Source organism: Rhinichthys klamathensis, unplaced genomic scaffold (assembly GCF_029890125.1).
Source record: "Rhinichthys klamathensis goyatoka isolate OS25496 unplaced genomic scaffold, OSU_Roscu_1.1 h1tg000040l_1, whole genome shotgun sequence".
NCBI lineage: Eukaryota > Metazoa > Chordata > Actinopteri > Cypriniformes > Leuciscidae > Rhinichthys > Rhinichthys klamathensis.
In genome coordinates this window covers 13857235-13929323 of record NW_026606587.1, presented here as the reverse complement: position 1 = coordinate 13929323, position 72089 = coordinate 13857235, and the positions used below count along the sequence as shown (strand labels likewise).

The 72089-nt window shown below is 40.1% G+C and overlaps 2 protein-coding genes across 9 annotated transcripts in view; both read left to right on the top strand.

Moving 5' to 3' along the window:
* ube2d4 (ubiquitin-conjugating enzyme E2D 4 (putative)) overlaps positions 1-12609 on the top strand; it is a 20218-nt gene extending 7609 nt beyond the window's left edge. The window contains exons 2-7 of the mRNA XM_056246920.1: positions 1489-1552; positions 3456-3487; positions 4609-4686; positions 5547-5652; positions 8811-8904; positions 12180-12609. Of these exons, the coding sequence (XP_056102895.1) occupies positions 1489-1552; positions 3456-3487; positions 4609-4686; positions 5547-5652; positions 8811-8904; positions 12180-12225 (420 nt within the window). The 3' untranslated portion in view covers positions 12226-12609. The remainder of the gene's footprint in view (positions 1-1488; positions 1553-3455; positions 3488-4608; positions 4687-5546; positions 5653-8810; positions 8905-12179) is intronic.
* Positions 12610-17652: 5043 nt separating this feature from the next.
* Positions 17653-61499, top strand: dbnlb (drebrin-like b). Of its 8 annotated transcripts, none has more exons than XM_056246904.1 (15): positions 17653-17889; positions 21580-21635; positions 23028-23140; positions 24649-24723; positions 30262-30408; positions 37416-37493; positions 40469-40620; positions 41140-41194; positions 43600-43662; positions 44582-44696; positions 47268-47360; positions 52283-52354; positions 52561-52664; positions 56833-56911; positions 60977-61499. In XM_056246904.1, the coding sequence occupies exons 1-15, from the start codon at positions 17807-17809 to the stop codon at positions 61111-61113; spliced, it is 1422 nt and encodes a 473-aa protein (XP_056102879.1). In that variant the 5' UTR covers positions 17653-17806; the 3' UTR covers positions 61114-61499. The 8 variants fall into 8 exon arrangements, with proteins under 8 accessions (XP_056102879.1, XP_056102878.1, XP_056102881.1 ...); XM_056246903.1 differs by having other exon boundaries at positions 43594-43662; XM_056246905.1 differs by having other exon boundaries at positions 17654-17889; positions 43603-43662.
* The last annotated feature ends 10590 nt before the right edge of the window (positions 61500-72089 follow it).

Genomic DNA, 72089 nt, shown 5'->3' with positions numbered 1-72089 from the left:
TTTGTTTTCTTTGCTCTTTCTTTATCACTGTTTACTTGTCTTCAGTACGCTTGAGAGTTTTTAGGATGGTATTAGTTTTTAATGATATTGATAATGGTGATAAGAATTATGAAATTTCAATGGTATGAGAGATTGATATCATAACCTTATTTTTAAAGCAAAAATAACTAGCCTATATCGTGATATATATATCGTTACCGTGAAATAAAATGACTCATATCGCGATATAGACTAGTTATTTTTGCTTTAAATAAGGTTATGATATACATTTTTCATACCATTGAAATTTCATAATTCTGATTTTGGTCATATCGCCCACCCCTAACGTTATCGTTAAAGGACAGGTTTAAGAAATCGAGAAACTGTGCAAATGCCAGCGCTGATTTAACATTATTGAAGTATTAATTAAAATAATTTGGGTTAACTCATGAAACATGTTAACAACATATTTTTAGCTCCAAATTTACCCCAAAACTAAAAGGAAATAAAATAATAAAAATCAAAATGTAAAGTGTATATTTACAGTACTGTTCAAAAGTTTAAGGTTTTAGGTCCGTACGTGGTTTTTTATAAATTTTTTTAGTAGTACTTTTATTCAGCAAAGGCGCATTAAAATGACCAAAAGTGACGGTAAAGATGTTTAAAATGTTACACAAGATTTCCATTTCAAATAAATGCTGTTTTTTTTTACTTTCTGTTGATCAAAGAATCCTGAATCACAGTTTCCACAAAGATATGAAGCAGCGCAACTGTTTTCAACATTGATAATACTCAGAAATGTTTCTGGAGCATCAAATCATCATATTAGAGTGATTTCTGAAGGATCATGTGACACTGAAGACTGGAGTAATGATGCTGAACGTTCACTTTAATTACACTATATATTCACATAGAAAACAGTTATTTAAAAAAAAAAAAAAAAAAACTGACCCAAACTTGGGTATTATCTTGAATAATTGTATTACAATATTTTTGCCTTAATGCAAAACATAATAAAATATATATATATATTTTGATGTTGGTGAATTATACACTTTTACCTCTATTACATTTTGAGTTTAAATAATCTTTTCAAAGAAGTTGTTTTCCACAACTGATATTTCTGTAACACCCTGATATTTTCAGTTATATTCATTCATATTTCATTCTCAGACCGAGTTGCTAGAGTGAGATGACTGTCATAGTGTCGCTTGCGCTGGCAGAGCTGCTGAAATGATCCACATCTCCATACGGCAACAAACCTCAGAGCCGAAGCATCAGGAATATGTGTTGGCAACCACATTACACTAACATGAGCCGAACTCTGTTTTTAGAAAGCGTTTAGTATCCTAGTGCTGATGAAGTTTTGATCGGGACAGGAATCCTTTGTTTTCATGTTACTCTTATCAATTTTCCATGACGTACACTTACAAATACAAAGTTTCCTGCTCCAGAAATGTTGTTTTACATGAAATGGCCACTTAAATTCAGATTATGTTTTCCCCTCAGGAACTGACAGACCTGCAGAGAGATCCACCAGCCCAGTGTTCAGCGGGTCCGGTCGGAGAGGACTGTGAGTATATCAGGAACGAGTGAAGGATAATGTCGGAGGCCCCATCCACACTACTGCGTTTTAGTTTAGAAACGGAGAATTAAAACGAATACGATCTCCGTCCACATTAAAGGGTTAGTTCACCCAAAAATTAAAATGATGTCATTAATGACTCTCCCTCGTGTCGTCCCAAGCCCGTCAGACCTCCGTTCATCTTCAGAACACAGTTTAAGATATTTTAGATTTAGTCCGAGAGCTTTCTGTCCCTCCATTGGAAATGTATGTACGGTATACTGTCCTTGTCCAGAAAGGGAATAAAGACATCATCAAAGTAGTCCATGTGACATCAGTGGGTTAGTTAGAATGTGTTGAAGCATCGAAAATACATTTTGGTCCAAAAATAACAAAAACTACGACTTTATTCAGCATTGTATTGTCTTCCGGTTCTGTTGTTCTGTTCAAAATGTATTTTCGATGCTTCAACACACTCTAGCTAACCCACTGATGTCACATGGACTACTTTGATGTCTTTATTTCCTTTCTGGACAAGGACAGTATACCGTACATACATTTACAATGGAGGGACAGAAAGCTCTCGGGCTAAATCTAAAATATCTTAAACTGTGTTCTGAAGATGAACGGAGGTCTTACGGGCTTGGGACGACATGAGGGAGAGTCACTAATGACATCATATTCATTTTTGGGTGAACTAACCCTTTAAAACGACTGAAAACGCGGATCACGTGATCATTCACCAACACTGGGCGTGCGCGTGCCGGCGTAAACAGGACACAGATTGACTATTCCTCAGATTTGACGAAGAAGAAAGTAGCTAAGTTACCTCTACAAAGAGCGGCGCTCCATGTACGGGCGATACCGCCGCTGCACACGGGAATTGTCACAGATCGCTGGAATAATAGCTTGCCTCCGCCGCATATAGGCAGTTATAGCATTGTAAAATGCCGAAGTTACTTGCACAACAGCCGCTAGCAAAGACATCAGAGTCAGTAACGCTTGTAATTCGTTATCCATGTTGCAGTCACTAACGTAACTGGTAGTCCAGGCTGTTGCTGTATGTTTTCTTCCGGGGACGGGTCATGTGATGGGTGGCTGACGAATCAGGGAAGGATACGCCATGACTGATGACACCCAATCAGAAAGCCGAGTGTGAGCCTCTACTATGTCATCGTTTCTAAAATCCTCCGTTTTGACCCGTCTTCACTAAAACGCCCTCCGGAGATTCAAAACACAAAACGTGCAGCGTTTCTAAACTTCTCCGTTTTAGGTCTTCATTTTTGCCGTTTTAGTCTGGACGGGAGGTGCAAACGTAGCAAAAGGTCTCCGTTTCTAAACTAAAACGTAGTGTGGATGGGGCCTAACTACTGGATAGAGATGCACTGATATGAACATTTTTGGCCAATAATTCTTTATATTTGAAAGCCGATAACCGATATATTGGCTGATAAATCCAAATCCAAAGTTTTATATAATTTTTGAGAACCAAAAATTAAAAGCTATGTCCCAAACACAATTACAATGTTCTCATGATAATTTTATGTAGCCGATATGACAGACGTCAAATGTTCCACTGAACTGTATTTTCCTTTTTTGAAGTGATTTCAATCATAAATCAAGCAATTCAAATCCATCATGTTGAACAGTGCACATCTGAAGCGTCTCAGCTGAAGGAAATAATCCATTATTTATCAGCTTTAATATATCGGGTCGATAAAATGAACAAAAATGAACATATATCGACGGATACCGAAATGGTGGCCGATATATCGTGCATCCCTACTATCAGATTACAGTTTAAATACAAAGATATTCACATGTGTTATTGTGTAACACTGACTGGCATTCTCAGCACACATGATCGGATCAGTTTTTACTCTGTTTTAATGTCATGATTCATGTTTTCCAGTGTTTCACTGGCAGGCAACAATAATGGGGCCGGTGAGTAGCTGTCTTATCCTTTTCGAATTACAGGGTTCCCACAGTCGTGAAATGTGATTTCTAGACCTGGAAAAACCAGTAGACTTAAAACATTTGTAAAATCTTTCCATTCAGGGTCCTTAAGAAGTTCAGTTTGACCAAATTTAAGGCTATAAAAAGTCCTAAATATCTTAAAATGTGTAACAGAGGAAATGTGTACATTCATAGACGGAAAACCGGAAACGCGACACAGCCTAATGTGATTGTTAAACCTCAAAAGGTGATGATTTAATTCAATAAATATTTAAGGTCAAAACGCGGCGCTGTTGTTCGTTTCACAGAATAGTGACTTTAGAAACATTTGCAATCAATGAATTCCACACATTTGCCATGTGAAACGATGGCTTATGATTCTGTTGATTGAGTTATGACAATGTTACTTCATGGCTTTTATATTGTAATATGTTGCAGATGATTGTGCATATTTAATATCTCATCTTTTTTAATGAGCAGCTGTAGTAGTAAAGCGTAGACATTTCAAAACAAGAGTCCCAGTGTATTTCGGCCTTGCTTGTAATTAAGTCCCGCATCATATTTTTGGATGGGAATAATTATTGGTATTTTGGTTATTCGTGCTGTCAAGTCGATTAATTGCGATTAATCACATCTAACTTAAAAGTTAGTGTTTATATAATATATGTGTGTAGTTATCAGTCTATAACATATTAAGGCCAGACACAACTGTAGTTTTTTTCATGCATCTGTCAATTTTGAGATTTTTGGCTTTTCATAAAGAGTTTTTTCAGACTAGTGGACAGAAAACATCCAAAATACACTGTTAACTGTATATTTTAGAGCACTTTATGTAGATTTCAGTGTATACGGTGTATATCGTTAAAGGCCGTTTTCTCAAAATGAGTTTTTCCTCCTACATTGAGCCAGAAATCTCCACTTCAGTAAAATTTACACTCACCAATCTTTACAGTTTTATTCTTATCTATATTCTATATCTATATTACACTAATACCATTGTTACTGTTCCTTTAACACTTCTGTATGTAAATCAACTCTGTCCAGTTGTCTCCTTATAACAGAACTGTTGGCTATGAAACATGCATTAGTAAACTGTCCTTGTTTTTCAGAATGACAGTCCATATCAAGGAGGGGTTTTCTTCCTCACGATTCATTTCCCCACAGACTACCCGTTTAAACCACCAAAGGTGAGTTGCTTTGTGCGATTCATTGTGTTTGGAGACCATTAGTCGTATGCAAATTAGGGGTGGAACGGATCGCGGTTGATCCTCACGGATCGGCACGCATGTGATTCGCGGATTAACTGCTAAGTTTAACCATCATAGAGGGAAAGTTTATCATTTGAACGTGTTTTGTCTTGTCAATTTACACATTTTATTTTTTTATTATATAAATATATATATATATATTTTTTTTTTTTTTCAAAGACAAATGCTATTGTTTGTACAGAGATTGTATTTTTTTACACCCCAACCAACCCAAAACAATCTGCCTTAGTTTGATTATAACCTGTTAATTAAACAGTAATAGTACAAAAGATGATGAAAATAATAAAAATAATAATAAAATAATATAAAAAAAAAAAAGAAGCAACAATTAAACAATGGCAATGTTTTTAAAATAATAATAATAATAAATCAATAAATTAAAAAATAAATTAATAAAATAAATTAAAAACCATGACCTTAGAATCGAAAATTTGGAGAATCGTGACACCCCTAAAAATGTTGTTGCTGTTCACGATCAGGGACTATTTTTTTCTAGCGGAAAGAAGGCTTGTAGTGATTTCATGAAAGTTGCACTAATACATATTTTTTTTACTTATTTTGTGACTTATTCATGATACAGCACAGCCTCTCGTACCTTATTGCTTAAATATATCTATATATATATATATATATATATATTATTATTATTAATTTTTTTTGCTGATTCGAAAAATGATCCGATCCGTGGCTCAAAAACCGTGAATTTTGTGATCTGTTCCACCACTAATGCAAATGTATGTATTGGTTTGTAATGCTGTGATCAATACCTTGATTGACAGGTCGCATTTACAACAAAAATCTACCACCCCAATATTAACAGTAATGGCAGTATTTGTCTGGACATCCTGCGATCTCAGTGGTCTCCTGCACTTACTGTATCCAAAGGTAAGTTTCCGGCAACGTCTCGATGCTTGAAACAATCACTTTGAATTTATTTTGAATTTATTTATTTGCCACTAACTGTAAGTCTAATGCCATGTTAATACCATGCTACTTTTTGGAAACCTCATATAATAACTATATATAATAAATTGTGATATGATCAAGCAATTTCACATAAGGATGATGTTGGTCTGAACATCAGCTGTGCTGCTATTGGGAACAAAAGCACTCTAAAATTGCATGGAATAAATTATGTATTATTGAATGGTAGAATGCATTTTTTTAGGACTTCATCTGCAATACTTTTTTTGCTATATGAACATATTACTACGACAAGATGTATTAGTGAAAATAATGTGACAAAAAGTTAAAAAGTTTTGTTTTTAAATATTCTTTAAACATTATTTAATTATATTACCAAGTTTTAACATAGCATACAGTACATGCTCTCTTGTTCAGGAAAACTAACAGATGATCATTATCATTTCCGAATTATAAAATTCTCATGTGGCTTGAGCATTTTTTGGACAGACACTGAGACCCTGCTTGGTATTAAGATGCGCTTTTGGTTGATCGGATCACAAGTGGACGAGAGACACATTCCCGTTTACACCTGGTGTTTTAATCTGTCTCTTCTGTCCACTTTCAAACACTTCTGTCCTGATTTCTTCGAGCGGAGGGTCTATGGGGGAGTAAATGTTGGGGTTTGCGCAGATCTTTCAATCTAATGAACAAAATAAGCTCACGCAATTTACATATGAACGTGACCGGAGACACACGGAGAGCATCAGCTTCAGTTTCTGCTCTGACAGACGCGAGATCAGCCGAACACTGTGTGTGTGTGAGTGTGTTAGACATCAGGAATGGAGAGAGAACATTGAGCTTGGTACGTTTTTCATCTTCAACCCAAACTTGGGTCTTCAGTCGACAGTTTTAGGGTGCTTTCACACCTGCCTCATTTAGTTCGGTTGAATCGCACTAGAGTTCGTTGTCCCCCTTGGTGCGGTTCGTTTGGGCCGGTGTGAATGCAGCGATCGCACTCGGGTGCGCACCAAACAAGCGTCGGTACGCTTTGAAACGAACTCTGGAGCAGTTTGTTTGTGGTGAGAACGTGATCCGACATCGAACAGACCCAATCGCCAAAGAACTGCGCATTTTTGGACTAAACCAGCTGCCGTAGTCAGCTGCGCTGTGCATTATGGGATGAGGAGAAATGTTTGTTGACAGTTTGCACTTTTAGCACGGCAGCTGTGAGAAGGGCGGAGCCTCATAGAAATGTGGTCTGCACCCTTAAAGCTGCAGTCCGTAGCTTTTTTTGGGTTAAAAATGATCCAAAATACATATTTGAGAAAATACATAACCAGCCAGTGTTCAAAACGCTCTGCTTGCCGTAGCTCGATTCAAAGCGGTAAGCTTGTAATAATGTTTTTAATTCTAGTGGTACTGGTGGATATCCGCGGGAGATTCGAGCATGTTTTTGCGTCATTACGTCACATCTGTACACACACATCTGTACACACACATCTGTACACATAAAGAAGAGTCTCGGCTAGTAGGCTATAGTGTGAGGATGCTGGAGGTGGAGATTTATAGCCTTTTCTCACAGCACTTGATATAATTAAACTTATCAATTTGATGGCGGATCCAGAAAGGTTCAAACGACGATCATCAGACAACTGGAGACTCACCCGCTGTAAAATGCACAAGACTTCGTTCGGACTTCGGAGTGGCGACAGAAAAGAAGAGATTGCAACCGGCCCATGCGAAAACAAGGATAATATCGGAAGGACATTACATGTAGTCCTGCAATGCTTGCTTACGTTGTTAACATTTAACAATTTGAGAACAAAGTATAATTTGCACGGTTTTGCGTGATCGATAACTTATAAGCGATTGATGGATTTAATCACCGCGATTTACTGCAATGTCAGAACCAGAACAAAAGTGGATGTTTCTTACTAGTTCAGATGACATTTTCCAGTGAAAATTCGTATGTTGGTCATTCTTCCAAAAAGAATAATCTGTGATTGTGAATGCCAGTATCGACACCGGCGCGGTGACTGACAGCCGCACACTCTCCTCAAACATTGTGTTCATCCGCGCGGTGCCGTGTCGAGGGTGTTGAAGCACAACCCACGTAAAGTTGATAATTCCGCGAATGACTGCAATTGCAGATTTCGAACAGAGATGGCGACAAAGAGGAAAAACGCCGGACTGCAGCTTTAACTTTATCAGTTGAGAGCATGCTCTCTCCGCCACAACCGTCATGCAGCACATATTCGTCTTCGCAAAATCCGAATTACAACATTGTATATATGACATTGTATCATATGATGCTCATAAGTTTCTTCATATTGCGTTAGTAGCTGATGACACCAAATCAGTAAAAGAATAAAAATTGCACTATAAATATCTTCATAAATTGCCTGTTTTTGCACTTCCTGCTTTTCCCTGCTTTTTGCACTTCCTGCTTTTCCCTGCTTGAGAATTTCTGTCCAATGAATGGATGAGCTTAGCACACGTGTGGTTTTGTTACACATTTGGGTAACTTGCAAAAAGGGCAGTGAACCAAACAAACAAAAAATCAACATTTTATTTGGTCCGGACCAAAGTAAGTGAACTAGCGGACTTTCCTCTCGTCTGGCTATTGCTCTTCCCATAATGTTCCCGCATTACATCAGTAGCCGGAGAGAAGACGGCCTTTAGTGGCTGTTTGAACACATTCGATCACATGAGCGTTCACACTACGAAAGCAATCCGGTCGAATGTGTTTTCTACTAACTCTGTGAGTGGAGGAAACTGGACGAGCTCAAAGCGTTTAAACCCGTTTACTCCTGTATTTAGAGTAGTCCACTTGTGATCCGATCACCAAAACATCTTAATACCAGCTGTAAACAGGTTTGTTTTGTGTACTGGAAAGCCTTGGCATTGCTGTCTAATAGAGCCCCGTGTGGGTTACTCTGTCAGACTACACTGATTAATCTTTGTTCTAAGAAGTGACCTAGTTTGGATCACTCCACAGGAAACTGTTATATGACAAACAAACAGAGAACACCGGAGAAGCTCTTCTTGCTATGAACACAAGGCTTTCCAACAGTAGAGATGATCAGGATCTTTTGGCTTTATATCGTGTTTTTAATGTGTTCCCTTCCTTTTTTTAGTCTTGTTGTCCATCTGCTCCCTGTTATGTGACCCGAACCCAGATGACCCGCTGGTACCTGAGATCGCACATACATATAAAGCAGACAGAGAAAAGTGAGTGACCCAAAAATGCATTAAAATAGTTTGTGTTTATTGGAAAATCCAATTAATTCTATGAATGTATAGAATTAATTGGACGTATGTTGTATAGTACTTCGTTGCTTGTGATGATTTTCTGTTTTTTAAAGGGATAGTTCACTTTGAAATTAATTTTTGGTATGTTTTAGCTTACCTCAAGGGCATCCAAGATGTAGGTGTCTTTGTTTTCGCAGTAGTTTTAATTTTGATATTTTTAGGTCAAACCGTTCTTGTCTGTCAGTCATATAATGCAGGTCTATGGTCACCACCTCAAAGAGCATGCACAGAGAAGTCCAAATTAAACATGATTTAATGACTCGTAAATGTAAGTACACATTGATGGCCTAAGACACGAAACGAGCAGTTTGTGTGAGAAAACGAACAGTATTTATATCGTTTTTCCCTCTTGTAACCACAGCCACGTCCAAGTGATCTGAGGGCGCGGGCGCTTCGGTCTGCGCAAGCGCCGGAAGTGATCTCTTCAAAAAAAACACAAAAAAATTCAACGTTGTCTGTTGACATACTGGAAATCGCAATGGAAGACGATTTCGATATATCTAAATATGTTTAGACCTTCACAGTGAAAGGTAACACTTCCGAAATGTCTGTGTAAACAATGAGTGACGGAGCGATCAAAACAGTAAATCACTTTTAGGCGCCATTCACATATAGCGCCTAAAACACGTAGAAAACGCTGGGCGCGCCGCGTTCTCCTTTTTCCAAAGTGCTAGGACGGTTGTGCTCCGGTCGGTTCTTGTCACGTGACCTACTTACGGTGCGCTTGCGGCATTCTGAAAAGTTGAGATGTTTTTATCTCGATGCGGCGCGGACGCACTTGGAAAAAACGAGCGCGCGCTAGAGGGTGACACGGGAGTGGATTTTCAAACCTCTCCCGTCCCACTCCCACGAAAAAACATCCAATCCCGTCCCAATCCCAGAAGAATGACTCCTATTCCCTCCCACTCCCGTGTTGTGTTTTTTTTTACCGTAATCTGTCAGTTACAGTAAAAAAAATACAGTTTAGATATGTGCATAGCACAGTTTGTTACTTTATTGAACTGAAAGAACAAAATTTAAACAAAATCCAAATTTCCTTCTTGAACTAAGATTTCCCTCTTGAGATTGAGTTTCCTTTGAGAATGAGTCTCACTGTTGCTATGTAAGAACAAGAGTGTGTCCACACATTCCGGACTGAGGCTGGTGCGCCTTTCCTCAATTAATCTTCCCGCAACACTGAAGCTCCTCTCTGATAGACAAAATTTCACACAAAAAGTGCCCAAAATGCACAGAATAAGCATGTCCAGTGAGTTTTAACAAGAACTTGAGAAGGCAAAAAAAGAAAATGAAGACTAAAAAACAGTTAGGTCTATAGAAGATTAGGCTGTTTAAACTTGTTTTTAATTATTCATTTGGGTGAATATGTATTATATAAATATATATTATATTTAAAATAAATATAATGGTGTATTATATTTATTTTATATATATATATATTTTAATGGTGTATTATATATAAAAAAAACTAAAGTAAACTAGCCAGAAAATATTATATATAAACTTTCTTTTAGTTTATGTAACACAGACAGCTACAACCCAAATTAAACCCAAGTGTGCGGTTTTTTGTGTGTGTGTTTTGTAGTCTTGTAAACATATCGAAAGTATGACTGAAACGAATGGATTGGAGCTGTTTTCTGGGTTGTTTTGTTTTACATTTATATGCGAATGTTGTACACCTCCCCTTAACAAACTTTCAAGACTATCAATTTTATAAATTACCAACTTCTAAAACTTCTTTGTAAAGAATTGCTCGCTTATGGAGCCGCTGCTGTGACACTGTACAGTGTGAATACTCTCGCGCGTCTGCAGCGGCAGTGACGATGTAGTTACGCTGACGCGCTGCTCAAGCGCCGCTCACTGTGGAGCACGTCATTCACTTTACCAGCCACACCAAAGCAAACAGGAGAGCATAAAGAGACGGGGCAAATAGAATTTAGTTCAAAATTTAAATATAGAGTTTATTTATAGAAACTTTATATTTGTGTATAAAGTTGGGTATCATAGTTTTATTACGATTCCCGGTCCCGCCCACTCCCGCTGACATTTTTTCCTTTCCCGTCCCAATCCCGTGATGCATAGTGATTCCCGAAAAAATGTCAGCCTCTACCGCGCGCCTACATTTGAAATAACGAACTTGAGCGCGCAAAAGACGCGATATGTGAACAGGCCCTTTATGAGGTAACTTGATAACGATGGTGTCGATTACATCGTTACACCAGTAGGTGGCGATAAGGGACAAACTCATTTATTTGTCATTGAATCATTCATTCAAGAGATTTGCTGATTTATCCAGTAATGAAACAAGTATTTATGAGAGTCATTGAATCATATATTCAAAACAATAAAAAGAATTCATATTTTAATTCAAGATTTTAAAACAGATTGCAGCAATTAACAATGTGCCTGATCCTCTTATAAATTAAAGGGATAGTTCACCCAAAAATGAAAATTCTGTCATAATTTACTCGCCCTCAAGTCGTTTCAAACCTGTAAGACTGTCTTCTGAGCACAAATAAAAATCTAATCAAAAAGATCTTCATTTGTGATCCGATCCGAAGATGAAGGAAAGTCTTGCTGGTTTGAAACGACTTGAGGGAGAGTAAATGATGACACAATTTTTTTTTTTGGGTGAACTATCCCTTTAAGTTCTCTGTTCAGAATCATGGTAGAGTCGTGATGTCTATTTAAAACAAAAAAATAGTGATTCTCAATTTATCCAGCCTTACGAGGAAGTTCCTTGACAGGTTTAGAAAAAAGTTTGCCAAACTAAATCTCTTAGTGAAGCCACAAATCGTTTCGTATCACAGGCCCACATTGTCCGAAGGGTTTGAGCTGTAACCTTCAGGTCACAGGATGCCAGTATTATCTAAAAATAGGGGAAAACAATCCTTCTTGCCGCAGTTTTTTAATGAAAGAGAGGCTCCATTTTTGTTTCACAGAGTAAAAATGAGTCGGTCTCAGTGATGATGAGTATGAGTGGATTGTATTAAGTGATGGATGTGATTTTATGTTTGTCTAAATTGATTGTTTATGTGTATTAATACAAATATGTGGGACAATAAAGACAAAAACCAGCAAATAAACTGAATTCTGGATTTCAAAAAGCTAGTAAACCTTTGCGATAACCTTCACCCTTTTTGTGTTTCCTCTTAACGTAGAACTGTCATAAGAGTGTGTCCTTTCTTTTCTCGCAGGTACAACAGACTAGCGAGAGAATGGACGCAAAAGTACGCCATGTGAGAGTGCCTGCGAGTAAAACACTACAGAATCAAACGGACAGAGAAACACGTTTTTACTTGTAACAAGAGGAGTAAAAATAAGTAAATGTTGAGGGGAGGGGACAACTAAACAACAGACCCTTGGAAGGGAATCAGAAAGCGGAGGTGAGAGCCACTATGAGCCGAATCCGCTGTCATGTGCCGTTCTCCTAAACCCGCCGTCTGAACGGATTAGCCTGGAAAACTCCAGGAAAACTGTAAAACCGGACAAACCTCGGGGTACCACAACCCAGGAAGTTAGACTTGTACTACTGTTAGTTCTATTATTACTGTCATTGTGATTTTCTCAGTGTTACTCGTCATCATCGTTTGTCATTGTGATGTTTTTTCCGAATGAGGAAACGTTGGGAGTAAGTTGAAAGGCCGGTGACACACGCTTGATCGTGTCTGAGCCGGTTCACAATCCTGTTGTGAGTGTACGTAAAACTCAACACACTTTTCCATTCTTAAACAGTTTGCGATAGAATGTAAAAAATCTGACAGAAAACCTTAGTGTAGTGTCTGCCTTCCAACTTCCTGCCATTTTGGTTACTCCATAAAACACTATGAATGTGATTAGGAAAAGATGGTGTCCCTAATGAGCAAATGTGATTTTATTTGATTTTTTAAATGGAGGTCATAAAAATAGTCAAGTGAGTCTACATCTCTAAAAAAAAAGAATGAAACATAACATGGTGTCCTAAACAGACATGATGCGATAATCTTAACCCTTTACCCTCCATAGACCACAATGCAACAGTCCGTTACATTTAAACACATTTCAAGGGTTCCGCCAGTAGTGGGCGCTCGTGCGACGCAAGCAATGACGTACATCCGAGTGAACGAGACATCCTAGTGAAAAAGAAATATACTAAAATGTATTTTGAAATGCATTTTTTTATGCGTAGTATACTACAAATACATTTACACATTTATGTACTTAATACCCTCTTAATGGTATACTAAAACGATATACTTAAAGTCTGCTAAATTGGAACAACTTATTTAGTTTAGTTATCCAGAAATCGTGCTGAACTTCATCTAATGATATACTGAAGTATATTTGATTGTGCTAAAGTGGAACTATTGCAAGTAGGTTCACTTTCAATATCTTGCATTTAAAGACTGATATTACAGGTGAAACTAGAAAAAATGAGAATATCGTGCAATTTATTTCTGTAATTCAACTTAAAAGGTGAAACTAATATATTATATAGACTCATTACATGCAAAGTGAGATATTTCAAGCCTTTATTTGCTATAATTTTGATGATTATGGCTTACAGCTTATGAAAACCTTTTCACAATATTCTAATTTTGAATTTGGGGTTTTCATAAGCTGTAAGCCATAATCATCAAAATTATAACAAATAAAGGCTTGAAATATCTCACTTTGCATGTAATGAGTCTATATAATATATTAGTTTATTAACTTTTGCACGATATCACCTGTATATAGTGATCATACTATCTTTACCAATAATTATATTAGAACACATTTTGAGCATAATAATAAGAAACATGGATTGTGCAATAAATAAGCACTCCAAATAAAGTTTAATTATAATATTAAATGTCAATAAATATGTTAATGGATTTGAAGTATACTCGGTATGAAATAAATGTATTTAAAATAGATTTTGGTATAGTTTGTTTTAATAGGGGAAAGTCAAACAAAACATGATATCCAATCACAAATTAAACATTTTAATATTGTACAAAACACATATTCCGCATGTGAAATTCATAAATTTTTCTGTAACTTAGGAAGTCCCTGAGATGATCGAGTTGTCAATCGCAACGTCGCAGAAATATAATCCATATTGTAAAAAATAAATAAAAAATAAATTGCCTTTCAGGATGGAAAGCTACAATGCTTTTATCTTGCGTTGCAGCGTCACGTCTCACTAGGACACGGTGTTATTATTTATTCGACATGAACTGTTTTTTTATGTATTATTTCGAAATAATCATATCTCCTTTTGACATATTCCTAATTTAATCTAGAATGACGTTTTACAGAATCAAGGTGGCCGTTCACACAGGACATGTTCTTGCGTTCACTTTGTGCTGTTGATGCTCTGTGTAAACACTGATCTCTGATCGTGTGTTTCGAGCAGATGAAGATGAACCCTGGGGAAGTCGAGCATATTTACATACGGACACGCATATTCCCTAAATGAGCAGAAAGCTCTTGCTTTTATCGCGAGAGCTTGTCCCGTGCGAACGCCCGCTAACTTTAACTCACCTCAGCCGCATGTGCATGATATGACAGATGTGTAAGTATTTGTTTTGATAAGTATTGTAAAGTTGCTTTAGGAATCAAGGCAGATTTTTATACTTCACCCAATTTGCTTGCAGAAAAAAAGAGGGAGCAAAAATGCTGAAAATGACTGTGTGTAAAAAAAAAAAAAAGAAAAAAAAGAAATGCCACCACCATTTTTGCCAAATGTAATTATGCCCCTTTCAAATTTGCAGGCAAAGGGCACGTCATAGCGTATGAATGCAATATTTTCCGGCTTTTTAGCATTTATCCGTCTACAAGAGTGTAATCCTTAACAATCTTTAGATACTCTTGTTCATGTACTCACTAATATTACTAACTTGTGACAGAGTAGATGGTACGTTTGATGTACGACCGGCACAGGTGCTGGACTGAAGTACTTTTATTGTAAAGAATTTGTTTTCTAAAAACACGCTCATCAACTCATGGCTGCCTATTTCGAGGTGGATGATCAAGATGTTTACACGGAGCAGAATGAAAGATAATATGTAATCGCTCGTCTGCACTGGGATTGGGAAGTCTCGTCGTCTCAAACGCGCGCTCTCTTGTTGGGAAAGAAAGTGTGAACTGAAGATCTCCTCACCATCACTTTCTGGTGCTGCTCTTCACAAGCCCATGGCTCAACACTCCCTGAAGAGGGCTAAATATCGCCATGATTATATTTAGCACCATATGTGTATACTATCACCAAGGGAAATGATACTTGTGTCTTGTGGATGTGCTTTTAAAGGGATAAAATGTGAGCTCTGCAGTCAGTTACTCGCCCTCATGTTTTCCCAAACCCTCTTCTGTAAAACACCATTCATTTCCATTCAATGAAACTTTCAAAAAGTGCCATAAATTATGTTATTCCAAACTAATATTTATTGAAAATCGTGTCTGGTCACCATTTGCTTTCATCGTATGGAAATGAGCAGCTTGGACATTCTGCTTAACGTCTCCTTTTGTGGAACACGAAACATGATGGTTGCGTAATTTGACAGAGTTTTCCTTTCCTTTTCTCTTAAATTGAATGGAATGTAAGGTTTTATGCCAACTTTTCACTACTAAACGTGGCTCACTGGTTGTGCATCCGCTTGTAGAATGTTACGTTTGTTTATTTATTTGCTATTTATTTGTCCTCATCTCCAATGCAGTCGTCCTGGAGTCAGAAGTTTTGAGATTGTGCTACAGTAAGGCAGTATAGCATGCTTTGCACTCTGATAGGCTTCAACCTTTTTCCGCAGCTATTTGCAAGATATCAGGGATCTTTTTCCATTCTCGCACCTTCCCCCGAGACCCTCAATAAAACCTTAGCCTTAACCATCAATGTATAAGCAACTGTACTGTACTGTTTCCTTTGTGTTTTAACTGTGGATTGGTACTGTACTACTTTGTGTATCACATACACACACGTACACAGAGCCATAATGACCTCTCCTTGCTAACTGTTTAACCCTGTCATCTAACCAGCTCTCTCCTCGTGAAATCAGACTCGGTACAGCTGAGACTAACCTCCAAGGTGTCAACTTTAGTGAATAAAGCTCCTTTTGTTTAATGTATCTCTTGGATTTATTGTATGAACACCAGATATTACTGCACTGTTCATTGACAGAATGTATAGGAGGGTAAATCTCACAAAAACATGTCCAGGTCATATATATTTCACCCTTTTTTCTTTTTTTACTGCTATTAATAAATTTGATTATTTTACACAATAGAAAATGAAGCTTGTTCTGAGACGTGTACGTTTTGTATCAATATGGTATTTTTGTCATTATACTTTCCCTTAAAAAAATTACCTTAAAGGAATAGTTCACCCACAATCCCATCATTTACTCTTAAAGTTATAAATATGGATATTTTTCTTACAAAAAAAAATCACCGCTTCACTTCAGAAGGCCTTTATTAACTCCTGCTGGAGTCGTATGGATTATTGTTATGATGGATGGATGCGCTTTTTTGGGGCTTCAAAATCTCAGTTACTATTCACTCCCATTATAAAGCTTGGAAGAGCCAGGATATTTTTTTTAATATAATTAGGATTTAATAACACCTAGGATGGCTTGAGAGTGAGTCAATTATGGGATCTTTTTTTTTTTTTGGATGAACTATTCCTTTAAAGTCCCCCTGTATCAATAATTTTATACCTTAAAACTCATCTTTGGTCACCAAAATGACATATTTAAACGTGAAATTCAATATGCAAATGAGCCCACTCACAGCAGCTCAGAGATCCACTGGTTGACATCACACGTTGATCTGATTGGTTACAAGGTAGTTTGTGACGTCAGAAACACCAGCGATTTCAATCCGTGTTTTTGAGACTGTCTTTGGTTCACTGCAGTTTTAAGCAGAAAATACTCAGCAATGCTGTCGACTTATGAATTTGCACATGGTTTGTCTTAAAGAATATACAAAAAAACACCACATAGATGTAAACAACATTAAAATCTTGATTTTCACCACAGGGGGATTAATAAAGGTGTCCACGTGCGACTTTCATGTCTGGCCGGCAGATGTCGTTGCCGCATGTCTCTTCATTTAAAACTTCTACTATGACAAAGGCTTAGCAAATGTGTAATTTTAACGTTGCCTGGTAACATTCAGAAGTCGCATTTCCTAATTAATATTCATATTAAGGCGAGTCATCATTCGCCAGCAGACGTTCGCCCACATTCCAGCGTCAGCTCTGCAGCAAATCACCAACGCTTATTGGGCGAACCTCACTTTGCGTCATGAATATTCATGAGATCTGCCTTGACCAATGACAATAGTAGGGTTTGTATTATTTATTTTAAGTGAGAATGAGTACGAGATCAGTTCGCTGCTCGAGTTGGACCATGAACGCTTTAGAAATGAACAGTCATTATAAATGACATCATCATAATCCTACCCAGAGAACTGTCATAATTTGGGAAAATTTACACTAATGTAATACAGACACTTGAGTTTCACAAATAGGGAAAAATCAACGTTTGGGGTCAGTAAGATTTTGATATTTTATTGATCAAAAGTGAAGACGTTCGCCCACATTCCAGCGTCAGCTCTGCAGCAAATCAGCAACGCTTATTGGGCGAACCTCACTTTGCGTCATGAATATTCATGAGCTCCGCCTTAACCATAGTAGGGTTCGTAAATTAACGTCTCTCCAGGGAGGAGTGAGCTAGTACGTGATGTGGCTCTGCGAGCTTCCTGTCTACTGAGAACCGAGAGAAAGATCCCCATCTACCGTTACTGGAGTTCACTGAGTCTCCTGTCCCCGGAGTCGGACGGTTAAACCCCCACAGATCGACCCATCATGGCGGTGAACCTGAGCAAAAACGGCCCGGCTCTTACCGCGGCCTATAACGAGGTTGTGGATGAGAAGTCTGAGACTAACTGGTGAGTAGCAGCGACTCAACGGTCGAGTCTCCGTTACACTCACTGACATCCTCATGTTTAGCTTGTTAGCGTCTGCTTTGGCTTCTTAAACGCCCTTTTTTGTGTTTATCACCATCATAAATCATCGTAACTGCTCATTTGGATCATTAACATGATGTTCTTGAGATCACTGCACTTTATTCCTGTGAACCCATCAAGCATTCACACACTGAATCATCCAGAAATGATTTCCTCTCACTGTTGCTTTTAGGCCAAAAAAAAACATGAAGGAAAGTTCATGTTAGATGCACGTGCTTTGACCTGCTTTGCTCATATGAGATCAGTTCAGAAGCATCACAACTTTTTGGATAACATGGGCTTGGAGAAGTGCACTTATCTTGAAACACTCCTACCTCCTTATTTTCCTGTAATCTTTGTCCATATATGGATGCTGGGTTGGGTAATCCCTGCCCACTATTTGTGACCCGGGTTTACATGCAAGATTCACATCAGAAGCAGTTGAATGTCAATGCAAAAAGTGTCAAGGCCAACTGTATAGAGATCAGTAAGACACTTCCTTCTACAGTTGCTATATGGATCTTCTCGTCATACGGAAACAATATTAATGTTTGACAGGTTTATGCCAGATCAAAGTCCTGTAGCTTTGTGCCTTCAAGCATTTGAGTTTCATTTATTTTACAGAAGTGAGACTGAGGACGAGATCAGTTCTCCTCTCGAGTTGGATCAAAACCGCTTTAGAAATTAAGAGTGATTATAAACGACCTACATTAATTACACATCATCATCCTACCCAGAGATCTGACATCATTTGGGAGAAATTACACCAATACAGACACTTGAGTTTCGCAAATGGGGAAAAAATAACGTGCAATAGCATTCAAAAGTTTTGGGTCAGTAAGATTTTGATCTTTTATTGACAGAATATTGTAACAATGCCTTTACTATTTCAAATAAATAAGAAACCTAAAAAGAATGTTACACTGTTTCCACACACACACAAAAAATGAAGCAGCACAACTGTTTTCAACATTGATAATAATCAGAAATGTTTCATGAGCATCAAATCATCATATTAGAGTGATTTCTGAAGGATCATGTGACACTGAAGACTGGAGTAATGATGCTGAAAATTCAGCTTTGATCACAGAAATAAATTACACTTTACTATATATTCACATAGAAAACAGATATTTGACATTGTAATAATATTTCACAATATTACTGATTTTACTGTATTTTTAATCAAATAAATGCAGCCTTGGTGAGCAGAAGAGACTTCTTTCAAAAACATTAAAAAATCTTCCTGACCCCATATTCTGAATGGTAGTTATGGTTGTATACTTCAGATTTATGGTGTTTTGCGCCATTAAACATATAACAGGGCAAATAAATGGTTGATATTTGGCAATTTTGAGATTATTGACATCATATTGTTCGTGCGTGACCAGTAAACAGAAATGTTTTTAATCTATTTTTTTCTGTCACTAAATTGTATTAATATATCTACAGTTGGGTCCAAAATGTAGACTTTAAAATCCTATGTAATCCCATAAATAAACAAGGCTTTAAGAAAATAAAGAAAAGTTATGAGAAATCTTCAACAATCTCTGTTATTCTGATAATATACTGTAGTAGCATTTTCAGATTATTAAATAACCTCGTTGTTTATATCTAACGGTCTATATGAAATGGAGGAGTTTATAATGGGCTGCAGTGTTTGCTGTTTCAGAGCTCAGTGTGTTTTTGATAGACATTGTCACAAAACCAGCGGTTTTCCTGAGTCAGCAACTCAACATCGCCTAATAAAGAAGCAGCTGCGTCGTAACAATCGCGACTTTCGTTTCCGTATCAAACCACAACAGAGCATGAATGTCACAGGACGATCTGACCTGTGAGCCCTTCTAGAAATAAGACTACTGCACTTCTTATTCCTCATTACTCCACTTCTTGTTTCTGACAGTCGAGAGCGTTGAGTTGGCTTGGCTCAGTGTTTCAGAGAGGAAGTTGATACAGCTTCCTTTGCTATACAAGTGTCTTTGTTTAGAGAGAGAATCAAAAGTGATTACACACACACACACACACACACACACGCATATAAAGTGCCACCTCAAAACCTTCCTCATATTACAAACACTTCAGAGAGGAGTTCCTTTTGCATTCAGCCAACAGTAGTCAACAAAATGTTATTTATTTTAGATAGGGATGCAAATAACTGGCAGAAAATTCGTAACTAATAAAAAAAATTCGGCCGATACCGATAATTATTTATATTTGAAAGCCGATAACCGATATATTGGCCGATAAATCTAAATCCAAATTTTTATATAATTTTTGAGAGCCTGAGTGATTACAAAAACAAAAGTCTCACCATTAAAAGCCATGTCCAAAACACACAATTATAACATTCTCATGATAATTTTATGTAGCCGATACGACAGATTTGCGCTGCACTTGTTGCACTGAACTGTATTTTCCTGTTTTTAAGTGATTTCAATCATATTTCAAGCAATTCAAAACCATCTGAAGTGTCTCCGCTGAATGAAATAATCCATTATTCATCGGTTTTAATATATCAGACACATTTTCTTTATTAATTATCATATATCGGCCGATACCGATATGGTGGCCGATATATCATTGGGATATTTTGAATTCATTTTATTTTTTTGTATTTTAAAGTTTAAGTGATTTTATTGTGGTTTTGTCATTTTGATTTGAGTTTATAATTTCTTTATTTTGTTATTTAAGTCGCATAACGTTTATTTATTGCACTATCCACTAGACGGCTTTAAATCAAGCAGCTTTTACAGTACTAAGAACCGTGACGGTGTCGCTTTCGATTAGAAAGGTGTTTATCAGCCAGAGTGAACTTTCCCAGAAAGGCAAGCTGTTTCGGACACCAAACAAACTAGTTTTGGCCTATTTTGTTCGAATTTGCTTGAAATATGTCTGGGTCTTCTTTATTAGGGGTGTAACGGTTCACAAAATTCAAGGTTCGGTTCGATACGATACAGTGGTGTCACGGTTCGGTACAGCAAAAAGAAAGAAATGCCAGAGAAATTTCCTATTTATTAAAAGAAAAAATATTTTTAAATAAGTTTGAGTTCCTACATCTTGAAACTTTTAGTTTTATAAATGGGGGTAATCTTTGAAAGATGAGCAAATAATATAATATTTGAGTTTTGAAGTGCTGGGAAAAGATGTTTGATATAATTGAAAGCATTTCACTATTTCTGCCAAACTCCCATGGTTACAGTGAGTGTTACTACAGTATATCCATGGTGAATGTTGCTGATCTGTGAACTTAAAGCCTATGACTAGTTCATTCATGGAACAATGTTTCTCCTGGTTTCCACGTCAGCGCTGTTTGATCCGTTAATAACGGAGAAATGTGAATGTTTCTCACTAGATCTCGCAGCGATGTTATTACTTCAGTGGCGAATTCAAATGCGTTTGACTGATAAACGGTCCGTGAAGCACAAAATAGTGAGTTTCGTTCCGCTTTCATTATGTTTGCCATTTGATGTCGCGCGACGTTGTGGTTGTTTTTGGTCGGCAGGAAAAATGGTGGTTCGGTTTGTAATGCGTACCGAACGAAAGCCTCGTACCGAACGGTTCAATACGAATACGTGTATCGTTACACCCCTAGTCTTTATTTAATGCATTGCCTGTGCACTTGTGTGTCTGCAGGGCTCTCTTCACCTATGAGGGAAACACAAATGACATCCGGCTGGCGGAGAAAGGAGGTGGGTTTACACGATAACACTACCGTTATAGTGTGGAGACACGATCAACGAGTTGGTTATTCACACTAGAATCATGTGCTATGTCGGATATAAAACAGTGTTTCAAGCACACAGTATCAGCTCAAGTCCGTCTCTAGCTCGCAGACTTGTTTTGCACTGTACAGTGTGTTCTGGGAATGAATCACATGAACGGTGCAGTGAACTGACAGACTGTCAAGGACAGGCCAAGATTCATCTGAACATCTGTCTTCCTACAAGAAGCTCTTTCGATATGTGAGAAGCTCCTGTGAATAAACATCGATGTTAACTATGGTAAAAGGGAGTTATGTGGTAATATCGGTTTACTGTGTTTATAAAACAACTGAAACCGTAATGATAAAAGGCTCCAATAATCAATAAAAAGAGAACAAATATTCCTTACAAGGTAATGCACTACTTGTACTAATATAATATTACAAGCTGTTTGATATGAATTTTCAGTTAATATTTTAATAATTTAGCAACACATTTGCATGTTCATGGCACTCTAATGTCAGTGAATAGACATGCAGACGAACATATAAAGTGCATTTTTAGAAAGTGCTTTATTTTTTATCTGTTTTGTGTAAAATTATTTACTTTAATTTTACATTTATTATTAAGTTTTCGACTCAAAACCCCCTGCAGTGTCTCGAACCCCAGTTTGGGAAGACCTGGTCAAAGGGTGCTGGTTTTTATTTTAATTTGATTTTTACTCTTATAATGCATGCAAAATATGCATATGATTTTTGCAGTCCAGAGTCTGTTTATAAGCTTATAATATTGCAGCGTATCAGACGTTAGTCTGATATTTGAACGTTAGTGTTATTACCATGTTAATCTCTTTTTATTCAAAATAATTGAGAGATTTTTCATTAATAACATAAACATTTTGATGCAAGAGAAAAATATTTCTTTCAATATTCATGAGAAATTTTGTTGAAATGTCATTATATGAAATTTATAAGAACACTTTTATTTCAACTCGTGACAGTCCAAATTTATTATGAAATGTCTAGAAACAGATCACCTTGAAAACAACATTAATATTAATCTGGAATGTTTTCAAACAAAATATAATCCTTTTACTTGGATAAACTTTGACTTTTAGATGAAAAAGATAATTTTTTCATGCTGCAATGGTTCATCAATAGGCATATTCATGGTATTCAACCAAATTCTTTCCATAAAGTTTGTGTGAGATGTGGAAAATAGGCTAGGTTTATTTTACAAAAGTCTGCATAACATCATGTGTATTGTATTGTATTGTATGAATGCAAAGGGTGGTGGAACTGGCTCATCCAGTCAGATTCATATTTATCATTTATATTGAATGACTGAAACGATTTGACCGCAGAAGTGTGTGATTTTCAGATGGTGGTTTGGAGGAGTTGTTCGAGGAGCTGAACAGTGGGAAGGTGATGTATGCTTTTTGCCGAGTTCAAGACCCCAACTCTGGCCTTCCCAAATACGTCCTCATCAACTGGGTGAGTTTCCTTCCCTCTCTAACTCTTCACACGGTTTCCGGTCTGTATAACCGCAAAGATGCCCTTGGGATTATCTGACCCAGTTGCTGCAGTAAAGCACCTCTGTCAAATGTATTTATGAATCAGTTTTATCTCCTACTCACCAAATCCAATACAAAAATTCATCAGGACTGGACAGTTTGATGGCATATTTGATCCATCCACTGAATTATCTTAAAGCTCCAGTCCGTAACTTTTTTAAGTTAAAAATAATCCAAAATAATTATATTAAAAAAAAAACTTATTCTGCCAGTGGTCAAAACTATCTGCTTGCCATAGCTAGATTCAAAACGGTTAGCTTGTAATAATTATTTTAATTCCAGTGGTACTGGTGGGTTTCCGCGGGAAATTCGAGCATGTCTTTGCGTCATTACGTCACACCCGTACACATAAAGAAGGAGTTTCGGCTAGCCGGCTATACTGCGCGTGACGAGATGTTTAGATGTATAGGCTTTTCTCGCAGCACTTTACATAATTAAACTTATGGCATCCAGAAAGATCCAAACAACAATCATCAGTGTCAACTGGAGATTCAGCAGTTATAAAACCCAAAAGACTTCGTACTTCGGATTTAAGGTGGCTAGAGAAAGAGAAAGAAACCGTCTCATGCGAACACAAGGATTTAAACATCGGCGGTGCTTTTGAAAAGTGCTTGAACTCCGTGTTTTGAAGGGGTTCAAAACGGAAGAAGAGACGGCTTTTTTTCTGCTGAACAAGTAAGACATTTCAATAGTTCAATCGTGTAACAGTACGTTTTCTTAATTCACACAGTTATGGAGTTTCCTTTGTTGTGCCTTTCTCGTTTTGCTATTATGGAGAATCTGAACTACACAGGTAACCATAAAACACATTAAATTTAACATTAGTCACGCAATGCTGATGTTGTTAACATGAACAATTTGAGAACAAAGTAGGCTATAATTTGCACGGTTGCTGTAAATCGCGTTGATTAAATCTAACGAAGCTTATCATGTCGAATGCTTTTTCCCCCTTAGTTGGTCAGAACAAAAATGGATTTTACTTACTTGTTCAGAAGACATTTTCTTATGAAAATTCTTATGTTGGTCAAACTTTCAAAAAGTGAATCTGTGATTCTGTATGACATTATATCCACACAGCGCGGTGACTGACAGCAGCACTCGCCTCAAAGCACTGTGTTCATCCGCGCTGTTTCATGCCGATTTACAACCCACGTAAAGATAATAATTCCGCGAATCACTGCAGTTACAGATTTCGAACAGAGAGATTGCGACAAAGAGGAAAAGTTCCGGACTGCAGCTTTAAAATAGGCATTGCCACTTGGTTATTTGATTATACAAACTATTTTTCATTGAGTTTCCTGCAAAAAAAATAAAATAAAATTGGTATGTATGCCATAACCGTGATGTATAATTACATAATATTTTGGTCATCGGCCACCCATAATTTGCATGTTTACGACATTTCTTTTTGTGCATTTCTTCTTTCAGACCGGTGAGGGCGTTAAAGACGCCAGAAAAGGCCAGTGTGCGAACCATGTGAGCTCCATGGCTAACTTTCTTAAGGTAACTTGGCTATTTTGTTATTTATATTGGTCACCGTTACACCAAAACTATTCACAATACCCAACACAACTGAAAAGAAGGGTATTGTGAATAGTTTTGGTGTAATGGTAAAAATTCATATGGATTAGTTTTACAATGTCTTTATGAACCTTTTTTAAGCGTCAAAGTGGTAGTTGCGTAGCCGTCAATGGAGGGACAGAAATCTCTCAGATTTCATCAAAAAATCTTAATTTGTGTCCTGAAAATGAATGAAAGTTTTACGGGTTTTGAGCGGCATGAGGGTGAGGAATTTTTGGGCGAACTATGCCTTTAATAAGGAATAATACATGTTAGTTAAACAGACTATGCAGTGTTATTTTACATTTGATTCAATTTCTGTACCTGAAAAATACTGTTAGATCTACATGAAAAACTTATTTCATGTGTATCTTTGCGCTTTATTTTTATTTGACAGTAGTCCTGAGCCTATAACGCATACAGAATCGTACTGAAACTGTGACCCTAAAACCGTGATACAAACCGAACCGTGAGCTATCAGAACCGTTACACACCTAGTGAATAGTGCGGTTGAGTTAATGATCCATGAACTTCAGTGACGAGCAGGTAAGAGGCTCACTACAGGATATGACATCATGGGCTATATCTAGAGTGACACATTTGATTTGGCTTAGCTGGTAGTAGTTATTCAGAGCTTGACAACATCAGACCACAAGCTCTCACTATCTGAAAGTCTCATGGCTGGTTCAACATTTACAGCAGAAATTCACTTTAAGGGGTGTTTTTTTGCCCACTTAAATTGGTTTCTAGGGTCATTTTTACCATTATAAGGACCCCTGCGTTATTTTGCGTTATTAAATATGTATCATCCTTTATGTCAAATTCTTAAATTTAATCATTTCAATTAGAGTAATAATACACTATAGGGCTGTTACCAAATGAAATTAGTATCAACAAAAGGTGGTACAGAAGGCTACGTACATCTAAAGTGGCATTGGATTTACACACTTATTTCAAGTTTTACTTTACAGTTCAGAGGCATTACACTCTGATTTACATTTGCTTATTTTTTGTGTTAATTTTTAAATAGAAAAATTACATTTAATTATATTTTAAAAATGTAAAACTAAAACTGCCTGTAGGTCTTTAAGGTATTGTTCACCCAAAAATGAAATTCTGTCATCATTTACTCACCCTCATAATGTTCCAAACCTGTATAAATTTCTTTCTTCTGCTGAACACAAAAGAAGATATTTTGAAGAATGTTGGTAACCAGACAGTGTTGTTGGACCCCATTGACTTCCATAGTATTGTTTTTTTCTCCATATTATGGAGGTCAATGGGGTTCATCATCTGTTTGGTCACCCATATTCTTCGAATTGTCATTGTATTAACAATAGGTCATTGAATAATTCACTCAACATGGATTAATTCAGTAATGAAACACCACTGTCTGCTGCTAAGAGACGCGCAACGGTTCTAATGTGATTTGTTTGAATCTATTTTAAATTGGCAAAATACGAACAATATTTTGTCTAAAATGTAAGTCACTTAATGTTAACTTTGTTTACTGAACTTCTGTAAGAAATCAACATCACATTTGCAATTGTGCTTATATCTGAAAAATGTCACTCTTGCTTGTGTGATATTGCTTAATTATATCATGTTATAAATATAAAACAGGAACAAGAACAGGCATTTTTCATATTTTGACTTTTGAGGGCATTTGTATCAGTTTTAGTGACATGGTTCTATCCATCAGCTGTTGGTTGGATGGAGGGAGATCTGAATGTGAGCTTGCAGTCAATAGAGTGCAATAGTCACATTGTGGAAGTAAAAACTCAATTTATTTTTTCCATGGGGGAACTGGTTTTTAATGATAACTTTCAAAGGAGGACTGTGAACCTGTAGAGACAGACCTACTGTGAGCTCCGGGGTTGTTCATTGATGGAATATGCTTTTAAGCGGGTCTAAATAATTGAAGTCCGACATGCGTCAACAGAGAGTATTGTCCAGTGTTGTTTTGAATGGAATATCCAGCTATGACATTTTAATGAAAAAAATTACGAAGTCAAAAAATAAATTTTAAATTAAATATATGATGCAGCATAAGTGGCATTTAAGATGCAACATAAGAAGCAACATAGGAGGCATTTAAGATGCGACATAAGATGCGACATAAGATGCGACATAAGATGCGACATAAGATGCGACATAAGATGCGACTGCGACATAAGATGCGACATAAGATGCATTTAAAATGCAACATAAAATGCAACATAAGATGGAACATAGGAGGCATTTAAGATGCGACATAAGATGCGACATAAGATGGAACATAGGAGGCATTTAAGATGCGACATAAGATGCGACATAAGATGGAACATAGGAGGCATTTAAGATGCGACATAAGATGCGACATAAGATGCGACATAAGATGCGACATAAGATGCGACTGCGACATAAGATGCGACATAAGATGCATTTAAAATGCAACATAAAATGCAACATAAGATGGAACATAGGAGGCATTTAAGATGCGACATAAGATGCGACATAAGATGGAACATAGGAGGCATTTAAGATGCGACATAAGATGCGACATAAGATGGAACATAGGAGGCATTTAAGATGCGACATAAGATGCGACATAAGATGCGACATAAGATGCGACATAAGATGCGACATAAGATGCGACTGCGACATAAGATGCGACATAAGATGCATTTAAAATGCAACATAAAATGCAACATAAGATGGAACATAGGAGGCATTTAAGATGCGACATAAGATGCGACATAAGATGGAACATAGGAGGCATTTAAGATGCGACATAAGATGCGACATAAGATGCAACATAGGAGGCATTTAAGATGCGACATAAGATGCGACATAGGAGGCATTTAAGATGCGACATAAGATGCAACATAGAAGGCATTTAAGATGCAATATGAGATGCGACATAAGATGCAACATAGGAGGCATTTAAGATGCGACATAAGATGCGACATAGGAGGCATTTAAGATGCGACATAAGATGCAACATAGGAGGCATTTAAGATGCGACATAAGATGCAACATAGAAGGCATTTAAGATGCAATATGAGATGCGACATAAGATGCAACATAGGAGGCATTTAAGATGCGACATAAGATGCAACATAGAAGGCATTTAAGATGCAATATGAGATGCGACATAAGATGCAACATAGGAGGCATTTAAAGGGACATTGTGTAGGAATTTCTCCCATCTAGCGATGAAAATGTATTTTGCATTCAAACGAATTGTGCTCTCCAGCGCCTCGCTTTTTCAAATACGCGTTGCATCTACAGTAGCCATTATGTACCAAAAAGCTATGACAGGATGTCTTCTAATAGCACTTCGTTGAGTGTTGCTTCGGTGAACAGGTTTGTTATTTCAAACAAACAGCAACTTGACACAACGAACAAACAGCCATATCACCCTGTAGCCCAAGACTGGTTGCCCACTGAAGCTAAGCAGGGCTGAGCCTGGTCAGTACCTGGATGGGAGACCTCCTGAAAAAACAAACAAGGTTGCTGCTGGAAGAGGTGTTAGTGAGGCCAGCAGGGGGTGCTCACCCTGTGGTCTGTGTGGGTCCTAACGCCCCAGTATAGTGACGGGGACACTATACTGTCAAAGAGCACCGTCCTTCAGATGAGACGTTAAACTGAGGTCCCGACTCTCTGTGGTCATTAAAAATCCCAGGATGTCTTTCGAAAGAGTAGGGCTGTAACCCCGGCATCCTGGCCAAATTTGCCCAGTGGCCTCTGTCCATCATGGCCTCCTAATAATCCCCATATATATATATATACACTGATTGGCTTCATCACTCTCTCCACCAGTAAGCTGGTGTGTGGTGAGCGTTCTGGCGCAATATGGCTGCCGTCGCATCATCCAAGTGGATGCTGCACATTGGTGGTGGTTGAGGAGATTCCCCCTTCCATGTGAAGCGCTTTGAGTGCCTAGAAAAGCGCTAAATAAATGTAATGAATTATTATTATTATTATTAAACGAATGTTACAGTATGAATTACTGACTGTGAAAAACATGAATTGTAATAAGTAGTTATGCCTTTATTCATTATATTTTCTGAAGTACGTGCATTGTTAGATATCATCATCAACTTTTAACTATAAATGTTCATCTGTCTATTGTAAGTCCGTCTAATTTGATCCAATGGCGGCATTCAAATTAGCGGTGAAGGTCTCAACGCGTGTTCCGTCTTTTCCCATGGCAAGGAGATTTTTAACTAAATACAATACATTTTTTCTTATGTATTAACTCGTTTCATCTGACTCCATAAAATGAAAGTGTTTTTCAATGATGTGCATCATTAAGTATACGTTAATGTTTGACTATTCCTTTTAACTCCAATGAAAATAAAGTCAAAGTCTGTTAGAATAATCAAATATAACAATTTATTATGTCAGGTAAATGTATTATAACAATTCCATAATCAATTGATAGATAATCAATGCAAATCATCAAATGTTCTAGAACAAAGAGGAAAATCTTTTACCCAACATGAAATACATGAATGCTGAGTCTCGGCGACTCAGCATCCACGGGCTATCTGAGATACAGAAAGAGCTCCGAACCCCTTGCTGCCTTCCATTAAATAGCCAGAACTTCCTTACAATGGTAATTTCCATTCAGAGGTTACACCTCTTGGGTGGGGGCGTGGAGACCATTTGTCCACCTTTCTTTGTGTGCCAGTTTCTCTAAACTTCTAAAAAACCTTATTACCTTTTGTTTTATACTTTGGGAATGAGACATTTGTACCACTCATTCTTGAGACATTTCAAATGATACCAAACATAATACTCAATGAAAATCATTCACATCAAACCATACATATATTCTTAAATGAGTTTCAGGTGATCTGCATGAAGGGGAAGGAGTGGGGGATGAGGGGAAGAAATGTAGATTAGGATGATTCAGAGGTGAGACCTCTAGTCTCCGATGGGGCCTTCACAAGAGTGAGCCCAAATGCTACTATGCAGTGGGTTCTTTGTCTTCTCAAGAAGTGGTCGTTCCCTATAACCAGTTTTCCAGTCTTACACTATAAAATAAAGTACACAACCAAACAATGAAAAAAAGCTTGTAATTAAGACTGTAATTAATTTAAAGATAATAAATTCTTCGTTTACTAGGATAAGTCAGATAATTGGCAGAGGTATTTGTACACCATTGAGGACATATTTATGAATAAAAATATTGATTTTAAATAATAAAATACATAAAGTACACATTGTCCCTTTAAGATGCAACATAAGATGCAACATAGGAGGCATTTAGAACATAGAAAATGTAGTCTATCTAAGCTAGCTGTGTTTATTTTCATACACACAGCCAAAGGTTGCTGATAAGCTGACGAGAGTGTGTACGTGGGTATGTTTCGTTTGAAACCAGACTGTGAATTTTGACGCTTGCATCTGATGGTTTCATACGCATGTTCTAATCGAGTATTGAAAACGTGTTTTGTGTGTGGGACTAAACTGATGGCTCTGTGTCTGCAGGGAGCTCACGTGACGATAAATGCACGAGGGGAGGAGGACGCGGAGCCTGACGCCATCATGCAGAAAGTGGCTAAAGCCTCAGGAGCCAACTACAGCTTTCACAAAGAGACCAATCGCTTCAGAGACGCCGGGCCGCAGGGGCCTGTGGTCAGTGTCACGCACATCATGCACCAGAGCACCGTCCAGTGCAGCTTTTATTTCCAGTCCTACAACATGCGTATACTACTGTTCAAAAGTTTGGGCTCAGCAAGATTTTTTTTTAAAAGCAAGTAATACTTTTATTCAGCAAGGACACATTAAATGAATCAAAGGTGACAGTACAGACATTAATAATGTTCAAGGATCATGTGACTCTGAAGAGTAATAATGCTGAAAATTCAGCTTAGATAACAGGAATAAATTACATTTTACAATATATTCACATTGAAAATGGTTCTTTTAAATGGTGTTGTCAAAAATATTGATATTTCGAAATGTATCGATACTGAAATATCTGAAAGGGTTCCAATACTCCTTTTCTGCAGTATCGATATTGCTAGTATCAGTAATAGCAGCTGCGCATTGACACACACCCGCCTCTTCTCACTCTATTGTCTCATTTGCTCCGGTTGAATGGTGCTGTATTGTGCAAAATTGTACTCCTTCCTGCAGGTTTCGTGCAAACACCAAAAGCCACACACTGATATAAGTGTTGCTGTCATAAAGTCGCCTCTCCAACAGATTGCGAGAACCAAACTGAGTTCTTTTTCATCGCTTATTGCTCCTAAATGGTCAAATACATACAAAACTATGTCAAATGTCTGTCTTGGCAAGTATTCCGGTAAATACAGTCAGTTTTGGAACATAAATAGTTAAGAAAACTCAGTGTATCAGTATATTGGATCCGTGCATAAGCTCTTAAAGTGACAGCAGCCTAATAATCCTGCTGCCGTCTGTCATGTTAATCAAAGAACAAACGACATCGAGAATATTACCCACTGATCTTGACTGAATAACTTTTGTAAATTTAATTGTAAGCATAAAGTTGTATTTAATTTTTACATTGAAGAATATCCAGTGTTATTTTACACTGTTTTCCCCGTGGTATCGAAAATATCAAATATCAATATTTTTGAAGGTATTGTATCGAAATTTGAAATTCCAGTATCGTGACAGCACTAATTTTAAATTGTATTGATATTCACAATATTACTGTTTTTACTGTGTTTCTGATCAATTAAATGCTCTCTTGTTGAGCAGAAGAGACATCTTTTAAAAACATTTTAATCTAATCATAACAGAGGTCATTTGAATACAGAAGTCTTAAAGGTACAGTAGCAGACAGCCTGTTTAATACCAGCGGTCAGAGAGGAAATAGCCTTTTAGTAAAGCAGTTTTTGGTGCAACATAGTTAAGAGTAACATTATTAACATTGACCCATGAGTGCATGTAATCATTTAGTTTAGTTGTCAGCTCAAGTAGGGATGCACCGATATGAACATTTTGGCTGATACCGATAATTCTTTATATTTGAAAGCCGATAACCGATATATTGGCTGATGAATCTAAATCCAAATTTTTATATAATTTTTGAGAGCCTCATTACAAAAACAAACAAAAAAACATTAAATTCTAAACGCACAATTTAAAATATTCTTATTTTAATTTTATGTAGCCTACAGTATATGAAAAATTGGTGCACATGATGCGCTGAGCTTTATTTGCCTTTTATTGAAGTGATTTCAATCATATTTCAAGCAACTCAAAACCATCCTGTTGAACAGTGCACATCTGAAGTGTCTGAGCTGAAGGAAATAATGCGTTATTTATCGGCTTCAAGATATCGGCCGATACCGATACGGTGGCTGTTCTATCGTGCACCCCTAAGCAGAAGGCATCAGACAGGTCTTGTGATGGCCCAGTGGTGTCCGGGTCAGTGCCAGCCCGCTGCATGTTTATCTCAAGCGCTCTTTCACAGTGCTGTGTCAGGAGTTTCACAGGGAGGGAGCCAGAACGCTGGGAATGTGAAAACTGTTGTGGTGGTTTGAAATCATTTCTCTGCTGAGCTCCAAATGAACCCACAAACTCTTATCTACAGTACATTGGGAATGAGTAAACCTCTTTTTAATGTATTGTTAGTCTTGCTTTTGTTTTAACCCCTGCAGAAGCTGTGAGAGATCCCCCCCACCTCATATGCATGCTTATTAAAGGGATATTTCACCTCTGGAAAGATGAATGTGTATTTAAAATGGGTCATTTATCTAGAAGAAATGTGAAATTATTTTTGAATTTGGAGCTTTCTAGACTGAGAAAAGCCAGAAAATGTATTTTTGGCTTATGTGGATGAAAGACAACAACTCCCAGAATGCACTTGCTTCGCTGCCCTAGGAGGCCACGCCTACCGGTAACAGAGCGTAGTAGTTAAACAACAAGTCTAGGCTACTAGTGAGTCTCCGTGATGAGTCTGCCCGAAAATGTGTTTCGAGATCGCCCAAAATTTCCGGGATTCGGCTTTTGCGTTCTACTGTCGCCATTCATCATGTTTACTGTGGCGAGCAGGACGAGTGAGGGCCACGGGAGAACGACGCGAGTCATGTTTACTGTGGCGAGCAGGACGAGTGAGGGCCGCGGGAGAACGACGCGAGTCATGTTTACTGTGGCGAGCAGGACGAGTGAGGGCCGCGGGAGAACGACACGAGTCATGTTTACTGTGGCGAGCAGGACGAGTGAGGGCCGCGGGAGAACGACGCGAGTCATGTTTACTGTGGCGAGCAGGACGAGTGAGGGCCGCGGGAGAACGGCACGAGTCATGTTTACTGTGGCGAGCAGGACGAGTGAGGGCCGCGGGAGAACGACACGAGTCATGTTTACTGTGGCGAGCAGGACGAGTGAGGGCCGCGAGAGAACGACACGAGTCATGTTTACTGTGGCGAGCAGGACGAGTGAGGGCCACGGGAGAACGGCGCGAGTCATGTTTACTGTGGCGAGCAGGACGAGACTGAGGGCCGTGGGAGAACGGCGCGAGTCATGTTTACTGTGGCGAGCAGGACGAGTGAGGGCCGCGGGAGAACGACACGAGTCATGTTTACTGTGGCGAGCAGGACGAGTGAGGGCCGCGGGAGAACGACACGAGTCATGTTTACTGTGGCGAGCAGGACGAGTGAGGGCCGCGGGAGAACGACGCGAGTCATGTTTACTGTGGCGAGCAGGACGAGTGAGGGCCGCGGGAGAACGACGCGAGTCATGTTTACTGTGGCGAGCAGGACGAGTGAGGGCCGCGGGAGAACGACGCGAGTCATGTTTACTGTGGCGAGCAGGACGAGTGAGGGCCGCGGGAGAACGACACGAGTCATGTTTACTGTGGCGAGCAGGACGAGTGAGGGCCGCGGGAGAACGACGCGAGTCATGTTTACTGTGGCGAGCAGGACGAGTGAGGGCCGCGGGAGAACGACGCGAGTCATGTTTACTGTGGCGAGCAGGACGAGTGAGGGCCGCGGGAGAACGACGCGAGTCATGTTTACTGTGGCGAGCAGGACGACACGAGTCATGTTTACTGTGGCGAGCAGGACGAGTGAGGGCCGCGGGAGAACGACACGAGTCATGTTTACTGTGGCGAGCAGGACGAGTGAGGGCCGCGGGAGAACGACGCGAGTCATGTTTACTGTGGCGAGCAGGACGAGTGAGGGCCGCGGGAGAACGACGCGAGTCATGTTTACTGTGGCGAGCAGGACGAGTGAGGGCCGCGGGAGAACGACGCGAGTCATGTTTACTGTGGCGAGCAGGACGACACGAGTCATGTTTACTGGGGCGAGCAGGACGAGTGAGGGCCGCGGGAGAACGACACGAGTCATGTTTACTGTGGCGAGCAGGACGATTGAGGGCCGCGAGAGAACGACACGAGTCATGTTTACTGTGGCGAGCAGGACGAGTGAGGGCCGCGGGAGAACAACACGAGTCATGTTTACTGTGGCGAGCAGGACGATTGAGGGCCGCGAGAGAACGACACGAGTCATGTTTACTGTGGCGAGCAGGACGAGTGAGGGCCGCGAGAGAACGACACGAGTCATGTTTACTGGGGCGAGCAGGACGAGTGAGGGCCGCGGGAGAACGACACGAGTCATGTTTACTGTGGCGAGCAGGACGATTGAGGGCCGCGAGAGAACGACACGAGTCATGTTTACTGGGGCGAGCAGGACGAGTGAGGGCCGCGGGAGAACAACACGAGTCATGTTTACTGGGGCGAGCAGGACGAGTGAGGGCCGCGGGAGAACGGCGCGAGTCATGTTTACTGTGGCGAGCAGGACGAGTGAGGGCCGCGGGAGAACGACACGAGTCATGTTTACTGTGGCGAGCAGGACGATTGAGGGCCGCGGGAGAACGACACGAGTCATGTTTACTGTGGCGAGCAGGACGAGTGAGGGCCGCGGGAGAACGACACGAGTCATGTTTACTGCGGCGAGCAGGACGAGTGAGGGCCGCGGGAGAACGACACGAGTCATGTTTACTGTGGCGAGCAGGACGAGTGAGGGCCGCGGGAGAACGACACGAGTCATGTTTACTGTGGCGAGCAGGACGATTGAGGGCCGCGGGAGAACGGCGCGAGTCATGTTTACTGTGGCGAGCAGGACGAGTGAGGGCCGCGGGAGAACGGCGCGAGTCATGTTTACTGTGGCGAGCAGGACGAGACTGAGGGCCGTGGGAGAACGGCGCGAGTCATGTTTACTGTGGCGAGCAGGACGAGTGAGGGCCGCGGGAGAACGGCGCGAGTCATGTTTACTGTGGCGAGCAGGACGAGTGAGGGCCGCGGGAGAACGGCGCGAGTCATGTTTACTGTGGCGAGCAGGACGAGACTGAGGGCCGTGGGAGAACGGCGCGAGTCATGTTTACTGTGGCGAGCAGGACGAGTGAGGGCCGCGGGAGAACGACACGAGTCATGTTTACTGTGGCGAGCAGGACGAGTGAGGGCCGCGAGAGAACGACACGAGTCATGTTTACTGGGGCGAGCAGGACGAGTGAGGGCCGCGGGAGAACGACACGAGTCATGTTTACTGGGGCGAGCAGGACGAGTGAGGGACGCGGGAGAACGACGGGAGTCATGTTTACTGTGGCGAGCAGGACGATTGAGGGCCGCGGGAGAACGACACGAGTCATGTTTACTGTGGCGAGCAGGACGAGTGAGGGCCGCGGGAGAACGACACGAGTCATGTTTACTGTGGCGAGCAGGACGATTGAGGGCCGCGAGAGAACGACACGAGTCATGTTTACTGTGGCGAGCAGGACGAGTGAGGGCCGCGGGAGAACGACACGAGTCATGTTTACTGTGGCGAGCAGGACGAGTGAGGGCCGCGGGAGAACGGCACGAGTCATGTTTACTGTGGCGAGCAGGACGAGTGAGGGCCGCGGGAGAACGACACGAGTCATGTTTACTGTGGCGAGCAGGACGAGTGAGGGCCGCGGGAGAACGACACGAGTCATGTTTACTGCGGCGAGCAGGACGAGTGAGGGCCGCGGGAGAACGACACGAGTCATGTTTACTGTGGCGAGCAGGACGAGTGAGGGCCGCGGGAGAACGACACGAGTCATGTTTACTGTGGCGAGCAGGACGAGTGAGGGCCGCGGGAGAACGACACGAGTCATGTTTACTGTGGCGAGCAGGACGAGTGAGGGCCGCGGGAGAACGACACGAGTCATGTTTACTGTGGCGAGCAGGACGATTGAGGGCCGCGAGAGAACGACACGAGTCATGTTTACTGCGGCGAGCAGGACGAGTGAGGGCCGCGGGAGAACGACACGAGTCATGTTTACTGTGGCGAGCAGGACGAGTGAGGGACGCGGGAGAACGGCGCGAGTCATGTTTACTGTGGCGAGCAGGACGAGACTGAGGGCCGTGGGAGAACGGCGCGAGTCATGTTTACTGCGGCGAGCAGGACGACACGAGTCATGTTTACTGGGGCGAGCAGGACGAGTGAGGGCCGTGGGAGAACGACACGAGTCATGTTTACTGCGGCGAGCAGGACGAGTGAGGGCCGTGGGAGAACGACACGAGTCATGTTTACTGCGGCGAGCAGGACGAGTGAGGGCCGCGGGAGAACGACACGAGTCATGTTTACTGCGGCGAGCAGGACGAGTGAGGGCCGCGGGAGAACGACACGAGTCATGTTTACTGTGGCGAGCAGGACGAGTGAGGGCCGTGGGAGAACGACACGAGTCATGTTTACTGTGGCGAGCAGGACGAGTGAGGGCCGTCGGAGAACGACACGAGTCATGTTTACTGTGGCGAGCAGGATGAGACTGAGGGCCGCGGGAGAACGGCGCGAGGCCGGTGGCGTGTTTACCGATGAGCGAAACCTGTGAGACGCACCGGTCTCGTATCTCTCACGGAGGAGCGGGAATTTTCTTAGCAATGCTACCGATCACTTGTTTAGCGTTCATGTAAACACGACATTCAGATACACCAATCGGAATGAATTCAGTTAGATTGAAACAAAAGGTGTGCATGTAAACAATGAATGGCGACTGCAGAAAGCAAAAGCTGAATCCCGGACATCGACGGTCGGACATGTCCGGGAAAAAGAGGATGGTAACCCCTACTACTCGGCTTTCGACACAGAACAAGAGCCTGCTAGCTTAGCTTCCAAACAAAGATGGCTGACACTGTGTGTACATTCTGTGAGTGAGATCCCAGCCTCTATGGGCGGGTTGAGAACATGCAGGACAGCCCCTACTACTGACTGTAGTCTTTAGCCTCTGGCCAAAAAATCCTCAGATGACGCAAAGTGACGATTTTTGCATCATCGGAGGATTTTTTCCAGACAAAAAATACATAAATCTCTCGTCTCAGCGGGATATGACGGTGGAAAGCACGGTAATTTGAAAATACTACAGGTTTCCTACTAATACAAAGCTTAATGCTAAATCCTGAAGTATCCCTTTAAATATTTTGGCTTATGCTTTCAGCTATAAGAGTGTCACTCTCAGCTCTGATTTTTATATATATATATATATATATATATATATATATATATATATATATATATATATATATATATATATATATTAATATGTTCAGTTTCATTCCACAGAACCTTTCCACTGAAATCAGCACAGAGAATGCAAAGTTTAAAAATTCCGTCTGGACTTATTATAATTAACCAATCATTGTTTTTTCCATACAGGGATCTGTTTACCAGAAGACTAACGCCATGTCTGAAATCAAGAGAACCAACAAAGACACTTTCTGGGCCCAAGCAGAGGTAAAGCTTACATGGCGAAAGTATGTTGTGCAGTTGCCTCAGACAAAATAAGCATTTTAATGCAATTCTCAAGCTTTTTGACTCCAATATTTGAAGGCTCCATTACTTTTCCAGTTTATGTTTTACTAGATAAGGATATAATCTTTTCAAAATATTTTTTACTCATGGATTTTTACCAATATTTTATCCATACTCGTACCCATTTTTTTGAGTTTGTCATTAATAGAAAAATGTATATTCTTTAGAATATATATAAGTCCCTGTGTAGATTATTTTTTAAAATTAATTTACATGACTTCTCCAAGTCTAGAAATCACATTTCTATAATTCGCCTACCTCGTTTATCCAGTTTTATCCATTATCAGTTAACGATAAACGAGGTAGGCTTTAATTTATTATCCAGCTTCTTAAAAGGGAAAAAAAAAAACGTTGTTGATGGTGTGAATTTGTCTTTTTTAAATTTTCACGTAGGGCTGTCAAGCGTTAAAAGTTTTTTTTTATCTAATTAATCGGCACATCACGCAATTAATTAATCACATCAAAAATGGCTGAGAAATTCCCCCTAAAAGATCATTTAAAGTCATTATTGTGTAAAACGAGAAAAGCATCAAATAGACATTACAAAGAGTAGCTTAAGGAAGAAATATTTAATTTATTACACATAAATGTTTGGGCTAAAATTGCCGTGATTTTTATTTTTATTTTAATATTTAAATATATTTACAGACCAAATTCTTTGAAAAAAATATTTTCTTTTATGTTCCGCAACAAAGAAAGCCATACAGGTTTGAAACGACATGGAGACTAAGTGTAAATAAATAAATCATATTTGGGCAAACTGTCCCCAAAATATGATATATTAAAAAAAAGGTGGCGGTAAATGGACCAAGTCATTCATTTGATTCGTTCAAATGTCTGATTCATTCAGCAATGAAGTAAATGGCTCTCTTTATGATTGAGTCATTGAATCATTGAATCATTCACACGATTGATTCGCTCAAAACGAGAATTCATTCATTCACTGTTACAACAGTTCTGCTCTGGCTTTAAGTAATATTTTCATAGCCAAAACGGAGACCATAACAAAACAGACAAAATTGTGTCTAAAATATAACAAATATTATCTTCTTATTTATTGAACTGTTGTATAAAATCAATATCACATTTGGACTCATGCTATTTGGGACAAAAACACTGTGTATTATTGTGATATTGCTTAGAGAATCAAGATTAGTTTACATACAGGTGCTGGTCAACGAATTAGAATTATTTTAAATAGTGCAATCATGAAATTCTTTGAATGCATTTTTTGTGCAGAAAGCAAATCAGGTGTTCACCGCACCTGTCCTACTCGTTAGACTAATGACAGAACTCGTTATCTGGAAAAAAATTTGCTCAGCTGAGCTTTCCAAAAGGCCCATTTAGGCCATATAACTGTGACACTGTTGTTTTATTGAATTAGAATAATGGTGAAAGCGTTTCATTGAATTGCAATAATTTTTATTATAATTACAATCATCACTTTCTCAGTATTTTGTGGCTGCCCCTTTGGCTTGTATGACTGCCTGAAGTCTCCGCGGCATTGATTTGACCAGCTTGTCGCAAGTTTCCGCACTCACAGCTTCCCAGGCAGTGGCGATGTTCTGCTTCAGTTGGTCCAGCGTAGTAGGCTTTCTGTCGCGAATTTTCCGCTTGACGATGGCCCAAAGGCTTTCAATGACATTGAGGTCAGGCGAGTTGGCCGGCCATGCCAAAACTTCAAGCTGTTTTTTAGTGAACCAATCTTTGGTCGACTTTGCCGCATGAGCCGGTGCAAGATCCTGTTGAAATATGAAGTCTTCTTCGCCGAACTGTTCCTCAACAGTCGGAATCAGGAACGTTTCCAGAACATCTTGATAAACGGCAGCATTGACAGTCTTCTTGAGGAAGCAGAGTTTCCCTACACCTCGAGCGGACATGCATCCCCAGACCATAACGCTCTGGGGAAACTTGACGGATCTTTTCACGCACTCGTGGTTGTAGGTTTCGCCACCACGACGCCAGACACGAGGACCTTGGTCACCGAAGGAGATGCAGAAGCGTGATTCGTCACTGAAGACCACTTTCTGCCAGTCTTCAGCTGTCCACTCGCCGTGTTCTTTGGCCCACTTCAGCCGTTTCACCATTTGTTTCTTGTTCAGCATCGGTTTTACTGCTGGAACGCGAGATTTGAAGCCGAGTTCGCGCAGACGACGGTAAGTGGTTGATCTGGAGACGTCAGCGCCGGTCTGCTTGTTCCACAAGTCGGTGAGCTCGGAAGTGGACTTGAACCGGTTGCTGACTGCGATCTTTCTCAGCTGCTTGTTGTCGCGAGCAGAAGTTTTTCGGACGCCGGAACAGTTGGTGCGCTTGCTGCAGTTTTTCTTGAGAGCTTTGCAGACGGAAGACTGGCTGATGCCGAGCTGCTCAGCAATTTTAGTTTGGGTCAAGCCTTGTTGGCGAAGGGCTTGAATTTGAGCCACTATTCCGGTTGAGAGGTCGCGCTGCTTACCCATGATTGATTTTACAACTTAGAAATTCTACTCAACCCTGACTTTATACTGCACAGTGAACACTCTTCACAGAAAACAAAAATTTGAGCATTTATTCTAATTCAATGAAACGCTTTCACCATTATTCTAATTCAATAAAACAACAGTGTCACAGTTAAATGGCCTAAATGGGCCTTTTGGAAAGCTCAGCTGAGCAAATTTTTTTCCAGATAACGAGTTCTGTGATTAGTCTAACGAGTAGGACAGGTGCGGTGAACACCTGATTTGCTTTCTGCACAAAAAATGCATTCAAAGAATTTCATGATTGCACTATTTAAAATAATTCTAATTCGTTGACCAGCACCTGTATAATTAGTTTTTTCATGATCATACAGCCATATTCTCATTCTGCCTTTTATATTTGAACTATTTCTGTTCAGCTCAATGCTTTTGTCTCTTTCTCAGAAAGACGAGGAGAAGCGTCTCCAGGAGGAGAGGAGAAGGGCATCGGATGAGAGGCAGCGGCTGGAAAAAGAAAGGAAGGACCGAGAGGTGAAGGAGGCCGAGTTACGGGACAAGAAAGCCAAAGAGAGGGCGTCAGAGATCGATGAAGTCAGGTCAGTGTGCGCAGACAAACGTCTCGTGTGTTTGAGGGATGGTTCACCCAAAAATCATTTACTCACTCCTTCCAAACCTGTATGACTTTCTTTGTTCTGTGGAGGACAAACGTGGATTGATAGTCCACCAAAAAATTAAACGTCTCACTCATTTAAACCTGTGTGACTTTCTTTCTTCTAGGTGACACAAAAGAACATATTTTGAAGAACATTTTCGGTTCCCATTTACTTCCGTACAAAAAACACAATGGAAGTCAATGGGACCCGAAACTGTTTGGTTTCCAGCATTCTTCAAAATATGTTCTTTTGTGTCACGCAGAAGAAAGAAAGTCATACAGGTTAAGAACAACACAGGTTTAGTTTCATTTTTTGGTGGACTATCAATGAGATCAGCTAGGGTCATTTTTACAATTCGATTTCAAACCATGTTGCACTTATATAAAGTTATAAGTGTATAAAGTATAAAGTTACGAGCCAACTGAATAGCGCCTGCTAAGTGTAAATGTGTTTGTGTAATAGAAAGTACCAACAGAAGCAGGACGTGGATAATCAAGGCCAGCAGAAACAGCAGTGGGTGAGCGGCACACACACTCTCACACACACACACACACACACACACACCTGTGTGGTTATTTAAATCCACACATCGCCACTCTGGACATGTTCTGACATGGTTCCTGTGGAGAAGCCGCAATATGTTTGAAGCCTTCATGCTAGCACAAAAACACACTGAACTACTTTTGTCACTCTTTGGATATTTCAATATCTAGAGACTGTTGAAAGGTGATTAACTTTCAAATCAAACTAATATATAGTGGTTCTGGTATGACATCACTTTGTAGGCCAGAACGCAGCATTTTAGTTAGCATTTTAGCACTTCCGGTTAAGTCAATGGGTTTTTTGAATGGGTTAAATGAAATAAGGTCTGTGTGAACTCAAGCTCAAGACACTTTCACGTTTTATTCCACGACATAAAATACATCAATATTACCTATTACCAGCTTTTTTTTTTTCAAGCTGTTACGTGTTTTGAAAAAGGCGGTTGCTAACAAGTAGCTAATGCGACTACAGAGGCTGTCGAGGAGATTAAACATCATCACGCCGAACAGCTAAACGCTTTTACAGCATCCTTATGCTTATAATTGTGCTATTCAATCTCAAATGTTCTAGGAAAATGTTTTTAGATAATAATAATAATAATAGAAAGAGTTGGAAGTTTAGTGATGGTGGTGTTGAATTCGTTTCGGGGGACCGTGGTGTAGTCCGTTTATAAAAAGTGATGTCACACCTCCACCACTCTTTAGCTAGAACAGGATTTGAGGAGAAGTTTAGAAGAATTAACTAACCTCTTGTTTCTGAAAACACTTTTAGGCATTCAAATCTGATCAGCGATTTATTCTGACTACAATCCACCAACTTAGACAAAAAGAGAAAGTTTGATCAATTGTAAAGCAGGACGTTTTTCTAGATGTTTATGAGCAGATCGATCTGAAATCTTAATTCTGAGAACAATGCAAAATGTACAGGTTTCTTTCTCACCTCGACTTATTTGGAACATGTCATGCTTTATATTTTCGCATTACTCCATGTTTATCTGCAGTGTTGGGTGTAATGCATTACTGAGTATTTAAAGTTCCCCTGTAGAAAATATTTTTTCCCCTTAAAATCATCTTTGATCACCAAAATGACAGATTTAAACGTTTTTTTTCTTGAAAAAATCATGTCTTAAAATATCTTGAATGTAACTCGACACCCTTGCCTCATTTAGTATACGCGGTTCTATGAATATGCAAATGAGCCCCGCCTCCACTCACTCACTCAGCTCAGAGATCCACTGGTTGACGATCACACGTTGATCTGATTGGTTACAAGGTCGTTTGTGACGTCAGAAACACCAGCGATTTCAAACTGTGTTTTTGAGACTGTCTTTGGTTCACTGCAGTTTTAAGCAGAAAATACTCAGCAATGCTGTCGACTTATGAATTTACACATGGTTTGCCTTAAACCATATTAAAAACACCACATAGACACATAAACAACATTAAAAGCTGGATTTTCACCACAGGAGGACTTTAATAACTGTCATTTAATATAAAACAAGAGTGGATTTAACATCAAAATTCATGTAACCTCAAGAATCATTTTTGCTATTTTTTTTACTATTCATTTGAAAGAATTAAAAGAGCAGTTTCATGTCTATCCTCGTGTTGTTCAGCTGGTCGAGGTTAACAAGGGATTTAGAAAGTAATTAGTAATGCACTACTTTTCAGAGAGAGTAACCGGTATCAAGATGTAGTAGCTAGCAGTAATGACCTTTTTACAGCAACTCACCCAAAAGTGTTTATATGTCAATCTCACATGTAGAGAACATAAAGCAGTCCGACCCACTAATAGCCACGCACATATATCAACCCTATTATAAACACCATAGCCAGTCATTATCATAGTCACAATTCTACAATTGCATGTCATCCTGCCCAATGTCTATAATTCAATGACCACAACAACAACAACTTCCCTTTTTTCAGCATAGTGTGGTTGTCTAAACCCACCGTTCTTCAGTTAGCATCTTAACACTTCTATGTCCACATTGATAATCTTCAAACCACATTTCCAAAATATATTCGCTGTGACAGAAATATGTGACGTGCAGCATCTGTGGTTTTGTGTTTTGACCATATGCACTGGAGACTCACAGTTCACACAGGTCTGAGCGCCCGATCTGCAAGCTGATTAAATCAGAAATCACGGCTGGTATTATTACCTACCTCGATAGCATACTCTCTGTGTTAGCATCGCAACAGGTTTTGATACAAAGCCCTCATTTACAGGTGAAAAATTAGAATATCGTGCAAAAGTTTGGAAGAAAGCATCTTATTAGACAGCAAAATCAAATATGATACCTCAAAACTAGGCTTTGTAACGGAATCAAGTATGTAAGAGTCAAAGTGTGCTGCTGTCCATCAGGAGGAGGAGGAGGAGGAGAAGAAGCAGGCGCAGCAGAAACCCTTTAAACGTGGAGAGTCGGTGGAAAAAGCCAACGTGAGTGGGAGGAAGTATCAAACATCTCTTCTGGCCCTGGACTGAAGGACTTCTGACTTTCTGCTTTCTTTATACAGGCTGATAGCTTTTCTGGCTTAATCCCAGTTTATAAACCTGTTTGTTCCGGCCACGAATGCTAATTTGTCAGTACATAGTTTGTAAAAACATTTGGGAAAATACGCACTTATGTAGAATGAAGCATTCAATTTATTATTCAATCGAATCGAATCAGCGAAATGTTGCAAACCAGTATGCTTGTTTTGGCAATACAGGTGAAACTCGAAATATTAGAATATCATGCAAAAGTTCATTTATTTCAGTAATTCAACTTAAACTAATATATTATATAGACTCATTACATGCAAAGTGAGATATTTCAAGCCTTTATGTGTTATAATTTTGATGATTATGGCTTACAGCAAAACCTTTTCACAATATTCTAATTTTGAATTTGGGGTTTTCATAAGCTGTAAGCCATAATCATCAAAACTATAACAAATAAAGGCTTGAAATATCTCACTTTGCATGTAATGAGTCTATATTAGTTTCACCTTTTAAGTTGAATTACTGAAATAAATGAACTTTTGCACGATATTCTAATATTTCGAGTTTCACCTGTATTAGCACAAAAGCATGCATGATGCAATGTAGAATCTATTATACCGCCCAAGTGCTATTTTGGACATTATGTAGATCCAGGATGCAATAATGCCAGTCACGCATACTTAAACCATAGCATGGGTGGTTTGTAGATTGGGATTTCGCCCAGTTCTCTCGCTGTTCTCCTGTTTTCCACTTTCAGTATATAACCACTTTGGATCCCTGGCTCTTATCTTCTCCATGTACTGTCATCAGTGTTATCAGTCGTGATACTCGTTAATGATAGTCGTTAATGTTTGTGTGTGTGTATTTGTAACAGGAAGCTGCGTCTCTCGTTTCCCAGCGCTCCGTTAATCCCAGAGAAATGTTCAAACAGAGAGAAATGGGCATCAACACTTCTAACAAAGACAACTCTCAACTCAGTCCAAAACCAGGTACCATTTATCTGTTCACATGCTTAAGCTAACACACGCATACACTATATGAGTAAAAAAATGTTAGTCTACATGCATATATATACACTCACCGGCCACTTTATTAGGTACCCCATGCTAGTAACGGGTTGGACCCCCTTTTGCCTTCAGAACTGCCTCAATTCTTCGTGGCATAGATTCAACAAGGTGCTGGAAGCATTCCTCAGGGAGTTTGGTCCATATTGACATGATGGCATCACACAGTTGCCGCAGATTTGTCGGCTGCACATCCATGATGCGAATCTCCCGTTCCACCACATCCCAAAGATGCTCTATTGGGTTGAGATCTGGTGACTGTGGAGGCCATTTTAGTACAGTGAACTCATTGTCATGTTCAAGAAACCAATTTGAAATGATTAGAGCTTTGTGACATGGTGGAAGTAGCCATCAGAGGATGGGTACATGGTGGCCATAAAGGGATGGACATGGTCAGAAACAATGCTCAGGTAGGCCGTGGCATTTAAACGATGCCCAATTGGCACTAAGGGGCCTAAAGTGTGCCAGGAAAACATCCCCCACACCATTACACCACCACCACCACCAGCCTGCACAGTGGTAACAAGGCATGATGGTTCCATGTTCTCATTCTGTTTACGCCAAATTCTGACTCTAACATCTGAATGTCTCAACAGAAATCGAGACTCATCAGACCAGGCAACATTTTTCCAGTCTTCAACTGTTCAATTTTGGTGAGCTCTTGCAAATTGTAGCCTCTTTTTCCTATTTGTAGTGGAGATGAGTGGTACCCGGTGGGGTCTTCTGCTGTTGTAGCCCATCCGCCTCAAGGTTGTGCGTGTTGTGGCTTCACAAATGCTTTGCTGCATACCTCGGTTGTAACGAGTGGTTATTTCAGTCACTGTTGCCCTTCTATCAGCTCGAACCAGTCTGGCCATTCTCCTCTGACCTCTGGCATCAACAAGGCATTTCCGCCCACAGAACTGCCGCTCACTAGATGTTTTTTCTTTTTCGGACCATTCTCTGTAAACCCTAGAGATGGTAGTGCGTGAAAATCCCAGTAGATTAGCAGTTTCTGAAATACTCAGACCAGCCCTTCTGGCACCAACAATCATGCCACGTTCAAAGTCACTCAAATCAACTTTCTTCCCCATACTGATGCTTGGTTTGAACTGCAGGAGATTGTCTTGACCATGTCTACATGCCTAAATGCACTGAGTTGCCGCCATGTGATTGGCTGCTTAGAAATTAAGTGTTAACGAGCAGTTGGACAGGTGTACCTAATAAAGTGGCCGGTGAGTGTATATATGTATATACATACACTGTATACATCTCACAAGGTATATATATACACACTATATATATATATATATATATATATATATACACTGTATGTATATATTTATTTGCTCCTTTTAACAAGATATATATAGAGAGAGACTAGTAATTTAAATATAAGAGAATATAGAGAATAAAGAAATGTAACATCTAAAAGTATATCAGTGTGTATTTACATATACAGTGTATATATATATTTATAACTGTATCAGTGTATATAGTGCAAATAATATATAGTATTACATTTGTATAAATAACTGTAAATATCTAACTTTAAATATATAATTTATCTGCTTGTATAAATATGATTTATCTGATAAAAAAACGAGAGAACCAATGAGAGAACTTTTTTTGCATAGTAAAATAAAACCTGTAGCTGTAGTTTGCCAAATAATGTTGTCAGATAAACCCAATAACCAAGAACAAAACACAAAAGTTTTGTTGTTATAAAATATATAAAATATTTGCCTAATATTTTGATGGTTTAATTAAACTTGTAGGGTCATTAAACTACTACTGTATAAATAAATTTTGGCTTGAATATAATTAAAAATGTATTTTTATATACTTTTTAAAATGTATATCTACTAATATATAGTTGTACATCTGTTTAAATATAACTGTAAATATATAACTCTAATTATATGACATGTATTTATATTTGTATGATTTATATTATATATATATATATAAGTATATTATTATTATTATATATTTAAAAACTAGTAATGATATGTATAGTAATGAATCTGTATAAATATATAGAATATACAAACTGAGATGATTAGTGGTTATAAATATAAAGCTTTATATCTCTGCAGGATAATAAATCAATACAGTCTTGATTTCAAATGTGCACAGCGCTGTCTTGATAAGATCTCTACAAGCACAATTTACACTATAGGAAGTGTTTTATTTAAATGCCACAGTATTTGCATGTTATATTTAGCTTCCACTTTTGCTATGTGGGTCACGTTTCATGTAGTTTTCTCTGTCAGATAGGAGGTATTTTCCAGTGCATGCAACAGCTAACTCCTGAATGTGGGATGTTCTGTGGTATTTCCCATGCTCCCGTTTTTCTCTGGCCATTTCAACCACGTTCGTCTGTCTGAAACTCGACACTGTCATTAAACACCCTGCAGATCTTCTGTCTAAAACAACGTTTGTGGTCTCTAACACCGTCAGCCATCTGTCAGCTTGGGTTTCTCTCTTTGTCGTTCTCTGTTCTGTGTGTCTCAGGGCGGTTGAACAGCCCTTTTCTGTCCAAGCAGTCATGTGACCCAGAGCCATTTCGCTCTCCTGTGCGTCAGGCCTCACCTTTACAAGCCAGAGGTACATAAACACACACTTATCTCACACTGGGAAAGGTTTGGTGTGTTAACTATCTACATGCTCACACACACACACACACACACACACTCTGCCTCTTTGTGTGGTGCTTTCATGTCTCTCACCTAACATCTAACCACTTTCCTCATGCTTGCTGTATCATTCTACCTTACACCTCAATACAAAGGGGTTTGGATTTGATTTTCAGTGTGTGAGCGTGTCTGAACAGCTTGCTGTGTGTTTGCCTTGTGGACTTAAAGGAACAGTTCACTTCACACAAAAGGTGAATGTTTGAAGAGTATCATGGCCACTCTTTTCATTATAAAGCAAGTGAATGAAGGACAGGCACATTCAAGCTTCAGAGGATTTGATTTCGAGTCTCCTGAAGTCATTCTGATGGTTTTGTGCGCGCATAGATTTAAATGTAAGATGTATTAAGATCAAGAAGGGAAAAGGGCTAGATTTACTAACTCGTTTGACGTTAAAAACTACTGTCAGGATTTACTAAAGACACGCAGTGAAATATTAGGTATGAAAAGGCGTGAACAGGCTTATTGCATATGCAATTGTAGGAGTTTCCCTTTCAGATGCTAAATGTATGAGGAGAGACTTCATGCATCATGCACTGTGATTTAATAAGGTTTGCAGTAGTCAGTCTAATGGTATTTGCACCATTATGCAATGCATGTTTTTAAAAAGCATGTCTTAACCCATTTTGCGCTTGACATGCTGCGATGGTGATAAAGAGAGAGGATATTCTCCACTCGTGTTATCTGAAGAAGATGTTATCTGAACATATAGCTTGCCAAGCCACGTTATTTCTGCTGCGTCTGTGTTAATCACCCGCACCTGATTATCTCCGCCTCTGCTTGTTTGTGGCCCAGTGCAAATGAGCGTGGGTCGTTATTGAAATGAACTGCTGCGTCTGTGTTCTTTAATGTGTGCATCAGGCGATTCGCTCGCAGATCTGTACACTCCCATCGGGGCTTTTTGTGGTCTTTCTAATTTGGCCCTGAGGGGTCGTTTACACTACATCGGTTTCAGCAAAAAATACTTGAGAACTTTTTATGCGCCATTCATTTACACGATAAAGGCGTTTTGGGGGCCTGAAAACGCAAGCTTTTGAGATCAGATTTCATAGTGCAGGTTTTTGAAAACAATACCGTTATCATCTACATGTAAACTACAAAAACATGAATTTGTGAAAACGGTGACGTCATGCGCATTACGGGCCCTATTTTAACGATCTGAAACGCAAGTGTCAAAGCGCAAGTAACTTTGTGGGCGGATCCCGGCGCTGTTGCTATTTTCCCGGCGGGATAAATGCCTCTTGCGCCTGGCGCAAATCTAAAAGGGGTTGGTCTGAAGTAGCTTCATTATTCATAGGTGTGGTTTGGGCGTAACGTGAAATAAACCAATCAGAGCGTCATCTCACATTCCCTTTAAGAGCAGGCGCGCTTGTTCTAAAGCGGATTCCTATTATAACGGCGGATTTGCCAGGCGCGCGCCAGGAGCGGTTCACAGCCGAGGAGAGCAACATTCTCGTCAGGGCCGTAAAACACAGAGAAGTGACGTTGGGGATGGAGAAACCCACCCAAATTAACTTCTGTTAAACAGGCGTATGATAATTTGGGTAAATGTGTAAGCTACATGTATGCTTTTATAATAAATTATCTATCTATCTATCTATCTATCTATCTATCTATCTATCTATCTATCTATCTATCGTAATAATGTATGATTTGCAAAAATGAAAACTGCTGCTTAGATGAGAGAATCAACATGTATGCGCGTTGTGCACACGCTACATTGATTATGGCCAAGCATGCGCCCTTAACATAGCATAATGAACAATGCGCAACGCGCCACTGATTTTAGACTAGGTTTTTTCTGGTCAGTGGCGCAATTGTTTTATAGAACAGCAAAATAGCATGAGGGAAAGTTTGCGCCGGAACACGCCTCCTCTTTGCGCTGAACCGCCCCGGGGAGCGCAAGTGTATTTCTTAGTTAACCGACGTGTGTCTGTGGAGGGAAAAGCCCGCTTTGCGCGGGTGCAAAATAGGAATGATACATGCGTCAGTGTACTAAGTCATTTGCGCCGGGTGCAAGATAGGGCCCTACAAGAATACAGCGATTTAGTCGTTTTCACGGATCCTTGTAAACAAGAAGCGCTTTGACAAAGTTGTCGTTTGTACGTGAAAAACGTTTCCGTTTTTACTGCATCGTTGTCATGTAAACGTACCCTAATGGCACTTTTCCACCACATGGTACGGTACGGCTCGCCTTAAATGGTCCAAGCGTACCGTACCAATACTAAAATGTAGGGCTGGGTAAAAAATATCGATTTCTCGATATTAATCGATTCTTATTTTTACAAACCGATATCGATTCTTAAATCTCAAGAATCAATTAGTCATCCTGTTTTCATTTGATGAATGAATGGAACATTGTAGCGCGCATCCCATCCAATAAATCGCAATAATCTTTGTGCTTTGTTACTATTGATACTAAATAAAGTCTCAAATTTCAAATTACGTCCATTTTCTTACGAAATTCAAAAACATAAATACCGTTTTGGCGCTGTGGCGTGAGATCGCTCTGGCTCAGCTCAGCTCAAGAGAAGCAGCAGAGCGGAGCGCACATGATCTCCTCTTCCGCCTTAATAATACCAGCTACAGCGCGAAATAAACATGAATGAACGTCTGAAAGTGTGTTAAAAGATAGAGTACAACTTATCGAAATCCATATCATGTCACATGGAATCGCTCAATCAGTGTTTCAACCGTGGAAAGACGTCAGTAAAACAACTTGTGAACAATGTCATGTAACGTCACATTTACCTCAGAAAAACCATATGTGACCATAAACTCGTTAGTCAGCTAGAAAAATTCACTCTAAAGAGGAGCATTTTGCTAAATATATGCACCATATTACATATTCATTATCATTTCTAATGTTCTTCAATATTTAATGCATGTTTGAATAAATCTGGCAAGTTTTTATGACCGCCACCATTTAAATGTTCATATTTCATATAACTTTATTATTATAAAAATAAATAAGAGTGTAATTTAAGTGTTTGTGTACAAATCAGTTCATTTTTACCTTCAATATTATAGTAGGCTAATGAAGCCTAGTAGGCTACAACTGACTCCCATAGTTTACAGCATTAGTTAAAAGATTTCTTTTCCTTGAGAAAATGTGCCATGTATTGTACCTGATATCCAAAATAATCAATATTGAATCGAATCGGAATCGAATTGCAAGCTTGTGAATCGAAATTGAATCGAATTGTGAAATTTGTGTCAATACCCAGCCCTACTAAAATGTGCCGTGAACACACTGCAGATCACTGATTGGTCAGACAGAATCGTCACTACCAGCGTCATTGTATTTGCGAGACATCAAACCCGCTAGAATTAAATAGCCAGTAACAGACACCGCTCTCGCACCGGTTTTAAAACTGCTTGCTTGAAGAAAAAAGAAAGAAAAAACTTCCAAAAAAGAAATGGCTGAATCGTGGTCAGTGGACGAAGTGCAGACGTTCCTCTCGTTGGTTGCCGAGGAGCGGATAAACTATAACGGTCAGACTATAATCCCACCCACTTTGAAGAGGTACTAACTGCAGTGGAAAAGCGAACCGAGCTAAAGCGAGCCGAACCGTACTGAGCCGTACCACGCAGTGGAAAAGTGCCGTAAGTCTATTATCTTCCCAGGCTTGAGGGAGCTGTTAATTGCTGTGACTGAGTGAGTTGAACTAAAGAACCAAAATTAATCATTTGGCTGCTTTTGTGAATGGGATCAAACGATTCATTGGAAAGATCACACTCAAAAGAATGGTTAGGTCATGATTCATGAATTAGGCATCGCTACTTTTCCACAAGCGTGCCAAGAAGGACTTGGAATATAGTGCACGAGTCATATGGACCATTGTTATGATGCTTTATGGTGCATGCTGCTAGTTTTGTGTGTGTTATTTTGGAGCTTGAAGCCTCAGTCCTCTTTCACTGGCCAGAATATTCTTCAGAAATTCTCCTTTTGTGTTGCATGGAAGAAATTCATATAGTTTTGGAATGACATGAAGGTGAGTAAATAATGACACACTTTTAATTTCTCTGTGAACTGTCCCTTTAAATTGATTAATGGACTCAAACTAGGGCTGGCTGTTATGATGGTACACTACTGTTAAAGTTTGGGTGATGATCCTTCAGAAATCACTCTAATATGAGGATTTGATGCTCAATAAACATTTATGATTATCAATGTTGAAAACAGTTGTGCTGCTTCATAGTTTTATGAAACTGTATTAAAAAAATCCAGGATTCTTTGATGGATATAGAAAGTAAAAAAGAAAAATGTATTATAAATGTCTTTTACTGTCACTTTCAATCAATTGAATACATCCTTGCTGAATAAAAGTATTGATTTCTTTCCCCCAAAAAATATTTACTGACCCCAAGCTTTTGACCAGTAATTTATAATCTGTGCAACATGTAGAAATTATATATCTTTATTCTGCAGTGCCAGAAAATTATAGTCCACTTGGGTTTGGATATGGCTTGTCAATTCATAATTATCATGTGATTAAACCTTCTTTTCTTTTTTTAATCACAAGTGTGATTTCAAACATCTGTAATTAATAATATGATCTTTTACTTTGCAATTTGCATCTGTCAAGCTCCAAATAAAAAAATAAAACAGTCAAATGAGATGAAGATCTCTTGTAAAATAACTATATTGTGATCTATATGGTTACTTTGATATTAAAAACATCAGTCGTACAGTGACATGTTGGTCATACCGCCCTCAAACTCTGACTCTACCCATCTGTGTGTCAGAACACAGATCCAGTGTGTGCTTGTTACCATGCATGTGTGTGTGATTCTGTGTGTTTCCATGCGTGTGTGTGTGTGTGTTTTGAGTAGAGGCCAGCTTTGAGGAACAACCCAGATCTCAGTATGTGGAACCAGAGGCAGAACCTGAGCCAGAGTATGAAGGTGGGGTACACACACACACACACACACACACACACAATGAGCTCCCATCATCTGTTTGGCTGTTACGCTGTCTCATTTCCATGTCATTTTGTCATCATCAGCCCTTATTTTTGCCACTCACTCGGCTGAATGTCAGCACCACCTTGTGGGGAAGGTGTGCCGTTACAGGAGACGGCAAATAATTACTCTTGTCTTTTATATCTCAGATGTACAAGCGGTCAGTGATAATTATGAAAAGCCTGTAGAACAAAAGCAGCCACAATATGAAGCAGTAGTGGAACCAGATGCCATCTATGAGGAACCACCACAGGTACCAGAACTAACCACTTCTGAATTATAACAGCAGCAGCAAAACGTGTAAAACCTAGAAGATACAAAGCCTTACATGTGAATATTAAGTTATTATATGAGTGTTTAGTGTTATTTTACATTATTATTATTATTATTGTGAATTGAGATAAGAAAAATGCATTGAAGAACCCATGAAGTATTGTTACTGAGACGGATACTTCAATAGAACATATCAGCTGGACATATTAATTATTTATTTATTTGTGTATGTGTAGGCATGTATGTTTGCATTTATTTATGCATTTTATTTTTTATACTTAACTGACTTGTCTGGGTCAGCGGTTTGACTAGTCCGGGTCAGGGGTTTGACTAGTCGGGGTCAGGGGTTTGACTCGTCGGGGTCAGGGGTTTGACTAGTCGGGTCAGGGGTTTGACTAGTCCGGGTCAGGGGTTTGACTCGTCCGGGTCAGGGGTTTGACTAGTCGGGTCAGGGGTTTGACTAGTCGGGTCAGGGGTTTGACTAGTCCGGGTCAGGGGTTTGACTAGTCGGGGCCAGGGGTTTGACTAGTCGGGGCCAGGGGTTTGACTCGTCTGGGTCAGGGGTTTGACTCGTCCGGGTCAGGGGTTTGACTCGTCCGGGTCAGGGGTTTGACTAGTCGGGTCAGGGGTTTGACTAGTCCGGGTCAGGGGTTTGACTAGTCCGGATCAGGGGTTTGACTAGTCGGGTCAGGGGTTTGACTAGTCCGGGTCAGGGGTTTGACTCGTCCGGGTCAGGGGTTTGACTAGTCCGGGTCAGGGGTTTGACTAGTCCGGGTCAGGGGTTTGACTCGTCCGGGTCAGGGGTTTGACTAGTCGGGGCCAGGGGTTTGACTCGTCCGGGTCAGAGGTTTGACTCGTCGGGGTCAGGGGTTTGACTGGTCCGGGTCAGGGGTTTGACTCGTCCGGGTCAGGGGTTTGACTCGTCCGGGTCAGGGGTTTGACTCGTCGGGGTCAGGGGTTTGACTAGTCCGGGTCAGGGGTTTGACTAGTCCTGGTCAGGGGTTTGACTAGTCGGGTCAGGGGTTTGACTAGTCGGGGCCAGGGGTTTGACTCGTCCGGGTCAGGGGTTTGACTCGTCCGGGTCAGGGGTTTGACTCGTCCGGGTCAGGGGTTTGACTCGTCGGGGTCAGGGGTTTGACTAGTCGGGGTCAGGGGTTTGACTAGTCGGGCTCAGGGGTTTGACTCGTCGGGCTCAGGGGTTTGACTAGTCGGGTCAGGGGTTTGACTCGTCCAGGTCAGGGGTTTGACTAGTCGGGGCCAGGGGTTTGACTCGTCCGGGTCAGGGGTTTGACTAGTCCGGGTCAGGGGTTTGACTAGTCGGGGCCAGGGGTTTGACTCGTCCGGGTCAGGGGTTTGACTCGTCCGGGTCAGGGGTTTGACTCGTCCGGGTCAGGGGTTTGACTAGTCGGGGCCAGGGGTTTGACTAGTCCGGGTCAGGGGTTTGACTAGTCCGGGTCAGGGGTTTGACTAGTCCGGGTCAGGGGTTTGACTCGTCCGGGTCAGGGGTTTGACTAGTCGGGGTCAGGGGTTTGACTAGTCGGGGTCAGGGGTTTGACTCGTCTGGGTCAGGGGTTTGACTAGTCGGGTCAGGGGTTTGACTCGTCCGGGTCAGGGGTTTGACTAGTCGGGGCCAGGGGTTTGACTCGTCCGGGTCAGGGGTTTGACTCGTCCGGGTCAGGGGTTTGACTAGTCCGGGTCAGGGGTTTGACTCGTCGGGGCCAGGGGTTTGACTCGTCCGGGTCAGGGGTTTGACTCGTCGGGGTCAGGGGTTTGACTAGTCCGGGTCAGGGGTTTGACTAGTCGGGGTCAGGGGTTTGACTAGTCGGGGTCAGGGGTTTGACTCGTCTGGGTCAGGGGTTTGACTAGTCGGGTCAGGGGTTTGACTCGTCCGGGTCAGGGGTTTGACTCGTCCGGGTCAGGGGTTTGACTAGTCCGGGTCAGGGGTTTGACTCGTCGGGGCCAGGGGTTTGACTCGTCCGGGTCAGGGGTTTGACTCGTCGGGGTCAGGGGTTTGACTAGTCCGGGTCAGGGGTTTGACTAGTCGGGGTCAGGGGTTTGACTAGTCGGGGTCAGGGGTTTGACTCGTCTGGGTCAGGGGTTTGACTAGTCGGGTCAGGGGTTTGACTCGTCCGGGTCAGGGGTTTGACTAGTCGGGGCCAGGGGTTTGACTCGTCCGGGTCAGGGGTTTGACTGGTCCGGGTCAGGGGTTTGACTGGTCGGGGCCAGGGGTTTGACTCGTCCGGGTCAGGGGTTTGACTCGTCCGGGTCAGGGGTTTGACTAGTCGGGGTCAGGGGTTTGACTAGTCGGGGTCAGGGGTTTGACTAGTCCGGGTCAGGGGTTTGACTAGTCGGGGTCAGGGGTTTGACTAGTCGGGGTCAGGGGTTTGACTCGTCTGGGTCAGGGGTTTGACTAGTCGGGTCAGGGGTTTGACTCGTCCGGGTCAGGGGTTTGACTAGTCGGGGCCAGGGGTTTGACTCGTCCGGGTCAGGGGTTTGACTCGTCCGGGTCAGGGGTTTGACTCGTCCGGGTCAGGGGTTTGACTCGTCGGGGCCAGGGGTTTGACTCGTCCGGGTCAGGGGTTTGACTCGTCGGGGTCAGGGGTTTGACTAGTCGGGGTCAGGGGTTTGACTAGTCGGGGTCAGGGGTTTGACTAGTCGGGCTCAGGGGTTTGACTCGTCGGGGTCAGGGGTTTGACTAGTCGGGCTCAGGGGTTTGACTAGTCGGGGTCAGGGGTTTGACTCGTCCGGGTCAGGGGTTTGACTAGTCGGGGTCAGGGGTTTGACTAGTCGGGGTCAGGGGTTTGACTCGTCTGGGTCAGGGGTTTGACTAGTCGGGTCAGGGGTTTGACTCGTCCGGGTCAGGGGTTTGACTAGTCGGGGCCAGGGGTTTGACTCGTCCGGGTCAGGGGTTTGACTCGTCTGGGTCAGGGGTTTGACTAGTCCGGGTCAGGGGTTTGACTCGTCCGGGTCAGGGGTTTGACTAGTCGGGGCCAGGGGTTTGACTCGTCCGGGTCAGGGGTTTGACTCGTCCGGGTCAGGGGTTTGACTCGTCCGGGTCAGGGGTTTGACTAGTCGGGGCCAGGGGTTTGACTAGTCCGGGTCAGGGGTTTGACTAGTCCGGGTCAGGGGTTTGACTAGTCCGGGTCAGGGGTTTGACTCGTCCGGGTCAGGGGTTTGACTAGTCAGGGCCAGGGGTTTGACTAGTCCGGGTCAGGGGTTTGACTAGTCCGGGTCAGGGGTTTGACTAGTCCGGGTCAGGGGTTTGACTCGTCCGGGTCAGGGGTTTGACTAGTCGGGGCCAGGGGTTTGACTAGTCCGGGTCAGGGGTTTGACTAGTCCGGGTCAGGGGTTTGACTAGTCCGGGTCAGGGGTTTGACTAGTCGGGCTCAGGGGTTTGACTAGTCGGGCTCAGGGGTTTGACTAGTCGGGGTCAGGGGTTTGACTAGTCGGGTCAGGGGTTTGACTCGTCCGGGTCAGGGGTTTGACTAGTCCGGGTCAGGGGTTTGACTCGTCCGGGTCAGGGGTTTGACTAGTCGGGGCCAGGGGTTTGACTAGTCCGGGTCAGGGGTTTGACTAGTCGGGGTCAGGGGTTTGACTAGTCGGGGTCAGGGGTTTGACTCGTCCGGGTCAGGGGTTTGACTAGTCGGGGTCAGGGGTTTGACTCGTCCGGGTCAGGGGTTTGACTAGTCGGGGTCAGGGGTTTGACTAGTCGGGGCCAGGGGTTTGACTCGTCCGGGTCAGGGGTTTGACTCGTCCGGGTCAGGGGTTTGACTCGTCCGGGTCAGGGGTTTGACTAGTCGGGTCAGGGGTTTGACTCGTCCGGGTCAGGGGTTTGACTAGTCCGGGTCAGGGGTTTGACTAGTCCGGGTCAGGGGTTTGACTAGTCCGGGTCAGGGGTTTGACTCGTCCGGGTCAGGGGTTTGACTAGTCGGGGCCAGGGGTTTGACTCGTCCGGGTCAGGGGTTTGACTCGTCGGGGTCAGGGGTTTGACTAGTCGGGGTCAGGGGTTTGACTCGTCCGGGTCAGGGGTTTGGCACGTGATGAGGCTGAGTAATTAATGACAGAATGTAAATTTTTGGCTGAACTATCGCTCTAAGTGTATGTGATTTGAATGTGTGTGTGCTGTGTTATTTGTGAATCTTTCACAGGTGGAGGAACCGAACACAACGTACGAGACGGCAGAAGATCGCGGGGTCTGCGCCAGGGCTCTGTACGACTACCAAGCCGGTGAATATTGCTTTAATATGATAAACAAGCTGCATTTACATGGACCCTTATAACCAGATTGTAATCATAGTCGGAATTAAAAGTCACATGTAACCACGGAGTGAATTGGCCAAATCCTAATTCTCCTTCCACTCTGTGTTTGTGATTGAAGTGGAGCGGGACAGCATATTTTCAATCCTTGTTTCAGACTCTCCTCCACAGACGCCTTGTTTTGGGCAGGAAGGGGTGTTTTTACTGCTTGATAATTATAAGCAGCACAACACCACGGTTCCTAAACTAGGACCTGAAATAAATAAATATTAAAGCCCCCCTGTATCAATAATTGTATCCCTTAAAACTCCTCTTTGATCACCAAAATGACATATTTAAACGACTTTTCGTCATGCCTTGCCTCATTTAGTATATAGCCGCGTTTCCACCGCAGGAACTTTACCCAGGAACTAGGAACTTTGGCCTGGTACTCGGTGTGTTTACACCGCAGGAACCAGGGTCTAAATGAAGTTCCGGGTAGATATTTCCCCCTCCGAAAGTCCCTGCTCGCGAGGTAGTACTTTTTCAAAGTTCAGGAACTTTCGCGGGTGGGGCTTGTGCGCTGAACATGCTGATTGGTTGTGTTCACGCCGCATTATTGGATAACTCCGCGCAGCATTTTATTTTAACCGGAATTTTTAGAATCTATTGCAGTTCGTGGCTTCATGCAGTAATGAAGTTCCATGCAGTAAGAGTTGTCTGTCTGCAAATATGGAATTTAATAAAAATAAAAAAGGCAGCTGGACCGACGACGAGATTCAGGCTTTATTAAGCGTATTTGCGTAAGAGAAATTTTCTGCGCGTTCGTCCCAGCCTTCCCACGGTCAATGTCCGCAATAGCTGATAACATACGCTGTCTAATTTTAGATCTAACGTTAGCATTACGAGCTTTCTGAACACGCTTTAGTATCAGTGCTCGTCTCTTTTCTGCCGTTTTGTTAATTACCTGGTTAGTAAACCAATACATCTCAAACAACTGCAGCACAGTGTGAATCTCTTCCATATTTATTATAAATGTGGCGCTCAAAACTGATTACTGTCTTTTACAGTCTACTGTCCGTCACAAGCAAGCAATGAGCAGTCGCGCGCAGTTTACCCGGTACTTTAGACCGCGATGTAAACGCAGAAAGCTACCGGTCTGGGGCAAAAAAAGTTCCTGGGAAAAAAGTTCCTGGGACAAATTGTTCCGGGCAATTGCGGTGGAAACGCGGCTTATGTGGTTCTATGAATATGCAAATAAGCCCCGCCTCCACTAACTCACTCAGCTCAGAGATCCACTCGTTGACGATCACGCGTTGATCTGATTGGTTACAAGGTAGTTTGTGACGTCAGAAACACATAACGTTTTTTTCCGGGTTTTTAGTCGATTTCTAGTCGAAATTTCAGGACTTCAGTCGACCAAGATTTTGTTTGGTTGATTACAGCCCTACAAAACTGAAGTGCTTTAAATCAGTGGTTCCCAATAGAGGTCTTCACGGGTCCAAAAATTCATGCCCGAACCGGAAGAGAACCGTAATGTGCTACACCGAACCGACCCGGACCCGTCTATTATTTCAAAAGTTGGACCCGGACCCGTGCAGATCCGAGAAATGCCATAAATGTACTACCCGGACCCGACCTGGACCCGTCTATTATTTGAAAACTGGACCCGAACCCGGCAGGAAGACACAAACCTGACTGGACCCGATTGTCACATATTATTTCACACAAGTTGCGAAAAATAAAACTTTTTGTCTTACCTAATTTTAGTAGCCGTCGTCTCACTTCCTTGTAACGTTAACGTTACCTGACTGACTGTGATGCATTAATCCACCGACAAGAAAGTTCTATCCATGTTATTTCTCTCGTAATTCCAAGCTTAATCCACTCATTATTTCAGCTTTAAAGGGGTCATATAATGCCATTTTTGTACAAGCTAATATGATTCTTTAGGGTCTAAATTAAAAGTTTCTAATATACTTTAATTAAAAATTCTCATTAGAATTGTAAGAAAACACTTATTTTACCTGGTCAAAAACAGCTCTGTTTTCAGCACGCCGTTTCAGTGCATATGACTTTAAATGATCATGAGCTTTGCTCACTCCGCCCCTCTGTTCTGTGCGTACACGTTTGTAACACAATACCATAACGTGTTGTTCATTATAAACGTGGGATTATGAATTATATGGAGAACGTCGTACATAGAAAACATGCAGTAATGTACCCTGAGTGTAAACCTTAGACTCATTCATCGTGAAGCGATTTGCAAAGATATAAATATTAATATAAAGTTTAATAAAACGTTACACTCACTTCAGTTGTTCTAGAGGTTCAGCAGGAACACGAATATCTGGTACCGATTCTTTATTCAGGAGCAGCTGCTTAGCAAAACCAGCTTTACACTGATCCTCGTTTATAAAGCAGTCTGGTGAGAAATGATTCGCGCAAACATGAAAGCATTGACGTTGGTCGTGGGGAATATTCCCTTCGAAAACAAACTCAACCACTGCGTCTTCAGCGGTTCGGATTTAGGAACATTAAAATGACTGCTGTGTTCGTTATTACACCCAAGAACAGAACACCACAATCGCTTAGAGCCATTCTGCTCATAGACAGTGCTCCAGCATATCAACAATGACCGCGCCGATCCGCACAGACTATGATTGACAGGACGAGCGAGGGCGGGTCTGTGTTGAAACGCGCCTATCAATCAACAATCGCGGGAGTGGCGTCCGACCGTGTGACGTCACACGGTCGAACGGCTCGATTTGAGGCAGGGGAAAACATATAAGGAGATTAAAACAAAACCACTGGATGGATTTTTATCATTATATGATGGTTGTGTACAGGCACTGCCAACACACATTTCAGTACAATCAACTTGAAAAAGTGCATGTACCATATGACCCCTTTAAAAGTCCACTTGATGTCACGGTGATGGATGACAAATGCAACTTTGCACATGTACATTCTGACTCGAGTTAACTCGCATAATAACTTTAACTGTTTGGCCTTTTGAACTATAATAACGATTGCTCGTTCAGTGCCATGGCCGCTGACGTTATTTATTTGCTATCATATCTGTGCTCTCTGCTCTGCATTGAGTCTGAATCTGACCACCAAAACTTTAAGATTAAACAAGACGGTTCATTTATATTATTATAAAAATGGGAGAAAATGTAAAGTGCGGTTTGGCGGAAGCTCTGGTTGCCATAGAAACATGACACACGCTTGAGACTGCGCGCTCTGCTTCTAACGGAAGAGAGAGTGAGATCGCTTTCTTTTTTTTTTTTTTGGCTCACACTTTTCTTTACCTAATTTGACAAGTTTGCAAAAAAACACAAGCAGTGCTGCTGACTCATTCTGACTCTGATCGAGTCCGATGACTCCGATCGCACGGGTATTACACACAATGTTAAACAGACCCGGGACCCGAAGTAATAGATTCGGACCCGACCCGGCTGATCATTTAAAATATAGACCCGGGTCGACGGGTCTCGGGTGCACTGTGAAGACCTCTAGTTCCCAACCTTTTTTTGTCTGAGACCCTCTTTTTGCCAAGAAAATATTTTAGCCCCCCCCCCCCCCTTCACGTTTAATGATATCATCGCTCTTGTAAGCTTGCAGCAAGGATGACAAAATATGTTGTTTTCAAATAAACGGTATGTTTACTATAACCAGATATGTTTATGCACAAATAATAGCCTATAATATTGAAAATACAATAACAAAAACATCAGTAGGCCCTTTGTAATTTAAAAACGTAAGCCTAGGATAAGCCTATATATTGGCCCTATTTGAAATGCAAAAACAAAAATATTCACACTGGTGTGTAGGTAAAAAAAAAAAAGTTAAGGGCTTTAAAAAAAAAAAAGTTAAGGACTGTTAAGGAGTTTTTTTTTGCTCAACTTTTCAAAATATGACGCGACCCCCCACAGAGCTCGCTGAGGCCCCCTTGTGGGCCGTGACCCCCCTGTTGGGAACCGATGCTATAAATGACTAAAATTAAATCTAATCTGTAATCTGATCTTAATGTGTGTGTGTGTGTGTTCTCAGCTGATGACACCGAGATCTCGTTTGACCCGGATGACATCATCACCGGCATCGAGATGATCGACGAAGGCTGGTGGCGAGGATACAGTCCGGATGGACATTTCGGGATGTTCCCAGCAAACTACGTCGAAATGATCTAGCGCCGCTCAATGTATCCCCCTCATCGGAGTCGCACCGCAGTGCAGATCAGCGGCCCTCGATGAGCCAAACGGGTCCCGTATATCTGATTCGAAAGACTAAAACTAAAATCATGGACCAAAAGGGTGACGATCACGTGACCAGGGAGGGGGGTATTTAAACTGAGATTGATATTTCATACTGTATTGGTAGAAGTGTCTTGTTCATTTTATTTCAATTCAAGCCGTTATAATTTTATAAAAACAATACTCTGATTTCACGTATGCCCGAAAAAGCGACCACTTTAAAATGGCTGTTCGTGCCGGATTCCTGCAAATCAGATTAGTGCTTGTGGTGACATTCCTGTGACTTGCAAATATCTTTTTAGATTGAACCTTTTCTCCGTGTTTTTGAAGACATTCCTTTTGAGCATTTCAATGCTAGTGAGTATATCGTTCCAGAGATGTTTGTGGTAGTCAAAACATATCGGCCCCGTTTTGCCTTGGTTTCTGCCTTCTCTTCTCCACAAGCCCGAGCGCGACTGCCTTGCTTTCTTGAGGATCACAGCACAGATGTTGCAGGGAAGTTGAAATCAGTACAGGTGAAACTCGAAAAATGAGAATATCGTGCAAAAGTTCAGTAATTCAACTTAAAAGGTGACACTAATATATTATATAGACTCATTACATGCAAAGTGAGATATTTCAAGCCTTTATTTGCTATAATGTTGATGATTATGGCTTACAGATATGAAAACCTTTTCACAATATTCTAATTTTGAATTTGGGGTTTTCATAAGCTGTAAGCCATAATCATCACAATTATAACAAATAAAGGCTTGAAATATCTCACTTTGCATGTAATGAGTCTATATAATATATTAGTTTCACCTTTTAAGTTGAATTACTGAACTTTTGCACGATATTGTAATTTTTCGAGTTTCACCTGTAGATGAGATGAGTTTATTTGCTGTGTTCTATACGGCACATGTTTAAAATCGTGGATGCAGCTTGAATATTAAGGTTGTTAATATAATTTTCGGCGTGCGGTGAGATAATGGTGAATGATTTAATGGGACCTCAGCTTTCCTGTCTGCTCAGAAATGTGGAGAATATTAATACTGTGATTTTTAGGTTTCAGGGAACCATCGTTCTTTCATCATCTTGTCTTCGGGTCCCAGTTGGTGTTTAGTTTTTGCCAAGGCTCAAAGAGAAAGTTCACGTCTGATTTATTCAGACCACTCACACACTTTACTGTCAGTGCTGTGCCAATACGAGAGAGTGAGGAGAAGTATTTTTGAGGAAATGTTTGAGGTTTCATTTTTAACAAAAACCTGTGTCATCTCAGTCATTGAACGGCGGTGTAGTTCCTCTCGAGAGCTCATTGTGGAAATCTAACAAGTCTGGACAACATTGTAACTTCAATTCAAATAAATAAATAAAGAGTTTAAGGCTGAAGGAAAGTTGCTGCTTGGTGTTATTTGATATTCTTCCTATGTAAAGCTTTATTAAAATACGGATTAAATTGAACAAAAACAGTAAATACCTTTATAATGTTAAAAAAGCACCAGTTCTTTTGAATTTCTCTTTAAAAATCCTGCAAAAAGGTTTAACACTGATAATAATCATAAATGTTTCCTGAGCATCAAATCCTCATATTAGAGTGATTTCTGAAGGATCATGTGACACTGAAGACTGGAGTAATGATGCTGAAAATTCAGCTTTGATCACAGGAATAAATTACACTTTACTATATATTCACATAGAAAACAGTTATTTGACATTGTAATAATATTTCACAATATTACTGATTTTACTGTATTTTTGATCAAATAAATGCAGCTTTGGTGAGCAGAAGAGACTTCTGTCAGACTCATTAAAACATCTTACCGACCCAAACATTTTGATCAGTAGTGTGAGGAACCAAGTCATTTTTTTACTAAAAATCTTCTCTAATGCAGCTCATCTCATTTTTGCCCTTTTGAATATACACACATTTCAGACCTGAAGATCAATTGTGAATAATGAGAAGAAAAAAAATATTTTTTTGGAGCTTGAAATATGTATTTAAACTTAGCAACTACAAAAAAAATTGGGAAATATTTTTTTTTCGTCCTTTCCGCCTTAATACTACATGCGGGGGGAAATAAATATTGTACTAAAACAAGAAAACGGATTATTACAACATGGCCAGGATTTAGTAAAGCAATTTAGTAAGTCATGGGAACGAGTTGTTAATATACAAATAATTTTCATGAGCGGGGCTTTGTATTATACCATTAAAATTCTCTAGTCTACTTTTATAACCCATTTTGCATTGGAAAGGGAATGATGTCAAACATTATTTTGCATTAGAAGGAAAAAGCCTAATCAACAACAATTGTGTTAATTTCTAAAGGGAAATTTGACCTAAACATTATTTTTTTACCCTCACGTTGTTCCAATCCCACGACTCTCTTTATTCTGTTAAACACAAAAGGAGTAATTCTGATTAACGCACTAATTATTATGATCTTTGTTTTTCCATGCAGTTTCAGTGAATGGGAAGTGAAGCTTTCAAAGGGATTTAATCATTAGATGTTCCAGAAATCAGAAATTCTAATGTATTCATTTTACTATCTCAAATATACATCTTCTAGATGTTGAAAGTCATCTTTGAAGGTCATTACACACACAATGTTCCTTTCCGTGTAAAAACGATGAACAGATTAACCGTTTCAGCTCATTATGTTCTATAATCAACAATCCTCACCAATGGAAATTAAGCAATTTAGTGCAAAATATCTCAATACGGAAAATGTGACTTTTTTTCAGACGGCGACAGCTGATGATGACTGTATGTTTAAGATGGAGGTCTCCGATGTAAACAAACACACTTTGTTACCAGGGAGTATTTTTCTCACGCGAATTCCCTGTCATACATGACAAAAGCCACAGTTTTAGTGATCTACGACCTGTGTGTGTGTGTGTGTGTGTGTCACACTCAACGGGTTTCCTGGAATAAGCGAAATCAACATGGCCGTTTGGGGATTTTTTTTCTCTTTTGCTCTATAACCCCCAGTTTCATTTTCAGAAGAAAAGAGACTGTACTTTTCCCCCCTTCTTTAGAGATCACAATCTTCTTGTTTTTTCACTGAAGGTTTAACTGATGTTTCGTGATTCTCCAGATAACATTTCACCTCTAACGTTGTTCACTTTTTCCATCCATATTTCCATATTACCTTCTATCCCATATCCAATCTGTTAGTGCTTTGAGGTCTGGTATTTATAGATGCTGAGAGGTAACTGTGGGACACGGAGTTATGATGCAGTCGAGCACAATATTAACTTTATTTTGAAAAGGGAAGTAAGAAATGTCTTGATGGAAAATATCGACTCACTTCTGCAAAAAGGGCAGCGGAAGTCCTTGCTGACCCAGAGATAATGTCCGCACTGGATGATGATCAGCTGTATTTCCATCTGAGCAAAGCTTTTTCTTTAAATAAAATTAGACTACTTTTTTTTTTTTTACTCACTTTCTTGAGGAAATATAGTTTTTAAAATACATAGCCTAATATATAGCTTAATATATAGCCTAATATTTTTTTGAAACTGATTTCCCCCCACATATAAAAAAAAAAAAAAACATTTATTGGCCGATCGATGTGGAATGTATTGGTTCCTTTTATGTTTGTATTGATCATGTTTTAGGAATTTGGGAAATTTCTGATTTCTGAGAATTTGGATGATTGTGTGTGTGTCTCATGAGACTACAAGCAAATTTGTTCTCTGAACTGGGATACCTACTCAATGTAAAACCATTCACTGCAGTAATGTAACTTCTGAATCGAGTCACACAAAACCACACACAGCATGAGTGCGTTTATGCGTTACTCATTTAATTCCTAACATAAGCGCTATGATCTTACACCAATATCAGAATCAAAGCGACGTCGTTTCATACCATAACCATACATAAGTGTAATATCCAATCTTCTCACAGGTGAAGTGTGCCTATATAAGGGAATACTTCAGTAAATATAATAGGCATAACCAAAAGTTAACTTTGTGTAATGAATTTTATACCACAGTGCAGACAATTATGATAAATATTTATGTGTAATAATGTAGACTGTCAGCATATCGGTCTACTTTATGTGAATATTTATTGTTTTTGTCTGCACTGTGATAGAAAAGTCCATTACTTATTTGCTTCTTGTATACCCAGATCATTCGAAAATTAATGAATGATTTGACTGTTTATCTTTAGGAAGTTGCAAACAGTGAAATATTAAAATATTAGAACGCTCACTCTCGGTATTACATGTGCAATAGCGGAGTAAATCTGGCAGAACTGCTCACATTTTGCCTAAAATATGAAAAGAAGTTTTGTTTTGTTTTAAGGAAAACTAATTTTAGGACCATTAAGACTTTTGACATTATTTTCATCATAATTAAACACATTCTCATTACTGTAATCCATCTGAGCATTTAACTTTTGGCTTTTTTTAATTTACATTTTTTCAATGGTGATTCTCAGTATATATATATATATATTTTTTTTTTAATTGGCAAAAAATAAAGACGTCAATGCTATCATGATATATAAATACTTTTTCAATTTATAAAGCATTTTCATGTTGCATTTATGAGGATGAAACTTTTTTGCACTACAAAAATGTGTATTTTACAATGGAAAAATCTTTATGACGCTAAAAGGGGTCGTGAAACCCCCTGTTTCAGCACCAGTCAGTTCTCGCCAAAGTTTTGAAAAATGCTACAGTGGGCGTGGTTAAGATGCGAGAGAAGCTCACACTGTAATCTACTGATCTATTGATGCTTTCAGACTGTGAAAAAAACAGCGATTAGTTGTTTCAAATATCATCTGAAATAGTCAGATTACTATTTTGATGTCAGGAGGTTTGATGTTAATCTAACGCATTACAAGTAAATGTGCATTACATAATCAGATTTCTTTTTGATGTAACGAGTAAAGTAAATACAAGTCATGTGCATTACATAAACAGATTACTTTTTGATGTAACCAGTAAAGTAAATACAAGTCATGTGCATTACGTAATCAGATTACTTTTTGATGTAACGAGTAAAGTAAATACAAGTCATGTGCATTACGTAATCAGATTACTTTTTGATGTAACGAGTAAAGTAAATACAAGTAATGTGCATTACGTAATCAGATTACTTTTTGATGTAACGAGTAAAGTAAATACAAGTAATGTGCATTATGTAATCAGATTACTTTTTAATGTAACAAGTAAAATAAATACAAGTAATGTGCATTACGTAATCAGATTACTTTTTGATGTAACGAGTAAAGTAAATACAAGTAATGTGCATTACGTAATCAGATTACTTTTTAATGTAACGAGTAAAGTAAATACAAGTAATGTGCATTATGTAATCAGATTACTTTTTAATGTAACAAGTAAAATAAATACAAGTAATGTGCATTACGTAATCAGATTACTTTTTAATGTAACGAGTAAAGTAAATACAAGTAATGTGCATTACGTAATCAGATTACTTTTTAATGTAACGAGTAAAGTAAATACAAGTAATGTGCATTATGTAATCAGATTACTTTTTAATGTAACGAGTAAAATAAATACAAGTAATGTGCATTGTTATTAGATTACTTTTTTCTGATGTTACTAGTAAAGTTACGCATTACAAGTAACGTGTATTATGTGTTTAAATAAAAAAAAGATGTTATGAGTTAAGTAATGTTACATACTATAATAACACAAATACATTTATTTACAGCCAAAAGTATTTTCAAGAACAACAGTCACAGCAATGGCATGAATTGCAGCTGAAATATAGCTAGTGTATGCATGATGTCCAATTTAGTGGACAGATGATTAATCAGAATCTCCTCCCAATCTAAAATCAATACTTGGAAGATTTAACAGTGATATGACTCCTTATATGTTACATCTTTTTTACCTGCAAGTTTCTTTGGATAGAAGGAATGGATGGATATTCCCGATCAACTTGGCCTTTTTGACTGGCCGTCGGCTATCTTGGTTTGGAGAAAAAAGTCCACATAAGGCTTGCCACTGGGTGGCAGTGTATAGGATGATGCACTAGAGGTTACTGTAGGGGTCGTGTGCAACTATGCCATCTAAACCCATGCATAGTGCATACGCAAAAAAACAATCATTTTAATATCTTTCCACTGTAGTGACCTCTATGCATGAAAGGGTTAATAACTATTAAGGCTTACATTGCATGAATAATTAAGAGACACAGATGAGTCATCAAGAAAACGACACACGAAGACGAATTCAAACCTGGAAGTTGAAAATGGCGGAAAAAAAGATTTAGTCAAAGATTTAATCTTTAGTTAAAAAGTTAACCATAGTAGTTAGCCTTCTATGATGTTCAACACATGAATTTAGTTTAGGGTTTCATGACCCTTCTGAATCTTTTATTCTGAGATGAAATATGACATCTGAATGGTTTTATGACGCTTGTGCAACTGCTAGTTATATCTTTTTTATATCTCATCTTAATTCCTATCTTATATACAAGACATAATTTTATTCAATATATTTGATCTTTTTTCTCATTTGTCTATGGGTGAACAACTTTATTATGCTTTAAATCAGATCAGCATCTGCTGGAGAATGAGTCAGATCAGACCCTGTAGCTTTAGAGCAAAATGACCAAGCCGTCACACTTCTTGTTAACTCTTAACGTCTGCTTTCTGCTCCAGCACCCCTCCACATCTCATTCTTTGTTGTTACCCCTCTTTTTGACTCTCTATCTCTCACTATTTCTCTCTCTGACATGAATAAACGGGGAATTTCTGCAGTCTCTGAATCTCTGTTCTTCCACTCTCTGACTTCAGTATTTTTTTCAGTGAGTCACTGATGCAAACGTTTAATGTAACTCCTCTGCCCACTCAACCTTTAGCCTCCAGCTTCAGATTCGAGTCAGCAATCGTGTTACGCTCAGTGACCCGCCGCACCCAGGCCGGTCAGCATGTGATATTGCTTCTTACTGTCGCTCTTGACAGTAATGAGAAGTTTGTGTGTGTTCATTTGCTGACTTTGATGTTTCGACAAAGCCGAGCTCCACCATGAGGAAATGTATTAGTCAATCTGATGGACTACTGTAAAACTGGGTTGCTGAATGAGAAATATTTCCAAACTCGATTTTTCCATTTTCTGAAGAAAATGTGAATGGTGCTTCCCCAACGCCACAATGCTTGTGATCTATGTGGTTGCTAAGGCATTGCTATGCATTTGCTAGGGTGCTCAGAGTGGTTGTTTACTGGCCCCTAGACATGGTTCGGATCCTTCCTTCTTCCCCCGTTTGATCGCCCACCAGATGGAGATCATAAGTTTGGTCACTTTCCTAAATAAGCCAAATTAATAAGCTATCGTTCAAGAGACAGAAGTTAGGGAAATTTTTTTAGGTAAAAGCAGAGCTTGACATTAACACCCGCCAAATGAGTGTGTATTTCAGCAGTGACGTGTGTAACGTAGTCACTCCTACTTGGCACTTTAGTCGGGTTAAATTTCATATTTAAAGGGATAGTTCACCCAAAAATGAAAATTCTGTCGCGTAGTGTAACAGCGCAGCGCTTCTGTGTCCATTCTCAAACCGTATAGTTTGCCGATAGTGATCATAATCCAAAGGTCGGGCAGGCCAAGTAATAAAAACATTACATTCAAATTAATTGAGGGTGGATGACAGATAAATCATTATAATGTCTTTTACTTTCGTTTTCAACAACGTAATTCTCTTTAGGGAAAACCAATCAAGAAACACATATCAGGGCATTTAATACAGTTGTAATTTTTCAATGTAAATTATTTCATTTGATTGGTAACAGCCTAGTGTCTTATTATTCTGATTTAATGTATTGATCAAATTTAAGAATATTTTAAATGAAAGATGGAGCATACATACAATTAGAGGGAAAAATGCCCTATTATAAAAAATTATTCTGATAAGTGTTTGCCAACAGTGATCTAATGAAACATTGACAATTTAAGTTTGAAGGGAGTAAAGCCTCTGTTTAGGCTATTAAGGAAATGTAATTTTGGTTCGGGCGGTTGGCGGGTGGATTATTTTTAACAGCGGATTCGGGTGACTCAAAGTGCACAAGATTAATTAATTTATCTTTAAAATGTTTTAAAAAAATATATAATTTTAGGGACCCCCCTAGAGGTACCGAGCTCCTCCCACAAATATGCTGTGGGAAACACATTAGGCTATATGATGGTCTACGAAAAATACAAATTAAATGATCTTATTATTAAAATAGATGATCAGGATTTTACTGCCTCCGCCTAGTTTTGAGCCAGGAAAAACCCTGTAATATATACATATTTAATCTGTAGTCTTTTAAAAAGGCATCTGAAATAGTAAACTTAGTGCAATGTAGTGTTGTCAAAAATATCGATTTTTCAATACATATCGATACTGAAATATCTGAGACGTGTCCAATACTCATTTTCTGCAGAATAGACACACTACTCTCTCTCTCTCTCTCTGAATTCAATTCAATTCAATTCAATTCAATTCAATTGAGCTTTATTGGCATGACTCTAAAATAGCACAATATTGCCAAAGCAGTAGTAATATATAAACATATATCTCTCTCTCTCTCTCTCTCTCTCTCTGGCAGCGAGTGACACACAAACCCGCCTCTCCTCACTCACTCCTTTAATAAGCTCCAGGCCCGGCTGAATATTGCTGGTGTTACAGAGCTTGTGTTTCGCCGTGGGATTGCGAGTATTGTGTATAATTTTACTCATTCCCGCAGATGTTGTGCTCACACCCAAAATGCGGCACATAAAGCCGCTTCTCAGGACTAAACTGAGTTCTTTTTCGCTGCTTATTGCTCTTAAACAGTCAATTACACACAAAATAATGTCAAAATGCAGATCTTGACGAGTATTCACGTAAACACCGTCAGTTTTAAGTAAACATAAACAGTTGAGAAAGAAACGCATGTGTAACAGTATAATGGATCCGTGCGTCAGGTCTTAAAGTGACAGCAGCCTAATATTCCTGCTAACAAATTATGAGATAATATTAAAAATATCTATATTGCAGTTTTTCCCCATGGGATCGATGTCAAAATTGTGGCCAATGAAAATGCTGAGTGGCTTGTAACTTTGGAAAACCACTAGTCACAGCGACTTCTGAGAAAAAAGTTAATGTCAAGCAACAATAATAGTGATGCTTGACATTGCAGTCTTCTCTAGCCAACATTTTCTTACACCATAAGAATATCATCAACAGCACACGCTGAAATAATTGCATCCTTTATCAGTGCATTTGATGGCGAGTTCGTCAAACGTGTGTGTCCACCGGATCCAGAACAGCAGCTTCGAGAAGCACCTGAGCTGTTGTGAAACTCTGGTGTGATCTCAGACTGAGTAAAACCAGAACCTCTCAAATCGAATATGAAAACACAAGTCATAAACTCCCTAATTTCCATTTCACCTGATATCAACATAAGAAATTTCATCCTCCCCAATAAAGTCGTGATACACACTGGTTCATGGCGCTCAGGACGGAGGCGGACGCGTTCTCTCCCAGTAACAGGGAGGACGGATGTTTTGTCTAATATTTCACCTGAGAAACTCCCTCAGAGCGATTGGCTCTGGGCTGAAAACTGTTATTGTGACATTTAAAGGTTAAATATGCTTTAAATGTCAGGAACTATGCGGGCAGGTGAGAGAGGCCCCATCCATAAACGAGACATCCGAAACTTCGACAGCAAGACGAGTTCATCAGCGCACGAAGATATCATGCCGGTACATAACATCTGACGGCTTCAAAACAAAGACATATTTTTTCTCTCTTAAATCACGATGGGGTTTTCCGGCGTTCTTTTTTATAGTTCACGCTCAATATAAAAACGTATGCACTATATAATCATGGTCAATTTAGGACAAAATGGCTGTAATGGTGATGTTTTGCATTTAGCGGGGCATTTACCCACATTCTCTGTATATATATCGTCATCCTTAAAGGGATAGTTCACTTTGAAATTAATTTTTGATATGTTTTAGCTTACCTCAAGGGCATCCAAGATGTAGGTGTCTTTGTTTCCGCAGTAGTTTCAATTTTGATATTTTTAGGTCAAACCGTTCTTGTCTGTCAGTCATATAATGCAGGTCTATGGTCACCACCTCAAAGAGCATGCACAGAGAAGTCCAAATTAAACATGATTTAATGACTCGTAAATGTAAGTACACATTGATGGCCTGCGACACGAAACGAGCGGTTTGTGTGAGAAAACGAACAGTATTTATATCGTTTTTACCTCTTGTAACGCACAGACCGAAGCGCCCGCGCCCGCGCCCTCAGATCACTTGGACGTGGCTGTGGTTACAAGAGGTAAAAACGATATAAATACTGTTCGTTTCGTGTCTTAGGCCATCAATGTGTACTTAAATTTACGAGTAAGTGAACTATCCCTTTAAAACATGATGCTCCTGAATTTTTTATTATTATTTTGACAATGGTCACATGTCCATAAAACATATTTAATTTCATATTCAATAGTATTAATTCCTGTCACTATGAGTGCAGAAAATCTGCAATTCAGAAAGTCTTGCATAACATGTCTGTTCCTCATTTGATGAAATGTTTTTTTAAAAAGTTACATAAATTATATTTTGTATTTGGTAACTTACAGAAATCTGGGACGTCTATCTATATACAAATTAAAACCTTGTTTTGTAATTTTCCAGTATGAACATTAAACAAATAAAATGTATAAAATAAAATGAATCAATAAAATGAAAAAACACTATGGTAACAGGTTTGAATGTATAACCTTAATCAAGATATCACTCAATATGGACCAGTTAGTTTGAGACTAAATGTTAGTTTGTAGTTAACGAAAAACTTACACCACTGTTCAAAAGTTTGTGGTTGGTAAGATTTGTTAATGTTTTTGAAAGAAGCATTTAATGCTCAACAAAGGCTGCATGTATTTGATCAAAAAATACAGTAAAAACGGTAATATT

Coding starts and splice junctions, on each gene's coding strand:
- dbnlb (XM_056246903.1), top strand. CDS start 17,807: ATGGCGGTGAACCTGAGCAAAAACGGCCCGGCTCTTACCGCGGCCTAT. Junction 21,636..23,027: donor CCGGCTGGCGGAGAAAGGAG/GTGGGTTTACAC, acceptor TGTGATTTTCAG/ATGGTGGTTTGGAGGAGTTG. Junction 47,361..52,282: donor CTCACCTTTACAAGCCAGAG/GTACATAAACAC, acceptor TGTTTTGAGTAG/AGGCCAGCTTTGAGGAACAA.